This window comes from Podarcis cretensis, assembly GCF_951804945.1.
Source record: "Podarcis cretensis genome assembly, chromosome: 16".
NCBI classification, from domain to species: domain Eukaryota; kingdom Metazoa; phylum Chordata; class Lepidosauria; order Squamata; family Lacertidae; genus Podarcis; species Podarcis cretensis.
In genome coordinates this window covers 17,501-68,499 of record NC_137186.1, presented here as the reverse complement: position 1 = coordinate 68,499, position 50,999 = coordinate 17,501, and the positions used below count along the sequence as shown (strand labels likewise).

The 50,999-nt window shown below is 51.3% G+C and overlaps 1 protein-coding gene across 2 annotated transcripts; it reads right to left on the bottom strand.

Moving 5' to 3' along the window:
* Positions 1 to 20,114: 20,114 nt before the first annotated feature.
* On the bottom strand, positions 20,115 to 45,743 carry NTRK1 (neurotrophic receptor tyrosine kinase 1). Of its 2 annotated transcripts, none has more exons than XM_079957506.1 (16): positions 45,199 to 45,743; positions 37,674 to 37,748; positions 36,707 to 36,778; positions 34,870 to 34,938; positions 33,747 to 33,907; positions 33,432 to 33,583; positions 33,063 to 33,189; positions 31,864 to 32,196; positions 31,153 to 31,220; positions 30,580 to 30,682; positions 27,414 to 27,560; positions 26,854 to 26,984; positions 26,406 to 26,578; positions 23,718 to 23,958; positions 22,082 to 22,240; positions 20,115 to 20,939 (listed from the first exon to the last, which is right to left on the bottom strand). In XM_079957506.1, exons 1-16 carry the CDS (start codon positions 45,552 to 45,554, stop codon positions 20,754 to 20,756), a joined length of 2,553 nt encoding a protein of 850 aa, XP_079813632.1. In that variant the 5' UTR covers positions 45,555 to 45,743; the 3' UTR covers positions 20,115 to 20,753. The 2 variants fall into 2 exon arrangements, with proteins under 2 accessions (XP_079813632.1, XP_079813633.1); XM_079957507.1 differs by lacking the exon at positions 45,199 to 45,743 and adding an exon at positions 38,260 to 38,324.
* Between the last annotated feature and the right edge of the window lie 5,256 nt (positions 45,744 to 50,999).

Here is a 50,999-nt window from a genome sequence, read left to right as displayed (position 1 = left end):
TAGCACTCCAAATCTCAAACAGTTCTTCAGAGCTTGCACTGGCAATCTTTGACATATCTGCATGAAGTGGCAAGTACGGTAAGTGGGAAAATTGTTCCATTGTGACCTAGCTCTTTGGCCATGATCACCCTGGAGGCAAGAAAGGCATCAACAGTGGTGCCTCGCAAGACGAAAAGAATCTGTTCCGCGATTCTCTTCGTCTAGCGGTTTTTTCATCTTGCGAAGCAAGCCCGTTGACGGCTTAGCGGATTAGCGCTATTAGTGGCTTAGTGGCTTTTAGCGGCTTTTAGCGGCTTATCGGCTTAGCGGATCAGCTGATAAGCGGCTTAGCGGCTTAGAAAAAGGGGGGGGGGGGAGAAAAAAAAACCCCGCAGGAACTTGCAAGACATTTTCGTCTTGCGAAGCAAGCCCATAGGGAAATTCGTTTTGCGAAGCGCCTCCAAAACGGAAAACCCTTTCATCTAGCGGGTTTTCCATCTTGCGGGGCACCACTGTATTATGCAATCATTTATCCAGTTTGATCCTTTCAGTGTGTTTATATCATAGTCATACACATACAGGGCTTTAAAGGTCAGCACCAAAATTTTGAATTGTGCTCAGAAATGTACTGGGAGCCAATGTAAGTCTTTCAGGACATGTGTTATATGGTCTTGGTGGCCACTCCCAGTCACCAGACTAGCTGCTGCGTTCTGGATTAGTTGTAGTTTCTGGGTCACCTTCAAAGGTAGCCCCACGTAGAGCACATTGCAGTAGTCCAAGCGGAAGATAACAAGAGCATGCACCACTCTAGTGAGACAGTCTCCGGGCAGGTAGGGTCTCAGCCTGATTACCAGAAGGAGCTGGTAGACAGCTGCCCTGGATACAGAATTGACCTGTGCGTCCATGGACAGCTGTGAGTCCAAAATGACTCCCAGGCTGCGCACCTGGTCCTTCAGGGGCACAGTTACCCCATTCTGGACCAGGGAGTCCTTCACACCAGCCCACCCCCTGTCCCCCAAGAACAGAACTTCCATATTGTCAGGATTCAACCTCAATCCATTAGCTGCCATCCATCCTCCAACCGCCTCCAAGCACTCACACAGGACCTTCACCGCCTTCACTGGTTCTGAGTTGAAAGAGAGGTAGAGCTGGGTATCATCCGCATATTGATGGACACCAAGCCCAAACCCCCTGATGATCTCTCCCAGCAGCTTCATGTAGATGTTAAAAAGCATGGAGGGGAGGACGGAACCCCGAGGCACCAACAGTGCCCTCAGCTCCCAGCTCCTCTAGATGGTCCAGAAGGATGTTATGATCGATTGTCTCAAAAGCCGCTGAGAGATCCAGCAGAACTAGGAAACAGCTCTCACCTTTGTCCCTAGCCCACTGGAGATCATCAACCAGCGTGACCAAGGCAGCTTCAGTCCCATGATGAGACCTGAATTCCAATTGGAAGGGATCCAAATGGTCTGCATCCTCCAGGCATGCCTGGAGTTGTTCAGCAACCACCCGCTCAATCACCTTGCCCAGGAATGGAAGATTTGAGGTTGGGCAATAGTTGGCCATACTGGCCGGGTCTAAAGATGTTTTTTTTAAGAAGCGGTTTAATGACCGCCTCTTTCAGCAGGTCTGGGAATGCCCCCTCATAGAGGGAAGCATTCACCACGCCGCAGAGCCCATCGCCCAGCCCTTCCCGGCTTGCTTTTATTAGCCAGGATGGACAAGGATCAAGGAGACAGGTGGTTGGTTTCACGCATCCAAGCAACCTGTCCACGTTCTCGGGGGTAATGGATTGAAATTGATTCCATGCAACTTGACCAGACAGGGCTCTAGCACTCTCCCGCCCCGCCCCTGCTCCCACGGTGGTGTTTACCTCCTTCCGAATATTAGCAACTTTATCTGCATAAAAATTTGAAAAATCGTTGCAGGAGATCTTGGGGTCTTTACAAGGCCCCGGTGATAAAGGTGGTTCCATTAAATTGCGAACCACCTGAAAGAGTCTCCTGCTACTATTTTCTGCAGATGCAATAGAGGCGGTGAAGAAAGTCTTCTTCGCCGTCGCTATCGCCACTTGGTAGGCTCAACAATGAGCTCTAACCTGTGTCCGGTCCAATTCAGAATGAGTTTTCTGCCACCGGCACTGTAGCCGTCTCAGCGATTGTTTCCTCACTGTCAGCTCCAAAGAAAACCATGGGGCTGTCAGGGCTCCATGCAGTCGGAGAGGGCGCTTCGGAGCCAGACAGTCGATAGCCCTGGTCAACTCCGCATTCCAGCGGGCCACCAGGGAATCAGCTGAAAGGCCATCAACGTGGGATAAAGCATGCCCTACCACTCTCTGGAAACCATTTGGATTCATTAAGTGGCGGAGGAGAAGGGTCACGGAGAAGTCCAGTTGCACCAGGAAGTGATTTGACCATGGCACTTCTTTTGTTTCACTTTTACCTAGTGTCATATCACCCACATCACTAGAGGTGAACACTAGGTCTAAGGCATGTCCGTGACTATGAGTTGGGCCAAACTTATTCAGGGACAGCCCCATGGAGGCCATGCTTTCCACGAAGTCCCAAGCAACCCCTTGTAAGGTCATGTTGGCATGGATGTTAAAATCCCCTAGGACAACCAAACTAGGTATCTCCAGGAGAACATCCGCCATGACCTGAAGCAGCTCGGGCAGGGAATCCTTGGTGCAGCGGGGAGGTCAGTACACCAAAAGGAATCCTGTACTGCCCCTATTGCCCAGCTTCCAGAACATGCACTCAGAGAACTGGGTCTTTCATATGCGCAGAAGCGCCAAATTGCACCGGTGCCTGTGCAGACGTGGCGCTTCAGGATGCGAACGCTGTGGGTTGCGGACGTGCCTCAGTCACGGGTTATGTCTGCAACCCAAGGTTCCACTGTACCAATTTTGTTTTAGGGCTTAATTTGCAGTAAATTTTATTCCTTTATTCATAATTGTTCTCATTGTTCCACTGTGAACTGCTCTTAAAATTTTTGCATCCATTTTGTCATATAAGGTTTTGCTTGTTCGGGCTTGGTGTCATATTTGAGTAATAGTTTATAAATTTTACCCAGAAGGTAGAACTCTGTTATGATGGACTCAATTTCTGTCTTTTCACTGATTTAAATGTTTGCCATACAGTCTTTCTTGAATCTGGATATTAGTTGTCAGTATGTAAGCAGTTTCATATTTTTTCTCCTCTTTAATACTTTGGCATGTATTTGATCTGTTCTTAGAGATGAACCATATCTTGGTACAATATTGTCAGGGAACTGCCATTGGAGCCAGAGGCGGAGGGAAGGCTCCAGAGCGATGCCGGATAGGGTCCCAGCAGGGAGAGAGGCAGCCCATCTGCTGGGGAAGGAAATCAGCGTAACACCAGGGGTGAAGGGAGGCAGATGGGGGAATCGGAGAGAAGGCTCCAGGACTCTTCACCGGAGACCAGTGGGGAGAGCACGGGTACTCCGCTGCCCACACCCTCCCTGCGCAGAAGTCTTCTGCGCAGGGAGAGTAGGAGGAGACTTGGCGTCAAAGAACTTCTTTGCTGGAAGAAGTTTAAGAAACACCCACTGACGGATTCTGCCAGCGACTGAGACAGCCACGAGTGCAAGGCTGTCCAGAGAGAAAGGGTTCAACCAGGCAACCTAGCCAGGAGTGGCGGCAACTTACGCACGAGCAACCCCCTTACAAATATATACCGGTAGTCATATATTCTCCTATCGGCTCTAATAATAATATTGCAGTGGTGACATTAACAGTGCAGGTAAGGGCATTTTTGTGATTTTTGTAGTGCAACTTATGATTTTTGTGGTGCAGGCTGTGCCCGTGGCTATGATGTGTGATTTGACGGTGAATTTGGACTGATCTAGTGCAAAAAGAGTGAGAATCCATGAGGATCCGTGATTCAAAACCATGTTTTTTGGGCCACGGTATGACCAGGAAGCCGTGGATCCGTGATTTTTGTGGTGCAGGCTGTGCCCCTGGCTATGACGTGTGATCTGACGGTGAGTTTGGGTTGGCCCAATGCAAAAAGCGTGAGGATCCACGAGGATCCGTGATTCAAAACCACATTTTTGGGCCACGGTATGGCCAGGAAGCCATGGATCCGTGATTTTTGTGGTGCAGGCTGTGCCCCTGGACATGATGTGTAATTTGACAGTGAGTTTGGGCTGATCTAGTGCAAAAATCATGAGGATTCATGAGGATCCATGTTTTTTAACCATGTTTTTGCGGCATTGCAGCACCACGAAACAGTGGATGCGTGGTTTTTTTGGTTTTGCCTACAGACTAAGATGTGGTCTACAGTATCATGGTGTTTTTATTTTGTTTCAATATAAAAATCATATGAATTCATGACGATCCGTGCCTCAGATCCATGTTTTTGTGGTGCTGCTGCGCGGCAAAGTGTTGGATCCACGTTTTTTATAGTCCAGTTTGTAGGCGTGCCTTCTAGGTGTGATTTGACTCTGCATTTGTTGGAGTTATTTTTTTAAAAAGTGGAGGATCCATGAGGATCCGTGTATATCCGCCTTTTACCTAGACCCCGAAATACCAAAATAACACAATGCAAACAGTTATAGCCGAGTCCGCCATGGGGACAATGGACCCTTCGAGGCTTCTTCCCACCCCGCCACTTCCACTTCTCCCTTGAAAACCAGGGACTCTCTGCTGAATGCAGGCACGTCTGAGTCCCTCGCTCCGTCTAACACGGGACCGGAATCCGGAAAGCGACCGGAGCGGAGCCCCTGCTTGGCCACCAGGTGGCGCACTCAAGCCGCCAATAAACCAAAGGGAAACGCCGCGTCTCCAACTGGGATGGTTTTGGAAGAGAATAGGACCAACCCATGGAGAAGGAGAGATGGCTGTGGTCTGGCTCCACAGTCGGGGTCGAATGCCAGTTGCTGGAAACCACAGGAGAGGAACCATGGCGGACTTGGGGCTCTCAGATTTCAGCGGCGCCCCCGCCTGCCTCTGGCGCTTCTCCGCTGTAAAGCATTGCTGTGGCGCCCCCTGCAGGGCGCTCCGTGTGGCCGCGCCGGTCGCGACCCTGAAATCGCCTTTGGGGGAGAGGGCTGCTTTCGTGCTCGGATCCTGCTTGCGGGTTTCCCATAATGGGCATCTAGTCTGCCAGCGTGAGAAGAGAAGGCTGGACCAGATGGGCGCCCTGTGGCCTGATCCGGCAGACTCTTTCGAAGTTCTTATGAGCGCAGCCCCGAGGCTGATCGTGCCTTGTTGACCCTTGGGACGGGAAGCATCCACGGCAAAACTGCCGGGACAAGTGGAGCTCAAGATTACTGGCCGAAGAAGTGCCAACGCCCCTTCCCCAACCACTTGGGGTCCCCAAACTCTCCCCCGCCTGCTGAACAGAAACACTCACCTCTGCCTTCCTCTAGATATCCCACTTCCAGCCCTGCCAGGTGGGCCACTCACACTCTTTGTTGTCTTCTCCCTTAGCTTTGGGGAGGCAGTCCTAGGATCCACCCCCTGGCCCTCCTCTTGCAGTGCAGAGACCGACCTGCTCTCCTATCTCCCTCCCCCACTGGGCAACCACTGACAGCCTGTGGCCCAGAGGGCTGGAGGGGAGAAGGGGGCCACTTGCTCAGGAGCTGTCTGGCCTGGATGGAGGTCAGAATCTGCCCCCACCCCTTGACTGCAACTGCCACGATCATTTACAATTACCTAGGAGGAAGGGGGGAGCCTGTGATGGATGAGGGGTGTCTTCTTGTACTTGTGGCGTAGGCAGCTGAGCTTTGCAAAGGCTTCTCAAGGTGGGGAGGGCTAGAGGAGCGTTTCAGGGGGGCCCTCAACACACACACATGCTTGCCCCTTTGAATGCCTTTGCAGACTGCCCCCCAGACAGGGCCTGATCCACAGGGCGCCACCAGTGGGTTTGTTGGGGGCGGGAGGGGGTGCAGATGGGTGAAGGCTGGGATTTGTGTTTGGAAGGTGCAACAGGACTTTAAAAAGGTGGTGCTAGCATGAAAAGGTGTGCTTGGGCTTTCCAGCAAAGAGAAACGGAGTGGTAAAACACGTACAGCTTGAAGTTGGACTTGGAAGAGAGCAGGATTCGAATCCTACTGGTTGGCCATGAAGCTTACAGGCTGTGACCAGTCACTGCCTCTCTTAGCCTCTCCTACCTCCCAGGGGATTAAAAGGGGAGTGGGGGGGGAGAGAGAGAGAGACACACAGATACCACCTTGAGCTCCTTAGAGGAAAAGGGGGAGGGGGTAGAAATGCCATAAGTAAATGCAATGAAATGTTTTGGGCCAAGTCATGGATTTTAGCTGCCTGTGGTCTCTGTGGCCTCTCTGAGCCATTTTGGCCCCAAACTGTGTGGCCACCACAGGTAGGACCCTGCTCCTCCTCCTGCCCCCTGCTTCCATGTTGCTCAAAGTGCACACCTGGGACAGGAGTTGGGGGCCTATTGTTGCAGGAATTGATGTATAGGTTGGGAGGGTATCTGCTCCTCCAGCAGATCTCATGCACATGCAGCCCACTACCAAAATCAGCACAATCACTTTTGTGATTTGACCCCACAAAACACTTCATCATAGTTTCTTCCTATCTATTCAAAGGGCCTCTGCTACACAATACCAAATGTGATAACAAAATAAAAAAAATCCTTCCAGTAGCACCTTAAAGACCAACTAAGTTAGTTCTTGGTATGAGCTTTCGTGTGCATGCACACTTCTTCAGATACACACGAAAGCTCATACCAAGAACTAACTTAGTTGGTCTTTAAGGTGCTACTGGAAGGAATTTTTTTATTTTGTTTTGACTATGGCAGACCAACACGGCTACCTATCTGTAAATGTGATAAATCACTGATAAATGTATCTATGTACTGACTCACTGGAAAACTTCAGAAATTCATATAGACATGTGAGCTCAGCTACTCAGCAGCCCCTCTGCCTCAGGGATAATCCCTGGTATCCTGATACCTGAGTGCCAGACAGGTAGCGTTCCAGAAATAACAAACCCAGATGAAGAGTGTGTGGACTATATGGAATTGGCTGAAATGACCGGCAGAATCCGCGACCAGGGAGAAGAGTCGGTGGAAGAATATTGGAAGAAATTTAAAATCTATCTACAGAAACATTGTAAAATTATTGAATGTTAATGACGTTGGAATGAAATGAAGTGGTTCTAGTAATAAGATAAAATAAGAATATGCAAGAAGGGATGGATATTAGATGAAAATTTGAAGTTTGAATATGTGAGGACAAATAATCCAAGGGTAAAATAAGAGGCCATGAATTTGCTGAACAAATTTTTAAATGGAATACAAAAAAGGGAGGTGTGAGGAAGTCACGAAAATGGGTAAATGAATGTAAGATATTATAAAAGAGGGATTTTTTATTTTAATTTTTTTATTTTTATGTTGGATTTTGGTTTTTGTATTTTTGTATTTTCTTTTGTGTGTTACTACTTTGTAACTCTTTTCTGTTAAAAACTTAATAAATATTATTAAAAAAACAAAACAAAAGAGTGTGATTAACTTGGCTGAGAAACAGAGAAATGTAAATATCTCTTTTGTTTCACTTGATAGGTGTTTGGTGGAGGGCAAGGGGAACCATGGGGCAGGGTCCAGGATGCTCAGATTACTGCCACCAGACCGCCCCTTTCATGATGTAACCATGATGTATTAGTGATGTAGTTTTTGGGGGGTGTAACATGGGGATTAGCAGCTAATAAAAGTTTGGGTTCTCTTTTGTTGGGGCTTCCATCTTGTTCCACCTGGTGGCAGGTGGGAGTCCTGTCGCGAGAGTCTTCAAGAAAGACCAAGCCTACTGGCTGCTGTTTTGCTCTGGTATTCCTGGCTGGTGTCCTTGTTTTCTGTCCAAGGGAGCCCTCAGATTTCTCCGTTAACTCTATGAAGCTGTCCCTGCAATGTGGGGTGAAACTCCTCCCCTCCCTGCAGAACCACTTGTGGAACAGAGGCAGCCTCTGGGTCAGAGAAGCCTCCACCCCACCCCACACAACTTGGCTTGCCAAGTGCCAACTGCAACTGAAAGCAAACAATCATCCCTCACAAAGCCATTTTCCAGCCCTCTTGCCAATTAGTGAATTAGCAGTACAACGCCCCCCCCCCCCCCCCGCTCATTTGCCATTTCACTTCCTGGAAGAGATGACAGGAGCATCCTGTGTGTTTGTGTCTATCCAGGTTTTCCAAGCCAGAAAGATGGAAAAATCTTCAGCAGAGGCTGGCTGGGGGTGGGGGTGTCTCTGGACAGGGGCACTACCCTGCAATAGCATACTTTGCTGGCCTAGAGGCAGCCTGGAAAGGGTGGCCGGAAAGGCAGCTCGGGCAGCTGGGTGGTGGAGGTGGTGGCTCTGAAATGGAAACAGCCATGATCCCCCCCCAATGGAATTTCCATCGACTCCTCTGACATGACAGTCAATAACTTTCCTCTCCCCCTCCCAGGCCTCCTCATATTGGGAGACATTAATAACTTCAGCTCCTGAGCACATTAGCCTTGTCCACGGGGCATGGCCAGAGTGACCGCTGGTGCATGTTGGAGAGGGAAGAAAAGAGGACACCCCCCCCCCCGCACAAGAGATGGACAGGAGAGGCTGGAGATGAAGAGGAGCAACCCCAATGCCAAAGCCTGGATGCAAAGGGCTGGGGGGGGGGCAGGATCCAACCCAGTAACCTTGATTGCTGCTGCTTTGGTTCATGCCAAGGTAATGTTTGTGCCAAACACACACAAGGCAGCAGCGGGGGGGGGGGGGGGAGGGAGTTAGGGAGGCATATTGAGGGGTTCAGGCAGGGGCAGGGACAAGAAAGCCCTCAGCAGCCACTAGTCAAGATGAGAGAGTTTCACCTATTTGTTCTCCTGATTCATATATTTAAAGTAGATGGATAAATGAGCAAATTAAGTTAATTTGGTTATGCAGAAAATAAGAGGGGGAAGGAAGTCAAGTTTGGAAGTGTTAAAATTATTGAAATGGATAAAATTGAAAATCATAAATAAAATAATAATATCCACAAATCTAGCTAAGAGAGAGAGAGAGAGAGAGAGAGAGAGAGAGAGTTTCACCGGAAGGGACCGTGAGGATCATCTAGTCCAACCCCCTCCTGTAGCAGAGGCAGGGGCTTCCAACTGCAAGTTCACAAGTGAGTCATTGGCAACAGGGCTCTGTAAAACAAGCAAGCAAGCAAGCAAAAACATCCTGTCCAAATTTCCCCAGTAAAGATCATTCTGGCGGCAGCAGTGGCGGCGGCAGTGAGGGAGAATACGGGCTGGGAAGTCCCCTACGATGCTTCTCCATAATGCCAGTTGCGTGTGTGTGTGTGTGTGTGCTTCTGCTGGGCTCCATCTTGCTTGAGAGGCATCTGGGTGGCCCCTGTGAGAAGGAGACCAGGCGGCTGGAGCTGGGGGCCCCCTTGGGCCTGGTCCTGCTCCTCTTCCGATGCTCTTGACAGTCTCAGCAGGACAGAAGTGGAGCTGGGCCATGCCGTCATTTTCAGGCAATGGTGCCGCCCTCAAAGGCGGAGGTGCCGGGGGAGGGTTTCTCTCTTATTTGTATATTTTTTACTAAATTTTCTGTTTTACAATTTAAAATACTCATTTTTATATCCTTAAAATATCAATGACTTCCCTTCTTCTCTTTCCATGGTTCATTTTACATATCATAAATCCCTGCATAAGAAACTATACCGTTCAGTATTCCATTATTACATCCATCATAACTTATTTACACTGTTGAATTTATCTTAGTGCTGCCAGTGTTTTCAGCTGTACACAGTTATTTCCCATATATTCAATAAACATTTTCCATTCTTCTCTAAACTTATGTTCTTCTTGTTCTCTTATTCTATATGTTAAGTCTGCAAGCTGCACATATTTTCAACTTAAGTTGCTATTCTTCTTTGGTTGGGACCTTGCTCATTCTCCATTTTGGGGCTAACAAAACACAGGCCACAGTAGTGGCATACATAAATAAACTTTTTTTGGCACCTGGGAATTTCAGTCTGAATTATCCCCAACAGAAAGGACTGGTTTTGGGGGGAAAGTACTTTTAAACATTTTTTTCTATTCATTATGGATCATTTCCAAATACTCTTTTACCCTTTTACAAGTCCACCACATGTGAAAGAACATTCCCTCAACCTCTTTGCATCTCCAGCATCCACTGAGCATTTTCACAGGAATGGCAGATCAGAGTCTTCCCCGCTTTCTTTTGTTGTTACATCCGAGCCCCACTGAAATTCTCTGCCCCGCTTGAAACGTTTCGTGCTGCTTTGCTTCAGCTTGCGTTGACCTCATTCAGGATCTGCCAAGGTAGCTCCTTTGAGCTGAGCCCACCATGGAGGCAGCTGCCAGCCCCTCCACCTGCGTTGCAGCCACCTGGGCTGGGGGGGACCTGGCCCCTGTTTGTCCTGCTCTCCAGGCACTGCTAAGTGCAGACAGGCAACTTCTAGGCTACTCGTCCCGCTGCAGCCTCCCTTCTAAGTGCCCCACACAAAAACATCTAAATCAGACTTAGGTTGGATAGCCCTTCAATCAGGGGACTCTCCTCTACAAAATAAGACCCATGCCCCCCTCCCCCCCCCTACTCACATATAGGCAGTCAAGGCCACATATGTTATATAATTGGGGTTCAACTGAGAGCAGACCCAGAGGAAATGTTTGGCTGCCCCATCGGAGGCCGCTCGTCATTCCATTCCGGCCTCTGGACCTCCTGGTACCATCCATCACTGGGCTTGATGACTTGGGCAAGGCCTGGCACCCCAGGAGGATGGGGACCAGACCCACCTCCAGGGACAGACCCCCTATCCCAGTACAGGAGAAGAGGAGAGCCTCCAAAATATGGTTAAAATATTTTTTTCCAATGAATCCGAGACACTTTTTTTGAAGAAAAAAAATTATTGAAAATTTAAACAAGACATATTATCCCAAACATATCATCCTTAATTCCGCCCCCCCCACCCCGTTTTTCCTCTGTAGCACCGGCAGTGGCAGCGGCTGCTCACTGCTGTGTTGCCTGCCATTTTTCCTCACTGGAAGTCCCCATATGATGTGTTGCGCACAAGATACATCATATGGGGACTTTCAGCGAGTAAAAATGGCGGGCACCATGGCAGCAAGCAGCTCCTGAAGCCAGCCAGAGCCAACTGCGCTACCAAGCTGACTCCAGGCTGCTGAGGCTGCTGCCGCCACATTTCCCGGGGACAGATTTGCAAATCGGGGGACGTCTGGTAACCCTAGGGAAACACTTTTAAATAGCTGAATGTTTCAGATACTTGTTCTTAACTGTTACTACCAATAATTTTATTGTTTAATTCATTTTGTAAACCTCTTTGAGGTGGTTGTTGTTTACAATCAAGCGGTGTATAAATTTTATGAAATAAATAAACTAAAAAATAGAGGCTGGGTGGCCAGGGGATCTTTGGCTGTGATTCCTGCATTGCAGGGGGTTAAGCTACATGCCCCCTGAGGTCCCTTCCAACCCTATGATTCTATGATTCTGGAATTCTGGGATCAACCTGGAAATTTCTGCCTGCAAAGCAGGTGCTCTGCCACTGAGTCACGACCCAGTTCTAGGCTTTTGGATTTTAATAGGGACAAATGCAAGGTTCTACACTTAGGCAGAAATAACCAGCTGCACCAATTTAAGACGGGGAATATCTGGCCAGTAATACATGTGAAAAGGATCTAGGGGTCTTAGTGGACCACAAACTTAACGAGTTCACAGGGTGACGCAGCAGCAAAAAAGATGAATTCTAGGCAGCATCAACAGAAGTCTAGTGTCCAGATCTAGGAAAGTAATAGTACTGCGCCATTCTGACTTGGTCCAGTTCTGGGCACTGCAATTTAAGAAGGATGTTGACAATGTTAAAGAATGCAGGGGTGTCTGCTACAGTCCACTCCTCGCCCAAGGGACTCATGGTTCTGCACAGTCCCCTTGTCAGTCAAAGCAAAGTAAGAAGCTGCAACCAGTTATATGAAAACAAGGTAGATCAGTACGCCTGATCTTCATTGTTGGCAACAAGCTTTCTACTTCTAAAACAGCAAAAGACGAAGAAGCCCTGGACAAAGGGTGCGGCTTCTTTTAAAAGTACAGTTTCCCCACAATGATCCACTCCCAAAAGCATATTACAAACATCACAACATGTCACAGAAAGAGATGGTGTTTTACATAAAGTTGAGTCACCTGCCAATCACGATAACCCCCAAGTGGTTGGATGGCCATCTGCCATGGATGCTTTAGTTTAGATTCCTGCATTGTGGGGGGTTGAACTCAAGGACCCTCTGGGTCCCTTCGAACTCTGCAATTCTATAATTCTAAGAAGGCCGAAAAAGGCATTTCTTTCTATTGCGGTTTCTCCAATGCTGCCGCCTTCCTCCCTTGGAGCTGATCTCTGGCTGCTCCTTCCTATCAATATCCATGAGTGATGATATCTCCCCTGCACACCACTGCCTCCTCTCCCTCTCCATGCGTGTTCAAGGGGGCTCCGAGAGGGCATCTCCTTTTGATTTCCACTTGATCCCATTTGGCAGAGGCTCACAGCTCCTTTGGCATCTGCAGCCGCCTCTGAGGTTTGAGTGTCATCTATCAACATCGCAAGTGTGAAGAGATGATCTCGGAAACTTGACCCCACCCTGGGCTCATCCATCGCTGACTCTTCTTTGCTGCACAGATTCAGGGGTGGGGATGGCAGAGATGGGAGTTCCAGAGAAAAATATTTGTTCCGGCTCTGGCTGCCCATGGCAGGGAAGCTTGAGAGCTGCTCCCCTGGGCTGAGTCAAGTTTCCTGGGTATTTCAGTCTGCCCTGAAACAGATGCTCACAGCAGAAGGGGGGTGGAGAGAGAGTAGGGCTGACTATGGTAGGGAGCAGGGGCTTTGTGGGCAATGAGTGGGTCAGAACCCTGGACCCCAAGAGGCAGATGGGGCTGGGGTGACCACAGCACGCCCCTCCCCTAAAGGCTCCCAGGGATTCAGGGTCTCTCCCCAGTTCTGCCCTGCTCCCTGATGCTGCAAGATTCTGATCTCTGACTCTGTGGCTGCAGGGTGGAAAACCCCAATTTCTGCACTTGAAAGAAATTGTGCACATTTCCTGCCTGACATTTGCCTGGCCAACAGCAGTTTTGGCAGGAGATCTGAATGACCGTGGAGCATCTCTGGCAAGGAGAGCCCTCAGGCTCTGCTTTTGGGCATCCCAGAAGGGGCACCTGGCAGACCACGTGAGACAACACTGTCATAGATCTGGGGTCTGAGACCGGGGAGGGGAGACGGTGGAAGAAAATTGGGAATTTAAAATGTATATATTGAGATTTTTTTTAAAAATTTTTTTTTAATGAAAAATGGAATAATCGTGGAATGAAATTTTTATAACCCTAGGGGAAACGTCTTAAGAGAATAAGTTCAAATATATCAGTTTTAATGAGAAATAAGATTAAATAAAGTAAAAATGGATGGATAATTGGTGAAAGAGAGAATGAAAAATTACAGGATATCAAGATAAATTATTAGGATAAAAACAAGATGAAGGATTCGCTGAAATACCTATCTGAACTAGAATATAAAGAGGGGAGGTGTGAGGAAGTCAAGGAAATAAGTTAAAGAAAGGAAAATATGTAAAGGTTTGACTTGTTCTTTTTTCTTTTTGACTTTTTGATTGTATGTATTTTTAACTTTTTTTCCCCTGTTTTCGCTCTTTTACTTTTTCCTTTGCTTTTATGTACTGTTTTGTTTTCTTTTTTGATTCTTTTTGTAACCTTTAAAATTTGAATAAATATTATTTAAAAAACAAAACAAAACACTGTCATAGATCTGGAGTCTGTCAGTGAATGGTAGAAATTAATAAATGGTAGTATTTGGCTAATATTTGGGATATGAATGGAAAATATAAACTGCAGAACTGTGCCAGACAAGAAATTCCAGGGTTAGTTTATGCAACCCTACCTGGCCAATCTAGTTAGGTGCAGAGCCACTGAGAAACAATGGGGAGCCAGACACTGGGCCACTGAAGGCCATTGGCAATGCAAAATGGTATCCTTCCCCCTGCTCCAAGGAGTGGACAGAGACAGGATATTTGGGAGGTTCCCAAGGTGATGGGGGGCATGGTGTGACACAGGAAAAAGGTGTCCCTCTTAAAAGAGAGGTTTGGAGAAGGCGAGCAGGCACTTGGCAAGGGTTCTTGGGAAGGAGAAAGGAGGAGCCAGGAGGAGCCAGGAGTGGAGGCAGAGGCCATGCTGGCCAGAGCCATCCTGACAGGCTGAGGCACAGAGGTGGCATGCAGGTTGCCTTGGACTCTAGTGCTGCTCTGCTGGGAGGAACGAGTCCCTCTTGAGATGTAATGCTGTGAACTCTCTTCCTCCACCTAGGTATATAAGTGTAAAATAAACCATACATCTTAAAACACTACAGTCTTTGACGTGCCCAAATTCCCAACAGGAACATGACCCTGGGTGAGCACCTGAGACCCCCAGGAATTTTGCTTTTGCAAGATTTGGGATGGTGGGCAACCTTCATAGCAATACCTTCCTTGGGCTGACTCCATTGTAGGTTGCCAAAACCACAAAGCTGTTCTATGGCTCAAGGCTTTAGTCACCTGCCCCCATGTTTGGTGCCTTAACCCAAAGGCAAGTTCCTGCCTTAGTTCCTCTGTGCCTCAGTTTCACCAGCTGCAGGGCTTTGACTGCCAGGCTCCAGCCAACGTAGGCCATCCTTTCTCCCAGGACAGGGCTGCCCCTGCCTTTGACACAAGGTCCTCCCAGGTAGGTGCTGCTTGTGGCGCCAGAGATGCTCAGGCAGGCAAGGCTTCTTCACTTTTTGCAGTGCCCACATGACATCACTGGCATCAAAATGTCAGCCTGAATCTCTCCGCCGTCTCATTTCATCCAGACTTACCCTTTCTGTAGAAAATCTTATGTAAAAAAACGGTTGCCAATTACCCATTTGTAACAGCTGGACTGCCCATGTGGTGATATTATTTAGCCCCCACCCGGAAGCCCCCAGTCTTGGCCAGTTACCCTGTTGCTCAAGCCCCCTAACTGAGCTGAGTCTGTGGAAGAGGGTTGCCCTGGCAGGGGGGAGGAAGGAGACCCCTGCTTCCAGCAGGACTAGCCACACACTTCTTTCTGCCCCTTTATCTTGGACTGCTGGAAGCAGCATCGCCACAACTCCTTCATTACCCAGATCAAATCAATCCAGTCCCATTACAGCCTAGTCCCTGGGCTACCATTAGCCCAGCCGGGCGAGAGCATCCCCCATTACCTTGCAGATGTGATTAGGGGGGATCTGATAAGGCGCTTGATTCAATGAAGGTGTGTGGTGGGGGGTGAGAGGAGGCAGCCTTCTGCTTGCTCTCTGCTGTTGATAACTCGTCCTGTCATCCCAGATGAGCTCTTAAAGAGGGAGCAGGCGAGGGCCCCTTTCTGAGTAGGCTCTGAAATCATGATTGAAGGACTCAAGCGATGATGAGCCACCAAACCTCTTGCACAAAGAGTTTGCAAGTAATGTGATTAGCTGGGCAGGAGGCAAAGGAGCTTTTATTGAAGAAGACAGCAGGGTGACACTGTGCCTGGCAGAGGAACAGGGAAGGCTCCCTCCCTGGTGGGGTGCTGGGAGCCCCACTTCCAGGCAGAGGCTCAGTGCAGGAGCTTGTGGTAGCTGGGGTGGGAGAGGGGCTGTTGCCATCTGGGCCGCTATAAGGGGCCCTCTCCTTTATCAAGGTCTTTTTTGCCCCATCAAAATCCCCTCCTCCCCCCGTAGCTTCTTGTGGCTGACAGAAAACATGGGGAGCCCCCCAGGATGGGACTGGGCAGGACTCCACAATCCCAACTTGCCCAGGGTTGTTGTGGGGTCAGGGCAAGTGGCCCTTCTTTGGAGGTCTTTAAGCAGAGGCTTGACAACCATATGTCAGGAGTGCTCTGATGGTGTTTCCTGCTTGGCAGGGGGTTGGACTCGATGGCCCTTGTGTTCTCTTCCAACTCTATGATTCTATGATTCTATGAACACCTTCTGACCTGCGGCCACATGACTGCTGGCAGGGCTTCTGTGCTCATGGGCAACTTGGCTTGCCTTGTTCCATACAAAGCAGAGGTTCTGCTCTGAGAGCCAGTGTGGTGTAGCTGTTGAAGTGTTGGATTAAGAGCTGGGAGAGATCAGGGTTGGCCATGATGAAGCCAGCTGGGTTACCTTGGGGGCTGATCAATGCCACTCAGCCTAACCTGTCTCACAGCATACCCTCCAATATTTCTCTGATGACAATAGGGACATCCTATTCAATAATAATAATAATAATAATAATAATAATAATAATAATAATATCCCACCTGCCAGTCTGGGCAGCTTCCAACATATATAAAAACATAATAAAACTAACCAGGGCTGCCTTCAGATGTCTTCTAAAGCTTGTATAGTTACTTATTTCCTTGGCTCGGGGGGTTGCATAACTCCATACCCTCCAACATTTCTCTGATGAAAATAGGGATGTCCGAAGGAAAAGCAGGACATTCCGGGATCAAATCAGAAACCGGGACATCTTCTATAAATCCAGGACTGTCCCTGGAAAATAGGAACACTTGGAGAGTCTGTCACAGGGTTGTTGTAGAGATTAAGTGAGGAGGGGGGAGCCATGTGTGCCACTTTGAGCTGCTTGGAGAAAAAGATGGAATATAAATGCAATGAAATAGACAAACAAATAGATAAATAAATAGGCCCTTGACCTCTAGCTCTCTTTCTTTCTCTCTCCTTCCTTCCCTCCCCTTCAGTTCAACTACTGCATCACACTATTTGGAGACCCAGCTGCTCTTGGCTCAGTTTAAGCATGACCTTCCTTCCTGCAGCATCTTGTCAGGCCAGGGGCTGGAGTCTCGTGCTGTGGGATCTGAGCAGGTGGCAGAGCAGGGGGTGGGAGTTGTCCAGGTACATAGCTGTCAAGTGTCCCTTATTTGAAGGGACAGTCCCTTATTCCAGCGCCATGTCCTGCTGCTGTCCCTTATTGATGGATGTCCCTTAAATGTCCCTTAAATGATGTCCCTTAAATTTCAAAGGAAGCAGCTCCTCTCCCTCCCTCCCTGCCAGCCAGGGAGGAGGGAGGCTCCAACTGTGTTGCTTGGCTGTGTTGATCACCCAATAAGAAGTCTAAGAATGACTGGGGGGTGGAGCTTGCATGCCTTGTATGTGGCTAGTTAATGCAAGCTGAGGGGTTTTTTGAATGCTGGACGCCGTTTTGTTGCACGTGCTGCTGCAAACTTTGCAGTGCAAAGCCAGGCCGGGGAGCCATCTTAAGTTGAGGCTGCATAGGCCTTGTGGTGCATGTGATTCAGATTCTATTCAGTTGAACCTCTGGTTACAAAGTAGGTTGGACAGTGTTCTCAAAGCTACCCAGCATGAGTTTGACCAGACTGCAGGAGGACAGGAAGACTGGAGTGCCTGGAACAGGTGAGGCTGCAGGTCCCTTATTTTGGCTGCTGGTCCCTTATTTTCAAGGCTGCTGGTCCCTTATTTTCAAATCTGTAAGTTGACAGCTATGTCCAGGTATTGGCCTCTGTGGGTCCCTGGCCCCTTTGGATCCAGATCTGAATCACAGAATCATAGAACTTTAGAGCTGGAAGGGAGCCTGAGGGCCATCTAGTCCAGCCCCCCTGCAATGCAGGAATCAATATGTGCAAATGAAGCCAGTCACAGGCTGGAAACCCCCCCCCCCATCTTAATGGGAGCTCCCTCCATAGCGCAGCAGGAGCCCCCACTAAGGAGGAAAAGGCCCTTCGTTTCTCTGCTTGTCTGTGGCCCCTTCCTTCCCGTTGCAAATGATGCTTGAGGTGGGCAGGGTGGAGGTGCGCCAGGATCACACCACAGGGGGAAATAATGAGAGATTACCACCCTGCCCACCTCAAGCATCCACCCTGATTTCCGATTTCCGAATAATATGATGTTTCTTGCAAGATGTGGTTGAGACCCAGAAACTCCATGTCTGCCATTTCCCCCCCCCCCTTGGGGTATGGAATTTCCTTGGCCTTTCTGTTCATGCTCTGCATCCCCTTCAGGACCAGTAAGCCAGGGGGTTGGGGGCGTTTGCAGGCCCTCTCCTGAGCTCTCTCCGGGTGCAACAGGGTAACTGGTTTTCACAAAAATCTCTCTCAGCAGCACTTTCATCCACCCTGGAGGGTGAACAAGAGAAGAGGGCTCTCTATAGTGGGGTGGAGGGACACTTTGATTGGCCCGGGAAGCCCCTCCATCTTCAGCTTGCTTGCAGTCATGGGACCCAGCACCCTTCTGGATCATCCCAGCGCTCTTTGGGTGCTCTTGGATAATATCTGTTTTGATGAGATAGCTAGTGTCAAGGGTTCAGGAGCAGAGGCACAGGGAAGAGAGGAGATGGAGAGCGAAGGGGAAGAATCTGAGGGGAGCGTAGGAGAAGAGGACAGTGGACCGAGGGATTCCATGAGCCTCTCCAGCGAATCGGAAGATTCACAGTAGGGGGCGCCAGTGGCCAGGGGTAGGGAGTTCCCAAGGGGAACGCCCCAGAAGCAAGGGGGCAGCAGGGACTCCCAGAGCAGTAGTTGGAAATCAGGACCAGCTTCCCCACCAGAGCAGAGTGGGGGGGAAGAGTCCCAAGGATCGGGGCCAGTGCATTCTCCACCAGGGAGAGAAGATAAGGCAGGGCTGACCACACCTCCATCGGAGAGTCAGACAACGGAGGGGAGGTCAGATCCGGCCAGTATCCCGGAAGAGGGAAGCAGTGACAGAAGTAGTGTAACGGTCAGGAGGAAGGTCACTGGGTTGGCGCGAGAGGCAAGTTCAAATGTACAGGAGCTCTGTGGTTTAACCCACAGCGCCACCCGTGTCCCTACTATGACTTACATAGATGTTGTTTAATTTTGTTATGTACATTTTTATAAATTTTTATTTATTGCTTATGACTACTTTTGATATATTTTCGTAACCTTTTTCCTTTTTTCCTCTTGCCACCTGGATAACATAAGTCCTCATCCCAAGCTACTATCTTAGGTTAACCAAAAAGTTATGTAGTGCAAGATTTATCTTTGTAAGGATGCAAATCTTCTCATATTGCAAGCTGCCTTGAGCATGGATTCGACCAGGGAAAGGTGGTGTGCAAATAAGCGATGTGGAAGCAGATTGTGGAGAGTGCAACTGAAGAGCAAGGAGGAAGGCAAAGAGAAACACACAGCCAAGTGGGCAGCCCCCTCTTAACACCCACATATTGTGCATTGTGCAGACCCCTGGAGATGCGCAGGCCAGCGGCCGAGGAAGCATAGCGAGCAACTCAGAAGAAAGACACATCTGGCCCGAGGAATTTGAGTCAGTCAGAGAGGAGACTTTATTTCATTATTCAGCACAGTATATTCTCAGCATCTGCTTCAGAATGTGACAGGCAGCCTTCCGAGAGGGAGAGGCTCCCCTGCCCACAGACGAAGGGCCACAGCCTGTGGTGGACTTGCACAAGCCGGGCTGAGTGGGGAGGGGTCCAGTCGAGGGGAAAGGCCACTGGCACCCTAGGGGGATGGATGCTGCCCAGTGAAACCATGAAGCAGGCTGGGTCCCCAAGTGCCAACCTCCCATGGTCAATCACCTGGGGCCAGGTGGGCATGGCTCTCCCAGAAGAGACCCATGGGCCAAATCAAAGCCCTGGCAGGACTGAGGTCAGCGGCAAAGGGGTGTCAGAGAGACCCCTCTGGCACGAATCCAGACTGAAATCTGGTTAGCTGGGGGAGGGGTTAGGGCAAGCCCCCCCCATTGACACAAGGAAGCAATTGTCTTGCATTGTGTCTCTGGGGAGTGAAATGGCAGGCTGGGCCTCAGGCTTGCTCCCCAGAGTCGCTCACACCCTGGATGGATGAGGCCCTCCTCGGCTCTCCATTTTCCGTCTCCTCCTCTGCCTGCCTCTCTTTAGCGGCTCACCTGCAGGGAGACCACCTTCCATCTGCAGAGAAGCAGCCCCCCAACTGAGGCCTGGGACCTCCAAGAGCCCCACTTGAGAAGAGTCGGCTCCCTGCTTCTGGCTTCAGCCCCAGATGGTTCAGAATTCAGTATCAAGCAAGAGACTTGGCCTTCCTACCCCCTAATTGGGAAGCCACTCCTCTGCCCCCCACATCTCAGGAAACACACCCCACTTCATGAAGCTTTTTAAATCCCAGGGGCCCCCACTTTCCCCCCTCCCCCACCCCCTGCAGAAGCTATTTTTATAATGAAAATCTAACGCTTAGGACAATAAATAAGCTATTTCTTAGCAGCAGCGGCAACAGTTTCTTCCCCCATCCCAACCCCAACATGTTGTAGAATATATACAGTCCCCCCCTTTGTCATCCTGGTGTGAGTCGAGGGAGGGAAGCGGTTGGGAGGTCCAGTCCCAGGAGACACCAGACGCTGAGCCATCCTCCTTCTCCCAACACAGAGGGGGAGCTGGCACCTCCCATGTGCCCATCCTTCAAATTGGGCATCTTGTTGTCTGTCCAGTACCAGAGCAAAAGCCTGAAAGGGGCATCAGCCTCCAGAGGAAAATGCAGCTCCACCTCTTGGCTTCTGCAGGCATTTTAGGGACCCCCCAAAGGAAGAGGCCCTTTTAGTGGATGGGGAATCTGCTGCCTTGCCTTTTGCTCCTCTGCCAGGTATAGAGGTGCTGGGCGGGGGGAGACACGGGGAGCGCTTTCACCAGCACCATCCAGTAGCCAGCCATGGCAGCGGGGTCTCCAGGGTTCATGGCGTGCAACTCTTGGTGGGCACTGGGGAGGTGCAGAGAAGCTGGCACCCGCCTGCCCACCTCTCCCTCCTTCACGCTCCTCCTGCCCCGCCCCAGCCTTAGCTGAGGACATCCAGGTAGACAGGGGGCGCCTTGACCAGGGTCTGCAGCTGGCTGTGGATGTCCTTCATGCTCTGCCGCTGCTGCGGCTCTCTCTGCCAGCAGCTCTGCATGATGTCGTAGACCTCCGAGGGGCATGTCCGGGGTCTCTCCAGCTCACGCCCCTGGGTGATGCATTCAATAGCCTGGGGTGGGGGGAGGAGAAGGGGGAGAAATGGAGGGTGAAACTCAGGCCCTTGCCCCTGAGAGAGACATGACTGCCTTCTCTGCTCTGGCTGGGCTCTGCCTCCGTTTCTTCCTGTCCAAAATGAAAGGAACTTCTCAGCTTGCTCAGCCAATGCCCACAGATGGGCAAATTAGGATGCCCCACTGAAGGCCGTTGGAACTTAAACTGGGTGCCCAAGTGAGAAGGCCCTGGACGGTTGGGGTGGGTGGGAGGTGGGCTGTTAGCTCTCCTAAAAGGCTTCCAGGTTTACCAATATGCTTGAAATCCTCTGGACCTGAATTAATCTGTGGGTCTTCCTAGCCTGACCTGCGTGCTGTGTTTTGGCTTCCTCAGATTTCAGAGGTGGCTCACAGGGCTGGCAGGGAGGAGACACAGATTCCTCCCTCCCTCTTATGGGAGGGGGTGCAGCTGAAATCACAAATGCATGATTGCTAGACAGTCACAAACAGGGCAATGGCACTACGGAGTTTCAGAACCTGTATAGAGGGGACTCTATGATGTCATAACTGCAAAGCTGGTGGTGGGAAAAAGACCATGGTTCCCTATACTGTACACTTTTTCCTAGCTGCATTTTGCTCTCCTCCAGACACCAGTCTTCCTTTTGAACTGGACTATGGATTCAAGGATTATTGTCTGCCTAATTTTTATCACTGTATCTGTTGAATCCTGGCATTTGATGTGAGTAAATTTTGTATTTTTCTTGTTTGCTAAACCATCTGGGAGTGATTTCTTTGTTAAAAGGGAAACATAAAACAGAGAGAAGATAATCCAAGTCTGCCAAAAGCATGCTTGGATATCATAATTGTTCTAGAAGGTTATGCAACCTTGTCCTAATAGCTTCTAGAGATAAGCTACATACAGATGGTGATGTTTAACTCTGCTGAAATAGATATTTGCATTTGCACACAAGTAAGGGAGGATAATTACTAAATAAAATATCCTCTCCTACTCATCTAAATCCATCCAACACCTCTGTCCTTGAAAAGCATCTTTGAAAAGATGAGGCTAGCTCTACACACACACACATACACACACACACACACACACACACACACACGGCTCTCTCTGCCTGCATGACTCTTCCTCCGCCCCACCCTTTACCTCTGTGTTGGAGAGTTGGTACCAGGGCTGCTTCCCATAGGTGAAAATCTCCCAGAGGACCACCCCGAAGCTCCAGATGTCACTCTCTGTTGTGAATTTCCGGTACAGGATGCTCTCTGGGGGCATCCAGCGGATGGGCAGCATTGTCCGGCCCCCAACCTGTGCAGGAGGCAAAATTGGCAGAGGGTCAGCAGGAGGGAGAAAATGAAAGGGGGATGATGAGGACAAAGAGGAGGAACTGGGACTGTGAGGAAGGCACAAGTGAGCCCCCACCCCACCCCATCCAATCCGTTGTATCTTAGCAAAAGTCTGGAGCAGAAAGCAGGCAGGCCATCATCCGCCAGGTGCAGTTTGTGAGCAATGCCAACTGTCAGCTCTCTTGAAGGGCCAGGCCAAGCCACTGGGCTACCTGAGCAAAGGACAAGATGGCCACCCCCTCCCCTATTCTGCATCCAGAAATTGGCTGGACAGGCAGGTGAGCCTGATCTCCAGGAACGGTAGCAGCAGCGTAGCATCTTCCGCTGTGCCTGAGGCAGCCGTCTAGCTTGTGGGAGATGGGGCAGGGCAGGCTGTGAGGCACACATAGCCCCCATCCACAGAAGGCAATGGCTGGGGTGGGGGGCTAAAGAGGAGCAGCAGCCAAGGAGGGGTTGCCAGAGCCAGCTGCTTGAGCTAGGTAGTTGTCTCACTCTGCTGAACCGTTGGGCTGGCTACTTCCAGGCAGGCAGCTCTTTCTGGATAGCCAAAGGAGAGAGATCCTCTTCTAGGTCCACCATGGACCTCGCCTGCTGGAAGAGCCTCCCCACTTCCTTGCAAATGGATGGTGGAGAACCCTCCCTCCCTTGCAGCCAGGAGTCCGTACTGGGCCCGGCCTTTGCGGAGAGGTCCCGCCTCAAACACTCAGTCCCGACTTCGGAGAGTTCCTGTAAGAGCACTTAAGGGGAAGCCTTTGCTACTTGGCTTCTCCAGGCACTGGGAAGCCAGGAACTTTCCAGTCTGCTTCCTGCTCAGACTTTCCCCACAACTGCTCTTCTCCCCCCACTCCACCCCGCTTTTAATTAACCGTTTAATGGCAGCTCCCCTCCCTGCCTGCCAGGCCTCCCATCTTTCCACCGGCTAAGTGCTCCAAGGTTTTTTCCATTGTAGGCCCCATTAAAAATGAATAGGGGTCCAGGGCAGAAGCTAAAAGGGAAAAAGATAATTGGGAGTGGCCCCTTTGGACTCCCAGCCTGTCAGGGAGGTGAATCCCTTCAGAGCCCTTGAGGGAAAAGTGGTCAGGAGCCCCTGGGAGCCCCTGGGAGGGGACCAACTTGAGCCAGCCAGGAAGAAAACTGTGTGTGTGTTTCCTGCTGGCGAGCTTTGGCCTTCACTATCTTCGCCAGAGTGGATGAGCCATGACCCCACTGACGCTGCTGCTGCTGCTGGGGAGACCTCAGGCAGAGAAACAGCCTCTCTGCAGGGGCCTCCTAAGAGAAGAGGGGATGGAAGGGAGGGATTGGCAGAGTGGAAGCCAAGGATGCAAGTCAGAGGAGGAGGAAGACAAAGCGACAGGATCTGGAATGGAAAGGCCCCTGCCTGGCAGAGGAGACTCTGGCAAAGGCTGCAGAGGGAGGGTGCCTGGCCCTTCCGCACTTACCCGGTAGTAGTCGGTGCTGTAGATGTCCCTGGACATGCCAAAGTCCCCAATCTTCACCACCAGGTTGTGGCCCACCAGGCAGTTCCGCGTTGCCAGGTCCCGGTGGACAAAGTGCAGGGAGGCCAAGTAGACCATCCCAGAGGCGATCTGAGTGGCCACCTGCAGCATCTGGCCAAGGTTCAGCTGGCCAAAGGACTGTCCGTTCCCATTGTCCAGGATCTTGGCATCAGGTCCGTGGGACCTGCAGGGAAGGAGGGTCAAATGCCAAGGCAGTGGATCACACCCACACCCACACTGGGTACAACCTTAGTGGCTGCTTGGACATGGGGCATGCACACAGTTCATTCCTCAATGCAGATTTGGTTGTACAGCACTAAAAGTGAACCTCAGTTTAGTTTCCTGGCTTGTGGGCTACATGTCTGAAGTGACCAAAGGCCGTCAGGTGAAGTTGCCAGCATTTCCGTTAAGCGCCTTACTCTCCAGCGTGTGGCTGCAACTGCTGCCTGTGCAAATGGGCGCTTGGTGACCCTGGAGAGAACGGGTGGGCAAGAGGATGGCAAATGGGTTCCCCTGTGTGCCAGGAGGGTCACGCTCGCCCTGGGGAGGAGGAGACCAGACCAAAAGGGGCCCCTCTCCCAGCTCTTGTTCCCCAGCCACTAGCCAGCCAGGAGCCACCCCCCCCCCGGGAAGCCCACCAGGGGCCCGGCATGAAGGTGGAGGGCAGGGTTCCCCTAAAGAGGGTTGATCCCCACGCCCCAATGTGGTCTTGCCCTTTCCTCACTTGACGCTAAGCCTTGCAGACAATGGCAGGTGAAGTGGCTGCGGCAAGGAGCCCAGGTCTCCCGTAAAGCGCAGCCATTAATGCCAAGTCTCATAACCATAAGCGCCCCATCCGTGCGTCTCTGAGCCTGTCCTGGGGATGCTAATCGGGGCCGTTGGCAGCTCCTGTCTATTGGCAATACCTGGGGGGCCAATCGAAAGAGACTCTGCTTATTCCAGCTGATGGCCAATCCCCCTCAATTTGAGCCTCTCAGACAGCTAATCTAATCAATATTGCAAGGGAAGATTGCATTAGCTGGGGGAGGGGGACGTCTAAGCTGCTGCTGCAGTAATGGAGTGGGGGAGGGGGAGCGGGAGGCGGCATTCGGGGAGGTGGGGGTGGCTCTGAGAAGAGGATCAGGCTGGGACATTTCAGTGCAACAACAACAACAACAACAACAAAAGGAAGAGGGAAGGAAAGTCTCTTTTGCAGGGGCGTCTGGGAGGAGGCGGAAAAGGCGCCTCTGCCCAGTCCAGGTGCACACCAAGCAGGTGCCAGTCTCTGAGCAAGGTGCCCTTGGAGGAAAAGTGGGAAAGGTGGACTGCGCGTCCAGCATCCTTGGGGCAGCCGCTGCAAAGCTCAGGCAACTTCTGGCTCACCAGCTGGGGGGCAAGGTCTGTGGGTTATCTATGCTCTTGGCTCATCCATGGACACTTGACCCTGGACTGTGAGGGAGTGTGCGCACTTGTGCAAGAGAGAGACACTGGGTTGTTGCTGCTGGGGACGGCCCAAGACATTTTGGCACCTGAGGCAAACCACCAGATGGCATCTCCCTCCATGCCAGGGAAGGAGTGCGGGAATATCTACATCAGGAACAACGGGGCAATAAAGATCCACATTGGGATCTGGTGCCGCTGTGGATCCTGCTGCCCTCATCTCATGGGTGGACCAGCCCTGGTTGCCTCCAGGGTCCTACACTGAGCAAACACATTGAAATCAGTGGCTGCGGATAACTTCAGCCTGTTGATTTCTAGGCCTGCAGTGAGCAGGACTTGGCCGGATGCGATCCTGTGTGCTTGCATCTAATGCCCATGCCTGGGGTGTATTGCAGCCCAGGCGCCTGGGCAGCTTCTCTCCCTCCCTCAGCCTAAGGCTCCTTTTGTGCTGAACCAAGAGAGAGGGGCAGAAAGAGCTGGCATGTCCAGGACACTCTGGCCTGACACTCTACGGGATGCTGAAAAATGGCCAGGTCTCAAAAAGGGCACCAATATATCACCCTGTTGCACTTGTGCTTTGGCATTTGCACTGCATTCCAGCCTATTTCTGGGCCCATCTCAAAATGTTGGTGCTAGTCTAAGTGGGCCAGTCTCTTCTTCCATAGACCTGCCTGGTCCATAAGACCATCTGCAGAGACACGCCCCCAAGAGGGGAGGCAGGGGGCTCCTGTAGGGAGCGCCTACTCAGTGTGGTGCCAGTTATCGACTGCCCCTGCCCCACCATGAGGGGCCCACATTGTGGTCTTTCTTATGCCGGATGAAAAACTTTCTCATTTCCCAGTCTTCCTGGTTTTAAAGACACATCCTAATGGCTTTTAGACATCAGGAGCTAGTGGCTCCATTTCAATGTTGTTTTAAACAATCTTTGAGTTTGGGCTCATGTTGCCTTCTTACATTTTATGGGTTTGTTTTGTTCCTAAATTGTATGCTGCCAAAAAGAAAGTAAGAAGTATTGCTGATGGGCATTGGAAACTTGTGCTATAAACAAAATGGCTGGGGAAACCCAGCCAGATGGACGGGGTATAAGTAATAAATTATTCTTATTCTTATAAAATGAAACAAGAACACAGAAGCTGCCACCACGTCCAGCAGGGTCTGGCCCCCTCCCTCTGGCCTTGCCAGCCCAGTGTTCCCTCCCTGCAGTCAGCCAACCTGAGGAAGCGGTTGAGGTCTCCGTGCTTCATATACTCAAAGACCATGACGAGGGGCTCCCCGTCGGTGCAGACCCCGTAGAACTTGACGATGTGCTCGTGCTGCAGGACTGTCAGCAGCTCTGCTTCACGCTGGAAGTCTAGGCGGGCGTTCTCTGTGGCTTCCTTCAGGGTCTGGGGAAGGAAGGTGAGCTGGGTTCATTACAGGAGCAGCAGCAAGAGGAGGCTGTGCCGCAAGGGCAGGAAGGGCACAGTGCCGGAGGGAGTGGGGGACTCAACCATCTCACTCTCGAGGCAGAGATGCACAGGCCTGAACAATTTAGCTGGTGGGAACCCCAGCTTGAAGTTCATGGCAAATGGACAAACACTTTGGAAAACCTGCCCTGAATTTAGGGAGAACTGCCACCCTTGCCTCTCCGAGGAGGGGCCCAGGGGTCCATTCGGCTCACCTTGACAGCCACCAGCATCTTCTCCTGAACAGAGCTGAGGTTGTAGCACTCAGCCAGGAAGACTTTGCCAAAGGCTCCCTCTCCCAGCTCCCACTTCAGGACGATGTCCCTGCGCTTGATGTGGTGGACACCTGTGCAGAGGAGAAAGGGAGCTCTGAGTCCAAAGTGGGAGGCCGAGAGAAACTCTCATGGGGTATGCAGAGCTCCTGAGGATCCCACCTTGGCTAACCTGCCCCATGGCCTGGCTCTCAGATACTGGCACAGGAGAGGATGACAGAGCAGACAGGGCTGCCCGCCATCTAAAGGGTCAAGTGGGGGGGGCATGAGGATGCCCTGCTATTTGTTCCACCGGCTAAATCCCTTTGCAGTGGGACTTTGGGGGTATATACGCAGCTCCCGCTGGGCTTACATTGCAGCCCCCTCCCCTATCCTAGACAGGCTCCTTTGCCACACTGGCGCACCCATTTCCAGCAAAATCTGCCTATGCATTGAAATACCCACACAAAGGCCCCACCCCCGCAGAAGAATTGCTCCATCCATGGGGCAATCCAGGCACTCACAGGCATTGCAGAAGTACTGGGGGTTCTCAATGAAGTTGGTCTTGAGGGCGTCCAGCTTGCTCTCCGCAGAGGAAAGGGGGCTGCTGCCCCAGTTCATGAACTGCAGGGATATGGCCAGGTCATCCTCTTGCGCCAACACAGCTGACCCTGTGAGATGGAAGCCATGAGACTCTGACACAGGGACCTTCCGCCCCAGGGCAGGCCAGATGGAGTGGGGTGTTCAAAACCTCAGGTCTCTGCCTGGAAAAACAATGAGCATGCCTACCTGGGGAGGAAGGTCTCCTGTGCTGAAAAATGCTATGCGCACACAGAGTTTTATCCCACCATCCCAAGTGCCACAGAAGAAGCAAAATCAAAAAAGCTTTTGGCATGCCCATAAATTCCCTTGTGGAGGATGGGGGGTGGGGCTCATGTGTTGCACAATAAATTTTAGAGTAACAACTGAGGTCAGGCAGAAAGTTGTCTTCCCTGTGGAATCCGTGCTGGGATAGAGCTCACCTTGCCCAGCAAATCCCCCTGGGGGAACCAGTGAGGCCTCTCCCTCTGCCCTCCAGCCCTAGGCCAGGGACCAAGGCACATGGGGGGGGGGGACCTTCACACAAGGAAAGCTCCCTGCAAACCCTGCCTCCTGGGCTGCTGGGCAGGTGGGCCTCCTGGATGCTTTTAGCCTGATGGTAGTCAGCTTCTGCGGGCCCACGAAATGCTCAAGGCAAGGCGGCAAAAGGAGCAGGAGCCCCTCCTACTCCCCCCTCCCTCCCTTCGCTGCTCTGAGTGGGAGGCATTGGCAAGGGAGCAGTAACCGGAGCGTTTAAGCCTCCAGTAATTACCGTGAGAGGGTCCATAACCAGCAAGCCTTCCCCCCCATGCATCTTCATCAACGTCAGGGCAAGGATGCCTGGCTGCAGGAGCCTGGCAGGAGTGGGGGGAGGTGGGGAGAGAAAGGGACTCGAGATCTATAGGGCTGGTGGCTGGGGAGTTGGCAGGGATTGGGGGGGGGGGGGCTCCAAAGGCGGAGAGTCAACCTAAGAGTCAGCCAAATGGCATGTGCAAAGAGGCAGCCTCCTCTTCCAGTATAGGGGACCAGATCCACCCCACAGAAAGGAGCAATAGGAAGCCACTGGGCTCCATCCTGCTCTGCATTCTCAACAATGACCCACAGCAAGCAGGGAAGCCAGCAGGGATTGAGCTCGGGACCTACCATGGAGTTCCAGCCTTTCTTCCTAGAAAGACCCTGCAGGCCTCTCTGGCATCTGACTCTCTGTCAGCTCTCCCCACTTGTAAGCTGCCCCCCATGGCCAGTGTTAGAAACTGGGGTAGGAATGCTAGGATCCATGTGACTCGTGAGACCTAAGTTGTGGGCATCAAAACAAAATGTCTAGGTGCCTTTTTTCTTTTTTTCCTGTCACACCACCAGACCAGGCAGCCCTGCAGCAAAAAATAAAGATGCTGAGGATGAATCAGGGGGTCTGCAGAGGAGCATGGCAGCCAAATACCGTATGTGTCTTTTGCTACTGCTCTACCCTGCCAAACACCTGGCAGTACGGCAGCAAAAACTATGTGTTGTGTTGTGTTGTGTTGTGTTGTGTTGTGTTGTGTTGTGTTGTGTTGTGTTGTGTTGTGTTGTGCTGCCAGGTGAATCAGAGGGTCTGCTATGTCTTTTGCTGCTGCTGTGCCCGGCAGACCCGCTGACTGCAACCAGGCAGCTGGAGATGCTGGGCATCTCCACCCAGTCACAAAAGGCCAGTTGCCAGTTGCAAAATGCGCCTGGCACCTGGCTAATTTCAAACACTGCCCACGCCCGCCCCAGCGACCAGCAGATGTTCCCTCTGTGAGGCTGGAGGTCAGAGCAGGCAGCCATCATCATGGGAAGCCTTACTGCTGAGCATCTTTCCCCACAGGCTGGAATTCTGTCAATGAACCTTCCACCCACCCAACACCGTTTGATTTTTGCCACATTTCCCTTAGATCTGTATCTCTTTCAGCCAGTGCTCACTTCACCAGCACCCAGAAACTCACACAAACCCCGGTGATTTGAATGCAGCCCTCTCCGTCTGGGGGCACTGCGGTGGGGGTGGGGGCACAATGAAGAGGCTGGTCTTGCAGCCCACCCTCAGTTCAGTGCACACAGGCCCATCCACCCAGCCTCCGCCATCCAAGGCCGGCAGGTAGCCAGTCCAACTGGGCGGGGGCTCTGAGCTCTGCCCCTGCTGCTGCTGCTGCTGCTGCTGCTGTGACATCTGGCTGCACAACAACAAGTGTCTGCTTCTCTGCCCCCACCCCTCCCTTCTGCCATTCCTGCCCCCCTGGGGGTGATCCAGGCAGATCAAACCCATTTACAGCCTGAATCAATTCCAGCAGTGAATTAGCAGCTGATGCCTGCCTGAAGGGGGAGGGAGAGGAAGGCTAATGAAATGGGGGAGGAGATGGAGGGAACCAGCTCAGCCTCCACCACCTTCCATTCCCCAAGCGGGGTGCAGCTCCCTTGCTCCCCGCAGCACAATAATTTAGGTGGCCAAGGAAGGGTGGAGGTAGCCACTGCAGACTGTGTGGTTGGGAAAGGTCCACAATGAAATCTCAGAGAGGCCAAAGTTGGGGGTGGGGAGAAGCACAGCTTCTCATGGAAAGTGGTGGGGGAACACCCACCCGCCCCGGGATTTGGTTGCTCCTGCTTCCCCCTGTCCTTCCAAAGACCAGGTGTTGGTATAACAAAGGTCAGGGCTCTGATTAGTATCTATTTAGCCACAATAGCTCAATGGAACCTCCAGCTTCAGAGATAGTCTATCTTTTGAGCTCCAGTTGCAGGACAATAAGCAGAGGGAGGGAGGGGGCTTCTGTCTCTTCAAGCATTTCTCATGGGCTTCCCAAAAGCACCAGAGGAAAGCAGGGGCTAGCCCTGTGCTTACAATACGGCTCCCTAGAGCTTCCTCTGGGTCCCTTCCCCACTGTGAGCCCTCCTGACACCCAGCCACAGGTGCCACAGGCAGGCAGGTCATGCAGAGGAAGGAGAACTGTCCCTGTCCTCCTGGCTCCACTGGCACAATGGAAGCCTTTTGTTTGGGTGCTGAGCAAGACCCTTGGTCCCGTTAGCAGCTGGCAAAGGGGGTGGAGAGGAGGGAGGCACCTACACCTCAGAGGCCGAGCAGGAGAAGGGCTGAGGGGGGCTTACGGTTAATTCCGAACTTGGAGTGCTGCCCACACTTGTTGAGGATGATCAGCATGATGGAGAGGAAGAGGCAGGCACAGACTGCCAGGACCACGGCCACTGAGATCTGGAGGAGGAACAAGGGAACCATCAGTACCCCAGAAAAGCCAAAGGGTCCATCCAACCACAGTGGCCAACCAGGTGCAGGAAACCGGGTGCACGAGCAGCCCTCTCCCTGCCAGTGGGTCAGATGTGAGGAGCTGCAAAAAAGCCCTTCAGTGGCCGTCCGGCCTCAAGGCCCAAAGGAGCAGGCAGAGCTGACAGCACACCAGAGCCGGGCAATTTCCGTCCTGTGTCCAGGAACTCCTGCCTGTGGCCTGCTTTGTTGTCACTTTGCACATGCTCAAAGGCATGCCTTCCTTTAACATCAGCGCATTTCCCCGCCTGGCCTGCTTGGCTCATATGAAGCCCTGGGTGAGATCCATGTGCCCAACCGGCAAAGCTGGACGGGCCGCTCTGTAGCCATGGCTCCACCATCACTTATGTAAGCCCAGACCTGTGCTCACTCGCCCCACACAGCTGGTCCCCAGGCCTCACCCCAACGGTGTGATCCTCAGGAGTCTCCACTGGCCCTCCACGCTCAGTGCTGTTCATGTCACCTTTTCCTGGGGGCAAAAGAAGAAGCAGGAGAGGGAGACTTCACTTGGAAGCCTCCAGGATGCAACCCAGATGGCCCCACATCTGTCAGGGGCCTCCTTGGGGTCTGCCTTTCCTGGCACAGATGCCCCCTGGCTAAGATGGACGAGACAAGGCACAAAGACAGTTTTGCCGCTCCTGAACTCCAAAGCTGCAGCTCAGTGGCTCATTTCTCATGCTGAGGTAGGTGTCCTCCCCCCACCCCCATCTAGGGTGTTCTGTGGCCCCCTTCTCCCCCCAGCCCTGTTGCAAAGGGACCTGCACATTCTTCCCAAATACTTACCCACTGGTGATAGGGAGACTAAGGCAGCAGTAAAAAAGAAATAAGAGGAGGGAGACCTCAGTTAGCCTCTGGAGGCCACAGTTGGAGACACCCCACCCTTTGGTGACCCACAAGCACAGTTGATGAGTGAGGGAGCTGGTGTGGCTGAGCCCCATGCCCGCCATGGGCGTTCCTGCCCCATTTCCCCCATCCAGACCAAAAGAGGGATCTTTTCTCCAAAGCCAGTGCAGCAGCCAGGAGCCGACTTCAGCAGCACGGCAGGCCCTTCCACCTCCTCCTCTGGTTTTAAGGCAAGCTTTGGGGTCACCTCACAGGAGAGAGCCCCGTACCAGGAATGGGATCCTCTGGACGAATGCCCACCCCAGGGGGGTCCATGAAGTGCTGGTAGGTGGTGCAGGAGTCGTTGCCCAGCTCGTTGTGCACCAGCAGTGTGTAGTTGCCATTGGAGACGTGCGTGGGGTTGTCGAAGTTCAGGCACCCATGGACCTTTGTGGTGTTCTTCTCGGGGAAGAAGACAGTGTCCATGAAGTCATTCTCAGGCAGGGCTTTGCCGTCCAGCTGCCACCAGATGTGGGGCGTGGGGTTGCCGTTCACAATGAAGGGGATGCAGTCCTTGTGGAACTGCCGCAGGACGGTGCCCACCTCAACAATCACGGCAGGAACTGGGGAGACAGCGGGGGGGGGGGGGAGAGAGCCAGAGCCTTTGAGGTGGGAGCAGCCACTGTGCCCATCTCCTCTCCTGGGACCCCGTGGGGAGGGGCTTCCAGGCAGGGGGCTTAATATTGCAAATGGGTCAACCAGGCCTCGTGCATGGGGATTGGAAGCCACAGCAACAGCACATATTGGATTGAAGGGGGATGGAGGGGGATAGAACTTTGGATGCTGGCAATATTTTTGTGTCTGTATGAGCAGGATCCCTCCCACCTGGAAGCCCCTTAAACCCAGATCTAACTGCTGGATGAAGAGTTAAGGCAGAATTATGGGATCAGCCCAGTGACATTTTATGTTTTGTATTTCTGTTTCGTTCTTGATTTTTTTTTTTAAAGGATTGTTATACTGTGTGTGTGTGTGTCCCAGGCCATATCATTTATTTATTTTGACCTCTCATTTGCATGAAGCTCCCTGCAAGAGCCCCATATCATTCTTATGTCTGCTTTCTCCAATTGCAAAGAGCTTTTCATGTAGGGGAACATTTTAAAAAGTCACTCCCCTCCGAGACTTAGCCTGAAAAAAAGAGCGGCACCTCATTCTGCTGCATGTTTCAAGGTAGCCACACGTACCCTGCCCTAGGAGCCGATTCTCTGTCAGACCCCAGCAGCCAGAAATAGCCCTTTGAGTCTCAAAGGGGCCCTCCGACCAGCAGGCCCTTCTCCAGGCTGGCTGGATGCACCCTAGAAATGGCCCTAGAGCCACCAGCCCCCTCCCCTGGAAGGGCAGCTGGTGCTGGACACCCACTCAGCCTGGGAGGGAGGCCCCTCCCAGAGGGAAAAGACCAAGAAGGCTGCAGGAGACAGATGAACTCTCTTACACGTCACATTCAGCTGGGCCACATCCTCTGCAAGTCCAGCTTCATTCTCTGCCTGGCAGGTGATATTCTGGAGGTTGAAGTCAGAAGAGACGTTCCAGATCTGCAGCTGGAGTTCAGACTCAGACTTCTGCATGGACAGATGAGATGCTGACATTGAACATGTGGCTGAACCAATGAAGTTGGATAGAGAAAGGCTGGTCACACACTACCCGCCCTCCAAGCCCTGCTATAAAGCTTGGAGTAACTGAGGGATAATCAGCTTCCTAGAGGAGGTCAGACAGTCATGGACTGGACTTTGCCTGTTTAGCCCCAATTCCACATGGTGGCCTCTGGGGACAAGGCCACTTGCCCATCCAGGTTGGTACTTGCCTGGGTGATGCGGGGAGGAAGGTCCATCCAGATGTTCGGCAGCAACCAGCGCACATCTGGCCGTGGCTCTCCAGTGAAGTTGCATGTCAGGGTGACGCTCTCTCCCTCTCCCAAGGGCTCCTGGTTGTACTCAATCCAGACCCTCGGGAATTCTGCCCCAAGAGAAGGGACAGAGCAGAGGTGGCTGAAGGCAGGCTCTGGCCAGCAACATCCTGCCCCAGCTGCCTGGTGGCTCAGATGGGCCCCCAGATGTGGCACAAAACAGGGGCCATGGGAGATGGCAGAGAGGCCCCACACAGCTCCTTACTCACTCACCACAGCCTGCAATGGTCATGTTAGCCACAGGGATCACCTTCTCGCCCTCTGCCACACAGTGAAGGGACTGGTTGCCCAAGGACTCGGCCTCCCTGCTCTCCTGCCACACCTGCAGCCACCGGAGGCGGCAGGTGCACTGGAGAGGGTTCCCGATCAGCACCCTGTGGGTGGGGGGGAAGAAAGGGGGGAGGTCACGGGCAGTGCAGACTCAGGCAGTGGCCCTAAACTCTGAATGACAAGCTCTACCAAACCCTGCAGAAAACTTTGAAGAGGAGGTGTGGCCATCCCAAGAGCATCGGTTTCCTCATTAAAAAAACAAAAAGACCCCACCAGTTTCTAGCCCTTTGGGGAGGTTTAAAAACACGGCATGAGTGCCCCCTGGCCCTGTTGCAAGAGCTGTTTTGTCCTAGCCAGAAATAGGAGGACAAAAGTCAGCTTCCTCTCCCCTCTCCTCTTAACATGAAGTGGATCTTTAGAACTGCGTCTTGGGACAGGACAGAACTTGGGGTCATTATTCCAAATTAATGAAGCCAGAAGAAAGCAAGGGCACCACCAGGAGGGAGCTGGCGGATGACTTGGCCTGGAGAGATTCACAGCTGCAGCCCATGGATGGGGGGGGGGAGCAGCAGGAGGGAGGGCACTTCCTTCTGCAGGTGTAGGAATCATAGAATTGTAAATTTGGAAGGAACTGCAATCCCCTGCAAAAAAGGAGTTTGTCAGGCATTTTACACCAGCTGAAATTCTCCTTTCCACCAAAGGAGCAGGAGTCCACCCAACATTGCATCTTTTCAGCTGGCCACCCAGCCACCACTGACCACAGGGACTACCAGGGGAGGGTGCCTCAGTTTCTCTCCAGCAACATGATTCAAGTGGCCACAAGGGTGTTTAAGCCCTTGAAACCTTGAGGTCAGGATGCTTGCAAAGCACCAGAGCACAGTCTCTCGCTTCCCTCCTGATGCTTCCTATGAAGAAATCAGCAGAGCTGCCCCCTCTTCCCCCTTGAAAAAGACCCCAAAACCTCAGTAGCACTAGCAGGAGTGCATGTGGGAAAGGGGTTTGGCCCTGAAGCACCACAGCTCTCCCAAATGCCCTGTCCAGAAGGGGCCAATGGGAGGAGACTTACAGCTCCTGGAGATGGAGGTGGTGGAAGAGCCTCCAGGACAGGAAGCGCAGCTGGTTGTAGGCCAGGTTCCTGCACGGGGACAGAGAGAAAGAGAAGCCTTGTTTGCCTTGGGATGGGCCACTGCCTGTCTCTGCTAGTGTACGACAGGCAGAAGTTAAACAGGTGCAGGGTCTCCTGGCTGAAACTGACCCAGGTACCGCCACCAGAAGAATTGTTAACTGCAGGCCAGCTCTCTCTCTGCTGCAGTGATTGTGTTGCTGAGAGAACCTGGGAAACAGGCCCGGTCTGAACCTTGGATGCCTGGGAGCAACGCCCCCCTCTCTTTAGAGCCTTGCAGGCTCCCTACTGGATCAGGCCAAGAGAGCCCATCTATTCCAGCCTCCTGTCCTCACAGTGGCCAGCCAGAAGCCTCCAAGCAGGACCCGATTGCAACGCAAACACTCCCCTCTGCGGGTTCCAGCAACTGGGATTCAGAAGCATTTGCTGCCTCTGACTGTGGAGGCAGAGCATGGCCATTGTGACTAGTAGCCCTAGGGAGCTTTTTCTTCTCCATGAATTTGTCCAGTCCCCTGCTAAAGCCCTCCTGGCTGATGGCCATCATTTCAGCCAGGATCTTAACAAGGAAACCCCAAAGAGCAGGAAGCCAGTTTCAGCCCCCCTCCCACCCCAGCTGATCTCCCAGGGCCAACAATGTTCCTCTGAGCCCCATAGAGGATCTGGGCAGGAAGTTGGGGGGTGGGGTGGGGTGGGCTGCCAGCCACTGGCCATGAGCTGCATGGGAGCAAATCAATATCCCCGTGTTGTACAGGGACATTAACACTAACTATGATAAACAGTGTCCTCCCAGCCCAGGGCTGCAACGAACATGCCGGGGAGGGCAGGGAGAGGAAAGCTGGAGGTGGGGGCAGTCAGGGAGGAGGAGGCTGGGGTCTCCATCCACTCCATGTCCATGGTCTGTGGGAGAGAAACAGCTTGTTTGGGGAGGGGGCTGTTCTTGGATGAGGGGTGGGGTGGCCACACTTTGTCCCACTGCATCCCTTATATGTGGGGCAGCCCCTCACCACAAAGACAGAGCTGACACCTGCTTCGGCAAACTGGCTATAGCCAGGGTCCACCCTGCCTATTGACTGGCCATGGCTCAGCCTGCCTGTCAAGCATTTGCCCAAACCAGACTGGGAGGCCACATGGGGCAAAGGGCCCTCAGGGGCCAGGGGCCCGCTCTTGGTGACTTTCCCCTGATCAACCTGCCCTCCATCTCTACTGGGGCAAAGAAGCGCCTCGCCTCGGAAGGTGCTGGAGAGGGGAGAGAGCTTTGCATTTGAGGGAGGGACTTCCTGCAAGCCTCACAGGAGGGGGAGGAGATACGACTGGAGACCCTGAGTGGGAGCAGAAGACAGTCAGGTTCTTGAGAGGGGAGCCCTGGCGATGGGCTGCCTTCCCTTCTTCACCTCCACCATAGCAAAGTTCATCTGCCCAGCAGTTTCCTGCTGCCTCCATCCATGTCACCACAATCCCAAAAAAGAACAACTTGCTAAGCAAGTCTCCAGTACCGAGCCTGAAGAACAGGAGCTCGCATGGCCCCGCCCCAACTGACGTTCCAAGCAAGGAAATTGGGAGTGGAAGGGGAACCACAAGGTAGGTGGCTGAAATTCCCAGAAACAACCCCAAGAGTTTGGTGGTGGCTGCTCCTTTGCCGCCCGAGGGGGAAATGGAGGCCCAGGGCAGAGGAGCCCAAGCAGTCCTGTCCTCCCCACGAAAAGGCACAGTCTGCCCTGCACTGGGCAATGCAAAGGTGTGGACTTGGGAAGTGCTTGTGGCTGAGGAGCCAGGTACTTACACATGCGTCAGGTTCAGGCTGCCTCTGAAGGTGTCTGGTGCAATGAACTGCAGCTGCGTCTTTGAAATGGTTCTGCAACAAATGAGCAAAGTCAGTCGGAGCGCAGCTGGCCAGGAAGCCGCCACCCCACGAAACCCAAAGTCTCCGTTGCAGTGGCCTGTTTTTGCTGCAGCAGCAACACTTCTGTACCTCCATGCCTGTCTGGGCCCAGGAAGGCAGTGCCACCTCAGGAGAGGCAATGGCCAAATGTCCCTGGCCTCAGCAGGATGGAGCACAGGATGGAGGCAGGCCAGTCGCAGGCGGGTGGAGTGGAGAGTGTTCCTGACAGTGGGGCTCCTGAAGCCATAGTAGAGTCCTTGCCATGTCAGGGGGGCTGGCAAGAGGGCAGACGGTGCTGTGGGGGGGTGGGGGGGTGAGGCTCTTCCATGGGGCTCTCTGCCCTCACCTTAGAAAATGACACTAGAGGAATTTTCATCCTCAGCAATGGGAGGAAATTTCCCAAGACAGGTAGGAATATGGGGCAGGGTGAGGCTGTTCACTCTCTCCTCTCTGCAACCCGGCCCTGACATCATTCCCAAGAAACAGGTGCCTCCAGTGAAGCACCTCTGAAGCCCACCTGAGCTTCAGGGAGACCTCATGGACCCTCAGGCTTAGGCACCTGCCCTGAATCTGGGGCACCTGCGCCAGGGCTCCTCCTGTTTGCTCAGCATTGGGGGGTGGGGGGAAAGCATTTCCTTCCCCTTCCTCCAAAGCTGCCTGAAATGGGGGAGGTGCAGAAGGAGGTGGGGTGGAAGCAGACCAGGAGCTGGAAGGGAAGCAAAAGCAAAGCTACATACTCTCTGCTGTGGCAGAAGCGCCTCACTCTCTCTGCCCAAAGGAAAACCCTCCCCAACCACACACTTCCAGCCGCCTCCTTGGCCTCCTCACAGACCCCCCAACTGGAACACCAAGCAGCCAAGGGACTCACAGGTTCTTCAGCTCTCGAGGATTCTTCATGTCATCCTGAGTCAAGTTTGTCAGAGTAATCTGGTTCTCAATGACTCTGTGAAGGAGAGGAGCCTGTCAAGCCATATTCATGCTGTGCCATGGTTAAGTGCTTGCCTAATAAAAAGTCTGAATAAACATTCTTTCTGGTTGGTGGGGGGGCAGACACGGACCCCTTGGCTCTGTTGTGACAGACAGGCTGGGAACCGCAACAGAGCAGAGGATGCCCCTTGAGGGATTTCACTCGCACCCAGGTCAACCTCCACTGCAGTCTCTCCAGAAAACATCCTTAGATCCTTAGATCCTTAGATCCTTAGATAAATTTATTGTCATTGTCCGTATATACACAGTATACACAACAACGAAAATCAAACACCCAAGACCGGATTCACATACACATTTGCACGTATCCCACGAGTATTGGGTCAAAAGAAGCCCAGTGGGGCTTTGGCAATGCCCTGGGATGGACAGGCCTGCTGCAACAGATGCTGCAGTTGCCCAGTGGAAGCCCACAGGATGTGGCCTGACAGTTTCCCTCGCACATTGCTGAATCGCACCCAGAATCTTACAAGAGAAGTGGATAGAGATCTGCTATGTTTGCTTATTCAGATAAGTCTGTTCCACAGAGCTGCCCTTGCATCTCTCGCTGTTAGTGCGATGATCATTATTCCCTGGCTGGGAACCGCAACAGAGCAGAGGATGCCCCTTGAGGGATTTCACTCGCACCCAGGTCAACCTCCACTGCAGTCTCTCCAGAAAACATCCCACGAGTATTGGGTCAAAAGAAGCCCAGTGGGGCTTTGGCAATGCCCTGGGATGGACAGGCCTGCTGCAACAGATGCTGCAGTTGCCTAATGGAAGCCCACAGGATGTGGCCTGACAGTTTCCCTCGCACATTGCTGAATCGCACCCAGAATCTTACAAGAGAAGTGGATAGAGATCTGCTATGTTTGCTTATTCAGATAAGTCTGTTCCACAGAGCTGCCCTTGCATCTCTCGCTGTTAGTGCGATGATCATTATTCCCATTTGGGGATGGGAGGAGCAGTCCACACTTTCTCACTTGCACCTTTTCTGATCAGGCTGTGAGGTGTGAATAATAATAATAAATAATAATAAATAAATAATAAATTTTATTTATATCCCGCCCTCCCCAGCTGAAGCTGGGCTCAGGGCGGCTAACAACAATCCAAATAATCCAATGATTCTAAAAACATTTTATTGCTCTCTGCAAGACCCTTTCTACCTGGCCAAGGGGACGGGCCCAGACTCACCCAGCTCTACTCAAGAGGCCCCTGGGAGACTGGAGGGACATCTCTATGCCTGACAACAAATCCTAATTATTGGATTCTTTTGCCCTATCTTTTTGTGCTTGCCAAACAGCTGTGTCATGCTTATAATATTTTATTCTCTTGTTAATTATGCTGTTTTAAATGTGCATTTTATATTTGAAATGTTTCAGATTTTGTTTTTGTTTTGTGTTAAATATGTATTCTGTAGTTGACTTCCTTTGTAATGTTTTATTTTGAAATCTTTGAGATGGTATTTTAGTCTCCTGTTAATTGTGTTGCTTTGACTGTGTAATTTATATTTTACTTTCTTGTTTGATTCTGCATTGTTTTGTTGATGTTTAATATGCTGTAAACCGCTTTGAGATTTTTCTTAAAAATATAAAGCAGTATAGAAATGATGAAATATAATAATAATAATAATAATAATAATAATAATAGTAATAATTCAGTAATAGAAACAGCAACAACAACAACAAAAGCTGATTCACTGGTGACCAACCCAAAAGTGGTCCCAGTGGCTGCTTGGATGCAGTTTAGGCCACAACACACTCTTTGAGCTTCCCTGGATAGAAAGTGGTTTCTAGTCTAACTTATTCAAGCATATTAGAGAACTTGAAGTTGCTTAAGGAATAGGGGGCAGCAGAAAAATCCCAGAGCACCCTTCACAGCACCTTCAAGTGGGCAGGGATTTCTAAGAGAAAAGGCAAACTATTTCTAAGCCTCTTTAAATCATGTTCTGCTTCTGGTGCCACATGTGACTAATGGTCACTGGCATGACTAGTCATCTCCCGCCTGTGAATGGGAGTGGCATCGCCCACATTTGCCCAGCCTGCAGCTGGCGTCTCTCCTCCATAGATCTTCCAGGAATGTTTCTCCCAGCCACAGCCAGTGGGGGATAATTGATGGACCCTTGGAGAGAAGATTGTAATGGCCCATCAGCTGCCCTCCATTTATAGCACAGAAGATGGAGAAAAGCTATTAGCAAAGTCTCTGACAAGGAGGCCTCAGGGGCTGCAGCATCAGAGCAGGGGGATCTCTACACCCCTGAACAGCCAAGTCAGATGCAGATCACACACTCGCACACTCCCTTCCTCGCTCCTGCAAATAAGTCTTTGTGTTGCTGCACCTAGAAAGGAGTTGGGCTGGCTGGCCACAGCCCTACAAGAGGCTGAATTTTCTAGTGTTCTTCAGGTGTGCATGTAGGTGAGCTCCCCATATGTCCATTAAGGTGGTGTGCAAAATTCGCCAATTTAAGGGTGAACAGAATACCTATACAAGTTAAACTGGACAGCGGGCATGGTTACAACCTCCAGTTCTAAAATCAGCATGATAATGATTAACTTTTCTCAGGTGGCTTTCCCTAGAAAGCACAAATATTAATGCACACAGATTTCCAGTCTGCTGAAATCATACATTAAACAGTTTTCAGCTCTTTCATTATAAAGAATAAAATCTAACCTAAGGGAAAACATGACAAAAGCTATTGAGGTGTCGTCTTTTAAAATCCTTGAGGGTGTTCCAATAAGAGCAGTTTCCAAGTAAAGCTTTGAATTTGTTTGAATATAACTCACGCCAAAGCTGCAGTTCTCTGCACATTCATTTACCCAGAGTGCTTTCCATTGAAATAATTTTACTTTTCTGAGTAGAAGGAACCCCACAGGGATCGCACGGGTTCCGGGGGTGGTGCACTCCCCCCACACTCCTCTTCCTCTGCCAGTGTCTCCTCCTGGATCCTTTGCTGTCACTTGGTGGTGTGGAGTGCCTTCCATCAGCTTCGGCTGTGCCTAACATCTGTTGTCTTATGCTCTGGTAACCTCTAGGTTAGATTATTCTGCAGTGTATTACACATAAGGCTACCACTTAAGATAGTTCAGAAGCTTCAACAAGTGCAGAATTCAGCAACTAGGTTGCTCATCGGGTCAAGATCCCTTCTCTTGATATGAATCTACTCAGACCCTGAGCTCATCATCTGAGGCCCTTCTTCATGTGCTACCTCTGCAAGAGGTGGGTGGCAACGTGAGAATGGGCCTTTTCTGCAATGGCTCCCCATTTTGTGGAATGTTCTCCCCATGGAGGCTTGCCTGGCACCTTCATTACATATCTTTAGGTGCCAGGTGAAAATGTTTCTCTTTAACCATATAAATTCTTCTTCTTCTTCTTCCCAGGCCTTGGACTGATTAACATTCTGTGACCTTTTAAATGTTTTTGTGGGAGGGAGAGGGGTTATTGGTTTGTTTTTGTTTATGTTTTATTATGTATTTTGTGTTCTCATTTAGTATCTTTATGCTGTGGACTGCCCTATCATCTTTGGATGAAGGGCAGTATACACATTTTTAATAATAATAATAATAATAATAATAATAATAATAATAATTGAAAAAGGCAGGGGTGAGGGCCCTATTCTTCTCACCCTCCACTCCATACCTTCCCTTTGACAAAGACAGCACAAATACTTGGGGAGTGGGGGTTCAGAGTTTCTAAGATAGTTCAAAAAAACTGGTGTGTTGGGTAGCCTGAAAGCTCTGTGGTCAGCTTGGGCAAAAACTGAGAATGTACTTTTGGGAAATGTATTCATGACATTTTTATGCTGCCTGATAAATTGACATTCTCAGGGGAGGACACTTATAAGTAAAAACAATTAAAATCCAAACAACATTTTAAAGCGAGAGGTAGAAAATCTACAGCAACACATCCAAACCATTTAGTGCATCCATCAAATTAAAAATGGGATCACATCTCCTGAGTTATTTGAAAGACCTGGGAGAACAGAAAGGCCTTCGTCTGGTACAAAAAGGAGTAAAGAAATAGCTACAATTAAAAGGTGGAATGAAGTTTGTAATAAACAGGAATTGTGATTTCTTATTTCTGTGCTATTCTGCCCCCACAAAGGTGTTGGGCCTGTCTTACAAAGGTCCTTCTAGCAGCCAATTCATCTGCCTCCTCTTTGTCCCAGGCACCTGCAAATCAGAGGCAGACTGTCTCTGGACTCAGAGGATGCATTGAGGGGCCATCTCTGATATCCCTCTGGAATTTATGGGATGCATTTGAAATGTGTACTAAGTCTTTGGCTGTTGCCACATCTTGTATGAGGGACTTCCATAGGTTCTTATGGGTGTGTGAAGAATTTATTCTACCTAGTACAATTGTCAAACAAGGTGAAGCCACCTGTTAATTAGTCTTTTCTCTAAACTGCAACACCCCCACCCCAGCCTTCCTCTGTGCAGAAAGTGCTCCAGCCCAGAGATTGTTTTGGTTGTGCCTTTCCAGCTTGCTTTGTGTTCTCTCCTTCTGGAGCCATGACTGGGCATGGGATAACCAGAATCACTGCACCACAGATAGATAGCATGGTGTTTGTTCTGCCTGTTGGACTGTAAGCGCCATCCTTAACTATGCCCATTGCCGACACTGCCTCTTTCACAACCCCATTAAACTGAGCAGCCCCACCCCCCTTGCACTCTTGGACTAACTGAGACACCGTTAGGCTACCATCTTGGCCATGCCAGCATTAAAACAGTTCACAGAGGGAGAGGGTTGGATGCCAAGCTGGGATGAAGGCGAGAGGAATGGGGACTCCTCTAGCATCCTTCCCTGGGTGGTTTTTCCAGGAAACAGCCTCTCTCTCTCTCTCTCTCTCTCTCTCTCTCTCTCTCGCAACAGGCAGGGCTGACGCACTTTCCAATCCCGGCAACAAAGGGCGAGGTGGGGGCAACACTCCTCAGGGGAGTCAGAGTTGCCCGCAAACACATCGTGAGCAGCCAGGCTAGTTCCTGGACCTGAGCTGGCATCAGCCAGGGAGTCTCTAGGAAAAGGATCGGCAGCCTTGAGGCCCAGACGGGCTCCCAGTACGACGACTGGGACCAGGAGGAGCAAAAGAGCAGCGCATTTCATTGAGCAATATTACTTATCACACTGTGAAGTAATATTGGCTAGGGAAGAAATGTGCTTGGGCGGTAGTGGATCCTGGATGTTGCACAGCTAAACTACAGATTAAGCTACAGATGTTGCACAGCTACAGCCACTAGGCATGCCTCCCTCCTCCCCAGCAGCCGTTGCCATGTCCTGCTGCTTCCTACCCTTTACCTTCCTACCGCTCGTCCAGCCTATCACTGCCCTTTGCTCAGGAACCCCAGAGTATTTGGAGACTGCGGCTTCTCCCGCCGCCTCTGTCCGTCCCTCGGCCGCTGGCCGGCCGCCCTCCCCCAGCGAAGAAGCCAGGCCGGCTCTGCCTGCCTCTGTCCGGCTCGCACCTAGCTGGGCTTAACCGCAGGTCCCTCTTGGGGCCGGTTTATGACGGACAGAAGCGCAGCCAGGGTTAAGTATCCGTAGCAGTCCCGATCCAAGTCTCATTGTAAAGAAGTGGCTTGGAAAGGCTCGCTGACATCCTCCGACTGCAGGGCTGCCGGTCCACCTCTGAGCTGCTCTGGAGAGCTCCTGGCCGAAGGAGACGCAGCCATAGTCCGAGGGCCGCAGCGAGCAGGTCGAAGCTGCTCCTCACTTGGCCAGAATAATAAATTCCTAGAATCGCAAAGTTAGAAGGGACCCCGAGGGTCATCTAGTCCAACCCCTGCAATGCAGGAATCTCAGCTAAAGCATCCATGACAGATGGCCTTTCGACCTCTGTTTAAAAACTTCTAACACCTTCGAGGAAGTCCACTGTCGAACAACTCTTCCCATCAGAAAGTTCGTCCTGATGTTTAGTCGGAATCTCCTTCCTGTAACTTGAATCCATTGGTTCGAGTCCTAGCCTCCGGAGCAGGGAAAAACAAGGCAGGAGAAGAGGCACCTCGGCAGAGAGGGCAGCACCAGGCAGGCACGCACGCACGCAATAGCCTCTCTCTGCCCCTAGTACTCTGCTCACTGTCCCACTTGCCCCAATTCAGCTTTCTCAGTTTCTGTCTGCGTATTACGAGCCTCTCCTGAGTTTTGCTACCATGTCGGAATGAGCATCCCGTGCCTTTAAGGGTGGGCATTGCACCCGCAGGGGTTTCTTCGCGACGGGGGAAAGTGGAGCCGCCCCGCCCCGCCCCCATTATCCCATACAAGGACGTGCATGTTGTATAGGCCAGGGGTCTGCAACCCGCGGCTCCGGAGCCGCATGTGGCTCTTTTACACCTTTGCCGCGGCTCCAGGGCGGATATTAGTGAGGGGAGGAGGCGCATTGTGCGCCCTGACACCTCCCACTGTGGCGGGCGCTGTACTGGCTGTGACGTCACATGGGGGCAGTGCGTGCGTTAGTCATGCACCGTCCCGACGTCACCTTCCCACCCGCTATCAGATCGCGGCTCCGGAGATATATTTGTTTTAAATGTCGCAATGGTTTTGTGGCTCCCAGTTGTTTTTTTTCTTCAGAAACGGGTCCAAGTGGCTCTTTTTGTCTTAAAGGTTGCAGACCCCTGGTTTAGGCGAAGAAAGGTGCGTGTGTGCTTGGAGGGAGGGAGACGCCTGCGAAGATGGTAGGAGAGGAGAGAGCGCACCTGTTTGCGCAAAGGGACAGATCACTTTAAGTCGCCCCCCCCCCCCCCCGCAATCCCAATTCCAAGTACGCTGCATTCGCTTTTTCCAGCAGGAGTTGCGATTTGGTCCAATAATAAAAAGCTTAAACCTATTCTTTGATGTTAAGATAATGCTATTCAGAAGATGTAACAGAAAATTACTGTTCATGCCGGTTCTATTTCCATTCAAGGAAGTGCTCAGTGGAGGCGCCTACCCAGGGTGAGCGCCTTCCTAAATAGTGCTGTTCTTTGGTGGCATTTTGGTTCTGGGTTCTCCACCCCTTAAAGATTTCACATTGGGGGGTCATCATTGGGTAGAGGCTTATTCAAACTCATCTTGTGCTGTAAGAGCGTGCAGTGGGTCAAGATGTGCATACACTTGCCCCCAACCATATTGTATAGACGTTTATTTAGGGTGTGTGTGTACATCTCTGATTTTTAAAAAATAAGACACAACTTAGATGCTAGATTTGCATTCTCTCACTTTTAGGAAGATCCCTTAAACCTCTACCGGCTCCCTGTGATCCTAGAGATGTTTTCCCCCAGCTTGCTTTGCAAGAAATGTGTCAGTCAGAGGTCCAAATTCTCTGGAGGCAAAGGCACCCCAACTTCGGCTGTGCCCTTCTACTAGGAACTCATGGAGGAGCTAGGCAGGAGTTGCAGAAGCCCACCCATCCCGTTCCCATCATACCTACCCACAGGCAGCCGCCCCCGGGCAACACTCACATTTCTGTGAAGTTCTCCAAGCCCCGCAGCTGCGCCAAGTTCTGGATGGTGTTGGGCTCCTGGCAGAACAAGGTGTTCATGTAGCACCTGCACTGCTCCAGGCAGGGCGAGGCGGCGCTCTGAGGCAGGAGCAACCCGGCCAGGCAGAGGAGCATCCCTGCACAGCCCCAGAACATCCTTCGTCCACGGAGAGGCATCCTCGGCTGTCGGCTCAGAAAGCCCCGCGGCTCCCCATCCGCTACCACCCAACCGAGCATCCTCGTTCTGTCGGGTTCTGCTCTCTCGCTGAGCCTCTTCCTTTCTTGTAAGTCATAGACCATATGCACGCACTCTCTCTCATACACACAATTGCTCATTTCCCAACCTCAGAGGGCGGAGTTTGCTCCAAGTCCTCCTCCAACAACACAGAACCCCTCCCTCTCCAAGCGAGTGACCTCCTGTCTCAGTGGACACAGCAGCGAGAGCAATGGCCACGTGGATGTGCCTCTTCTCCCCCTGGAGCACAGAGGAAGGGAGAGGAGCTCCTGTGGCCCCAGCAGCCTCCTTCCAGGGTGCCCTTCTCGCCGGTGGTCGCGGTTGGCCCTAGTGCCCGGTGGGAGCTTGGAAGGAGCGCGCGCGAGAGAGAGCAAGACCATCACCGCCTGCGGGAAAGCTGCTGGAACTCAAGCCGCCTGTGAACCAGCACAGACGTGACTCCTTGCATGCTCAGAGACTATTTCTTTTTTGTTACCGGAAACTCAAGTTGTAAAGAGTGGAATGGACACCAAGCTCACCCCGCTCGCCCCACGATGCATGAGTATCACTTTCGGCCGCCCCGGCTTAACAACGCCTTCATGTGAGAAGCAGCACCGGGCTGCTGGAAGCAGTTCTGCAGACCCTTGCGCTCGTGGCCAGGGGGTGTCAGGAAGGAAAGTGTGGAGACTCAGGGACACTGCGAGAGGAGCTGAAATGCAGGACCTAAAGGGATAGAAGTAGGAGCAGCAGTGTCGGCAGAAAAGGAGGTTTGGGGCGGGGGTGGTGGTAGAAGAGACAAACTGGTTGGGGAAGACAGGTGCCTTCAGGTGGGGGAATCTTTGGGGATGCAGAAAAACTTGGAGGCTGAGCTGCAGAGCGGAGAGGAGTTGGGTGAGGAAGGTTCCCTCTCATGTTGGGGTGTGGCTCCTGTTGGGGGGGTGTTTGGCTCTGGAGGGTGCAGACTCCTCTTTCTCCTTAAAGGTTATGGGCCTTAGGACATCTGTTCCTTGCCAGTTTCAGCTCCTTCTGTGCCCCCTCCCTTGCCCTCAGGGCTGCCAAGAGATTAGCAAATCGATTGATTAACTGCCCAGCATCTAACTGATTAATCAATAAACCAACCAACACAATTTAAATGCATTTACATGCTGCAACACCTCAACTTTATAATGATGCTGCGAGAAAGGAGCGGTTTAGTAACCAACGCTTCCCCTTCTTAAATAATTCTAACAAAAAAACTTTCATTTCTGTTAGAAATAGTGGTCTCTCCTCGCCTCCCACTATTTGAATAGAAGCCCGGTACTTTCCTGCTATTATCTGAACAGAGTCCCTGGCGGGGATAGAGGAGGCTATGGAGGAAAATAGATGGCTAAGCGGAAGAGGGAACGGAGCCTGCTGGCTACTGCAAACCACCGGTGCCAACTTGAAAAAATATGGAGGGGGGGGAAGCATTGGCGTGGTCAGGATTTATGTGGGCGGGGGGGGCTGAATCATCTGCGGCGCAGTTGGTCAGTTAGTTAAGCACTTTTTCTTTTCTCGATTTAGTGGGGCAGCTGCCCCCTGCCCTCCCTTGGCTACTCATAGGAACAGGTAAGTCCCGTCCCGCCTCACAAGACATGGCGCGCGCGCACCATTTGAACAGCAATGACTGACCATCAACTTTTTAGGGCGGACGGCCCCCGCAAATATTTTACTGGGGGGCGAAGGGACCTCGGCCCCGGGAATTGGCTCCTACTCTGCAGACCGTCCCTCCCACCACCATGATGAAAGTGTCCCTGAGCACGTGTAGAGTAAATTTCCATTCCATAAATGAAAGGAGACGCCACTCTGTGGAGATTTGTTAATTTTATTTATTCAATCACTGTACTGTATACCCCGCTTGATTGTAGAAAACCTCAAAGCAGTTTGTAAAAAGAATAAAGCAGTAAGATTATTAGTAAAAACCATTTTTAAAAAACTAAAAGACAGCGACGAACAACAAACACCCCAGCAGTCTGAATAGCAGCAGATGCCGAAAGGAGCGCAGTGAAAGCGCCTGCTGAAAACATTTTGTTTAGACGGGCCTGTGCAGATATTCAGATTGCTGGTATGTTTTTTTGCTCGCCGCTGGTTTTTAGAGTGCTTGGAGGGAGATCCAGAGGAGATCTATTTCTTACAAATGCGGAGTGAGTATTGCACGGCACCTGTAACAGCGCCGGTTCCGCATGAGGGACGGGACTTCCAGATCTAGGGTTGCATTTTGCTCCCGATACTCACTGGAGCCCCAGAACCGTCTTCTAGAGTGGCTGGGAAGGAGAGAGGGCAAGTAGATTAAACCTCGGGTTAATGGCCCTCGACGTCCTTCTTCATCTCATTCCTGGCTTCAGATCAGCTTCCTGCCCACCTGCCTGCTCGCCTCTCCCCTTGTCGGGATTTGCCAAGACACAGCAAAGCGGGGAGACCTCGAAGGGCTGCTGAGAACATTACGGGGCCCCAGGGAGCCCTCGGCTTCTAATAAGGAAGGTCTTTATTTACTGATGGCTCTTCTGAAAGTGGGAACAGATGGGATCCTGGAATGGGGGGGACACATGCGCCCACCACCAACTCCGGGGAATAAAGGGGCACATTAGACCGACCGGCAGCATCCCTTTGAGTAGGACTTCAAAACGTCTGCAAGTTCATTGCTTCACACTGGGGGCGAAGACCACCAGCAGGAATTATGATCTGAAATCCCTCCAATAAATACACAGAAGACAGGGAGGGAGGGAGGCCAGTGTTAACCTTTTCCTTCCAGCCTTAACATCACCACCAGCCTTCGAGGTTAGAGCATCAGGATCGCACCAGAGTCAGTCGGATCACTGGGGCAGTTGCATGTCGCTCGCCACCGACTGCAACGAGGCCTATTCAATAGAGTCTGATAACATTCGCATAGCCTTCCGCACGTACCACTCCGTACATAGCAACAGGCATGGGGTGGGGTGGAGAGAAGATTGGGAAACTGCCTTTCCCCAGCAGCAACAGAGACCTCTGCTTGAACGCTGAGAAACAACAAATGCAGCAAGAAACTAAAGCAATTCTTCGAGTCTCTGGATCGTGCGCAAAACACTTATTGCATGAATGAAAAATGTGTTTGGGCTCCTTTAATATCTTTGGAAAGCTGCATTTTAGTGCCTCCCCTTAATTTCGACACATTCTGATCTCAGAAAGTCCCTTATTGGGGGATGAGCTTTGAAGCCTTCTTGAACTGGCCAGCAGAGGGCGATATGGAATTTCGTTGCCATAGACTGTGAGGCGGGGGCGGAGGGGCGGGGAGGGAAGAGTGAAAGGCGCACAGGGAATAATTCCGGCTTGCTACTTTACAGCAGATGGCTCTGAAAGCACTTTGCAGCAAGCACTTCACCTTCATTAAAACAAAACGGGGGCAAATTAAAAACGAATCCGCGGAAGTGCATTTGGAGCCCCCGGGAAAACAGTTCCACGTGCCATCGTGTTCCTAGTGTTCGTTGTCCTCCTCAGCTGAGAGAAACCTCTCTTACTCTGGAGGCAGAGGAAGGAAACGCGCATTTGGTGTAAAAGAGACAAAACGTATGGGGAAAGCCTCAGCCTCCATCGAAGTCCATTTTTGCAGCATCAGGAACTTGTAGCCAGGCCTCACCTCTGAAGGTCCGCATCCAACATCTGTGATGAAACATGCCAGATGGGTTTTCTCTAATGAAAAGGTGAATGCCAGTCCTGTGTCGCAGTGCCGGATTTACATATAAGCTAAACAAGCTATAGCTTAGGGCCCTACTCTCTTGGAGGCCCAAAAAAAGTTTAAAGGGGGAAAAAACCCCAGATGTTCCTTTCCAAAATATAAGATAAAAAACAAATAAAATAAAACCTACATATAGCAAGCGTGTTTTGTGTTGGGTATGGACCTATTAAATTACCATATAGTATATATTCAATACAAAAAACAGTGACAATTTGTTGTTGACAAGGACAGCTGGACATATAAAGGACACCATTACCTTCAGGAGCTTAGGGCCCCATCAAACCTCAATCCGACCCTGCCTCTGTGCGTGTGTGTCTACAGATTTCAGAAATGGCATCGTCATCCAGGTGGTTTGGGGATGCCACCTTGGATTTTCTGACATAGTGTCATAGAACCAGTGTTTTTTTTCTGGGGGGACACGGGGAGATGCTGTGGCTGTAGACTGAACTTTAAATGGTGCAAGATCCTAGCATATCTCAGAAGTTGCCTAGGAAGCTGTATTGTCTACACTGGCTGGCAGCAACCCCCCAGGATTCCAGACCAGGCATCTTCCCAGCTCTACTTGGAGATGCTGCCAGACACAACCTGGGACCTTCTGCATGCCTTCCCTGACAAAGATCACACCCCTAATAACAATGCGATCCAATACCAAAAAGTCATAATAAAAACATAACTTTAAAACCAACAACATACCAAGTAAAACAATATTCAATAATACTGAATACTCAATAATCCATTAGAATAGTAAAATTAAATATCTGTACATAATAATCGAACAGTTTACACTTAACAATTACAGTAAAGAATGACTAAGCTATAATCAATAAGAAAGACAGCAAATCACAATGCATAAAATACCACCCAACATACAAGCATGTCAGGCTCTAGTAATTTCTCCATTTGCAGGATTCCTTTGGTAAGTACCTAAACAGCGCACCTGTCATGGATCAGCAGAAGAGGTAGCAGCAAGCAGGAAGCTGGAAAGTAGACAGAGAAGACATGGACTTAGACCCCAGGTCCTGGTGGTGGAGCAACGAGGAACGGTTAATAATAATTTAAGCGACTTAGTGCCTGAAGTGAAGAGAAATATCTGGTTGGCGTGAAGCTTTATGGTGTTGTTGACATGTCTGCGACATCATGTATACTGTCCTTTTGTATTTTTATTTCCCTCTGAACTGCCTCAGTGAGCCTGACTCTTGCCTTTAATATATAACTGTAATTTATTTATCTCACAACTAACCTGCAGCTGTAATAAAATGTTATAAATTGATATACATTACATCTCCTCATACTGTAAAACCCTAACCCGTTTAGGGCTTTAAAAGTCAGACCAACACTTTGAATTGTTTTACTTCCTTTGCCATATAGCACAGGGTTATTTACATCTGTCTTGTTTGAGTCCTCAATGTCTATTTTTCTCTTCTCTCACCCATCCCACCAAAAGTAGCAGGGGATCAGAGATCGGAACTAATAAATCAGGGGTGTAGCACGTTGTAGTAGTGTACCTATGGCCCTGGTTTTGAGGTCGCACTGGCGCGGGGCGCCTGGGTCGTGCCCAGGGCCATAAGTAGGGGGTGGTGAGGAAGGGCCCCGTCAAGGGCTTAGGCGAGGGGGCCCCGCAAAATCTGTTCCGTGCGGCACCAGAGGCCGCCCTCTCGATCGGGAGAACTTGCGCGCGTGGCGGGCGCCTCTTCTTGCTGTTTGAGCAGCCAGCGAAGGAATGAGTGGGTAGGAGGGTGCGCGTGAGGGAGGGAGAGAAGCAAGCAAGGGAGGTGGGTGGGTGGGTGTCCTCTCGGGGTGGAGCTACCGGAGCCGGGGAAAGGGCGTCGGTAAGGGA

Excerpts from the sequence above, each read along its gene's own strand:
- NTRK1 (XM_079957506.1), bottom strand. The coding sequence starts at position 45,554 with ATGAGCAATTGTGTGTATGAGAGAGAGTGCGTGCATATGGTCTATGAC. Across the intron at positions 32,197-33,062 it reads GGCCCAGCTGAATGTGACGT|TTCCTGCCGTGATTGTTGAG; the intron begins GTAAGAGAGTTC and ends CTGTCTCCCCAG. Across the intron at positions 26,985-27,413 it reads CCAGTACTTCTGCAATGCCT|GTGTCCACCACATCAAGCGC; the intron begins GTGAGTGCCTGG and ends TCCTCTGCACAG.